This window comes from Muscardinus avellanarius, assembly GCF_963383645.1.
Source record: "Muscardinus avellanarius genome assembly, chromosome: 13".
In the NCBI taxonomy this organism is placed as follows: domain Eukaryota; kingdom Metazoa; phylum Chordata; class Mammalia; order Rodentia; family Gliridae; genus Muscardinus; species Muscardinus avellanarius.
This window is the reverse complement of record NC_137799.1, coordinates 94,750,439-94,821,980: the sequence shown is the minus strand read 5'-3', so window position 1 is coordinate 94,821,980 and position 71,542 is coordinate 94,750,439. Positions and strand designations below refer to the sequence as shown.

The window sequence follows — 71,542 nt, the reverse complement described above, 5'->3', positions numbered from 1 at the left end:
GTGTAAGGTGAGACACTAAATTCATGGATTCAGGGCTGACCACCCCTCCCTCCTCCAGAAGTCCCCACAACTCAAAAACAGTGGAAAACATAGTCGTGAGGCAGAACCCCAAAGAAAGGTGGCCACATGGCCCAGCACAGTCAAGAACATTTCAGGTCTTCCTGGGAGCTGTGGCTGGATGGGGTGGCTCCAGAAGTCCTATGGCCCAATACATGGGGTAAGCGTGGGACCCACCTTACAGCAGGGACTATTTTGCCATCGAAACTTCTAACTGGCATATTGACAGGGGTCCTGCCCGTCAGTGGCGGAGCTGATCAAGGAGGTTGAGTGCTGACGGCTCCACACACACACACACACACACACACACACACACACACACACACACGAGCCGGGAGTCGAGTCAAGCAAGATCTCATTTATTCCTCTTCAAGCAACATATATATAGCACAAAACCACGAGGGGAATTTCCATGGGGAAATAGCCTAGCCTATCGGGATAAACATCACTAGCACGTAGTTCATAGCCAATCCCAGGCCAGTACACGAGCCATTCATGTGTGCGGAAGCTCCTTTAAAGGTAAAAAGTGAAAAACTGCTCAGTCTCCCCACCCATAACGAATGGGGAAACCACGCCTTCGTAGCTTCCTCCAGGCGCCATCTTAGCCCCTTTTCTGCTGAATCATTTTACTGTGGAAGTTCTTAAACTTTACCTAAAGCTTTGCCTTAGCCTGCAGGCCGCTCAGGCCGAGGGAGGCTGCATCTCTTTAGGCGCTGTATGCACACACCCCAACAGCGAATGACACCATGTTGGTAAGCTATATATTCTACGTCTCCTCCATCACCGGCATGCAAAGATGAGACGCAGATTTAATTCCAGATTGTTGGTTTTTCAGGTAAACAACCAGCAATTACATACCTCTGACCAGGTCTTTTACTGTTTTTTCTTTTTTCTTTTCTTTCCTTTATCATATCCTTTCTCTTGGATTCTTTTTTGTTGTTGTTCTTTTTAGATTTTCTTTTATTTTTAATTAATTAATTAATTATTTTTCTGGTACTGGGGACTGAACCTAGGGGCATTCTATCTCTGAGCTCCACCCCCAGTTTTTGTTTGGAAACAGAGTCTTGCTGGGTTGCTGAAGCTGTTCTCAAATCTGATATTCTTCTGGATTCATTTTTATTTTGATGAATTCAGACTCTTTTTTTAAAAAATCTATTATTTATTTATTTATTTATTATTGGCATTGCTGGGATGGAATCCAGGCTTCACCTGTGTGTGCAGACTTTGTGCCACTGAGCTGCACCTGTGGCCCCAAATCTGGCCTGTATATATATATATATATATATATATATATATATATATATATATATATATATACTGGGGCTTGAACCCAGCCGCATTCTACCTCCCAGCTATACCTCCAGCCCTTTTAATTTTTTATTTTAATATAGGGCTTCACTAAATTGCTGAGGATATCACTAAGTTGCAGATGCTGACCTTGAACCTGTGATCCACTACTGGCATTATGGCTCACCATGCCTGGCCTAAATGTGTTTTGTATAGAGGTGTGCAGAGATCCATGTTTGGAATCCTTCAGATCTGAAAATGTTAGTCCACCTTGAGTGTCTGTTGGCCAGGAATAGAAACTTAATTTCAACATGATTTACTTTCAGACTTTTTAAAGTTATTATTGTATGGGTCTTCTACATAATTCGTACCTTTTTATAAGTAATGTGGTATTTTCTCTCAGAAAGCTTTGCGTATTTCCCCACCAGTCTTGGTATTTTGGAAGTCTCTCATCATCCAGTGGCTAAGATTTCAAACTTGTTTCCATCTTAAGACCTACACTGGTATTTTTAAGTGTCTTGATTCTTTTATACCCATCACTCTCATTTCCCCACACAGACATGGGAACATCTGCACCTGCCACCTGCGGCTTTTGACCATTCCTTCTTCATCTTTTGGGCTCTCAGTAAACATTAAGATTCCTGCACCCCATATTCCATGACAGATTCAGGATGTTGGGGTGGGGTGAGTACAAAAGGAGTCTGAAAAATTATTGATGAAGAAGTTTAGGGTTGGGGTGTCGCCCAGTGGTAAAGTACTTGGTCAACATGTGCAAGGCCATGGTTTTGGTCCCTAGTACAGAGCGCACGCGTGCTCGCACACACACACACACACACACACACACACACACACACACACATACACACACTCAAAAGAACTTTTGGAGTGCCAGGCATAGTGGCACACGCTTGTAATCCCAGCATTCAGGAGGCTGAGACAGGAGGATCACGGTTCGCAGACAGCCTCAGCTACTTAGTGAGGTCCTTTTGCAATTCAGTGAGACTGTTTCAAAAAATAAAAAGACAGCTGAGTGTGGTGATGCACGCTGGTAATTCCCACGCTTGGGAGGCTGAGACAGAAGGATCACACAGGTTCGAAGCCAGCCTCAGCTACTTAGTGAGACTCTGTTTCCAAATAAAATATAAAATAGGTCTGGGACTGTAGCCCGGAGGTAGAAAGCCCCTGGGTTCCACCCCCAGTACCACTAAATAAATAAATAAATAAATAAATAAGACTAAAAAATAGGGCTGGGTTGTAGCTCAGTGGCACAATGATCCTGGGTTCCATCCCCAGTACTGCAAACAAACAAACAAACAAAAAAAAAAACAATAACAAAAAAAACCAAAGAACTTTCAGGGGTATACTGGAGATTGAACCTAGGGACATTCTATCTCTGGCCTACACCTCCAGCCTTTTTTATTTTTGGTCTTACTAGGTTACTGAGAATCTTGCTAAATTGTTGAGGCTGTCCTCAAACCTGCAATCCTCCTGTCTCAGCCTTCCAAGTACTAGGATTGCAGGCATGTGCCACTCTTCCCGGATTTGAATAGTTTTCAAGAATAAGTGATTGTCTCTGCCCATCACTTTCAGAGGGATGGTAATTTAAATTAATTTTGGTCAGTTACACTCTAGTATGAGTGAATTAATGGGTAAAGATTAAGCACTTTGAGCATAAGGGATTCTACAAAACAGAAATGTGGTTAAGTGTACAAACTCCTTTGAAAACATTAGCTTCACATCATGCAGTAAAATCCAAAGGAGAGCTGGACCACTGTTCACTGAGAACACAGGACAGTCCTTAGAAGAATACAGTCTATTTACTCCTGTCTTGGCAGGACAGGATGAAGAAGACTCCTTTCATCTTTAAAAGCTGAAGATGGGAGAAAACCAAGATACCTCAGGAGAGGCCAACTCCAGGCTCTGAGATAAAGGTGCTGGCCACTGTTTCTATAAAGGAAGAAAGCATTTTCAGCTTCCAAATACCACAGCTTATCTGGGCATGGTGGTACACACTTCTAATCCCAGGACTTGGGAGGCTGAGACAGGAGGATCACAGATTCAAGGACAACCTCAGCAAGTAGTGAGACTCTCATCAACATAGCAAGACTCTTTCAAAATAATAAAAAAAAAGATCTGGGGGTGTATCTTGGAGGTACAATGACCTTGGGTTCAATCCCCAGTACTACACTACACACACACACACACACACACCAAATATCAGTTTAACTTGGCATGGTGACACATGCATGTAATTCCCAATACCTGGGAGGCAGAGACAGGAGGATCACATGTTTGAGCTGGTCTTAGCAATTTAGTGAGACTCTGTTTCAAAATTTTTTAAAGATTATTTTTTTATTGGTGGGGTATAGGTTGGAGGGTGGGGGTGGGGGTGTAGTTCAGAGGTAGAAAGCACCTTCTTGTGAAGTCGACAACTACAGACCCTCATCAAAAGCAATCGATTCTGCTCTCTATGCTTGACATAAATCAGACTACCCCGACAGCCCGGCTAGGCCCTGCAGCTGCAGCAGAACTTGTCTCGGCCTGTAGGGACCTGGCACAGCGCTTATCAAGACCGTGAGTTACAAGCTGTCCCGGTGGAAAACCGTGCGGTGTGGCCACGGGGACGTGTGTGGCAAGGAATGAACTCGCTGGGTCTATGACTGCAAGTCACCCCTGCATTGGTGGGGGTGGGGACTCCTGTTGAACACAGCAGAAAGGTGAATGGGCAGACAGCTCCTGGGAACATTTTAGCAGGAGGACACTAGAGTCACAGGCCACCCAGCCCTTGCAGAGTCTCCAGGGCATCACGGGACAACCAGCCGTGGTGTCTGTAGGGGGGAAAATAACTCAGTCTACCAAGCTGAAGGCTTAGAAAGCAATGAGCTCACACCTGGCCACATTTGGGTACAACAAGCACCAATGACGGAGACAAGGGCTCATACTGAATGGGGGAAACTGCAGGAGTCCCCCTGAAAATAAAAAACAAGACCCGGATGCCCTCTGTCACCACTCCATTTTAATACAGTCCTTAAGACTTTCACCAAAGCAATAAGACAAGAGAAGAATATTAAAGCAATTCTAATAAGAAAAGGAGAATTAAAATTATATTTATTTGCAGATGACATGATTCAATATGTAGAAGACACAAAAAGCTCAACCAAAAGATTACTAAAGCTGATTAATCAATTCGGCAAAGTAGCTGGATACAAAATCAACTTACAGAAATCAGTAACTTTTTTATTTGCCAACCATGAATCCACAGGAAAAAAAATACAGAAAAGAATCCCACTAACAATACCCTCAAACCCAATAAAACACCTAGGAAGAAACTTAACCAAGGAGGTAAAAGACCTCTACAATGAAAATTATAAAACACTAAAGAAAGAAATTGAAGATCTTACAAGATGGAAAAATTCCCCTTGCTCATGGATAGACAGAATATCATCAAAATAGCTATTCTACCAAAAGTGATCTACAGAGTCAATGCAATCCCTACTGAAATGCCAATGTCAGCCAGGCGTGGTGGCACACGCTTGTAATCCCCGTGTTTGGGAGGCAGAGACAGGAGGATTGTGCAGGTTCGAAGCCAGCCGTGCTGGCTTAAGAGACCCTGTTTCCAAATTAAAAAAAAAAAAGTATAAAATAGGTCTGGGAGTGTAGCCTGGAGGTAGAAGGGCTTCCAGGAACCGCAGTACCACCAAAAAAAGAAAAAAGAAAGAAATACCGACATCATTCTTCACAGCCTAGAAAAATAAGCTAAAAATTTTATATGGAGAAATAAAAGACTCATAATGGCCAAAGCAAGTTTTAGCAATAAGAATTATATAGGAGGCATCATAATTCCTGACTTCAAATTATACTACAGAGCTATGGTAATAAAAACAGGATGGCATTGACACAAAATAAACACATAGACCAACGGAACAGAACAGAAGATACAGAAACAAATCCACATACTTACGGCAAATTGATTTTTGAAAAAAGTGCCATACACATATGTTGAAAAAACAGACAATGTTTTCAACAAATGGTGTTGGGGAAACTTGTTATCCAGTTATAGAAAAATGGAACTAAATCCTTACCTCTTACCCTGCACAGGAGTCAAGCAGAGATGGATAAAGGGCCTGGAAGTTAGACCAGAGACAGTGAAGGTGCTAGAGGAGGGCATAGGTTCAACACTCCAACATATAGGCACAGGTAGAAACTTCCTCAACAAGACCCCCAAAGCTCAGAAAATTAAACAAGAATTAATAAGTAGGATGGCATCAAACTAAAAAGTTTCTGCTCATCAAGGAAACCATCAAGAGTCTAAAGAGAAAGCCTAAATAATTGGAGATGATCTTTGGCAGCTATCCCTATAATAGAGGACTTCTATATAGAATATACAAAGAAGTTAAAAGACTTTATACTAAAAAGAATAATCCAATCAAGAAATGGGCCATTGAATTGAATAGACACTTCACAAAAGAAGAGACGCAAATGGCCAAAAATACATGAAAAAATGTTCAACATCATTAGCAACCAGGAAGATATGAGTCAAAACTACAATAAAATTCCATCTAACCCCAGTCAGAATGGCAATCATCAAGAAGTTAAAAAAAAATATTGGTGAGGATGCGGGGAAATTGGAATCTTCTACTCGTGGATGGGATTGCAGATTAGTCCTGCTGCTATAGAGATCAGTGTGAAGGTTCCTCTGGAAACTGGGAATGGATCCTCCATATGATCCAGCTGTACCACACCCGAGGCGTCTTGACAAAGGGGCCGAAATCAGAGAACTACAATAATGCATGCATAGCCATGTTCATGGCAGCGCAATGCACAGTAGCCAGATTATGGAACCAACCTGGGTGTTCATCAGCAGATGAATGGATCACAAAATTATGGGAGATCCACACAATAAAATTCTACTCAGGAATAAAGAAGAACAAAATGATGTCATCTGCAAGGAAAATGGAAGGACCCGGAGAACATTATGTTAAGTGAGATCAGCCAAGCACAGAGTGAGGGGTCCTATGCTTCCTCTAAAATGTGCAGGATAGGGAGAATTTGGGATTCAAGAGGGACTCCAGATGATGAGGAGCAGGGAGGTGTTCTCAGGGAAGGGGACGAGGGAGACGGAGGTTCATTAATGGAATTACTACCATGTGTACATATGTGAAGACACCTGTGTCAATCTCAGTACTCCGCAGTAGGAAGGGGAAGAGGGGTGGTACCAAGCGCTGTGTGCAGGTATGTCACTGTCAACATGATTCACACTGTGGTGTGAGACCATAACGCACTAATAAAAGCATATAAAATGGTTGTGAAAATAAATAAAAAATGAAATGAAACAAAACAACAAGAAACCCACAGTTCATTATTATTTCAAACTGAAAGAGACTACTCACGCTTGTTTCCAGAATGTCGGGCTGCCTCCATAAACTGACTTTCCGTTTTCTTACTTCAAATAAGATTTTATTCTTTAAAGTAACAGTAAAACTCTGGGTTTTACATTTTCATTCTTATTATAACCAGATGGGAGCTAGATATATATCATAGAACAAACACTGGATGCCTGGTTAATCTCTTAGGTAGCTTTCATAAATCTCTTGGGTTTTCTTGTAAAAAAAAAAAAAGGAATAAAATAAGTTAGATCCAATTTCATATTGTTGCATTATATTTTTTACCTTAAGTTTCTAATGTATGGGTGTTTCAAAGGGGCGACATTTAACATCTTAAGATGTCAAAGTTTTGGTATTAGAAAGTTACTATTAAAAGTAAACTAACAAGACCAATCGTTTGCTTTGGCAAATGGTGTCGCTTGGCTTACTTCCTGAGAAATCAGTTTGGATGGATTATGAGCCACCCGGTTCGGGCAGTGCTTGGTGTCTGTTCCTGTAGCTGCCATGATGAGAAATTTCTGCCTTGTTGGTACTGACTAGAACTTACTGATTCAGTTCAGGTACCTTGAAATTATTTAGTTGCAAGTTTTCTTTTTGTAGCAATGAAAACACTAAAAAATAACTGTAATTGTTTTTAATATATTGGAATGGGAGCTATATATAATAATAGGAGGCATTACATTTTTCTACATTCCTGTTTTCAGAGACACAGATTTATTAAAGGAAGTAAGAAATACACAGTCAAGGAAGAATGTGAGCCAGCCCCAGAGTGAGAACAGCTCACTCCTTGTTCCTGACGTTACCTTACAAAGACTCTAGAAGCAGAGTGTGACGGAATATGAGGGTTTCCACATAATTTGCTTGGTTTTCTAACAAAAACAGCCCATTTTCCACAATTTACCCCCACAGTGATGGCAATAGCAGAATGAAGTTGTGATTATGTGGAAGAAAATACTTACCGAAAAACATCCCTGGCAGCGAGGGGCGGGTCACGTGACGGTTCCCCAGAGAAGCAGGAGGGAGAGGGCTCTGTGGTAGATGGTGAAACCGACTGGTCTTGTAAAAGAATGGCGATACCAGCCACCCAAGAGCGGCCGAGCACATCAGGAGTGCACGAGAGCCGGCCACACAGCAGCGCAAAGGGCAGGGAATGGGATTTCAGAAAGAGACACCCAAGTGGGGAAGCGGAGCAGACGACTTCATGCAGACCTCTGTCCTTGGCAGCAATGGACACTTGTTTTTTTTTTTTTTTTTTTTTTGTGGGTCTGGGGATGGAACCCAGGGGTATTCGACCTCCAAGCTACACCCCCTGCCCTATTTTTAATTCTTTATTTTGAAAACAGGGTCTCGCTGAGTTGCAAAGAGCCTCACTAAGTAGCTGAGGCTGTCTGCGAACTGTGATCCTCCAGTCTCAGCCTCCCAAATGCTGAGATTATAAACGTGTGGCACCACGCCTGGCTCTGGCTACTTCTTAAATAAACTAGCCCTGCAGGGCAGCCCTTGAGGACTCCCCACACTCTAGCCTCCTCACTTCCGGGCCATGCTGCAAAAACCCTTTCCAGAGGGCCTACAAAGGCAGGCCTCCAGGTGCATTCCCACAGATGCCAGCCGCAACACCAGCCGTGCCTGGGGAAGGAAGTGCAGACATGGAGAACAGGAAGCTTCAGCCCCTGGTGCTGATGCCAGGGTTCACGGGGCACGCAAGACCATGCTTAAGTCCATCCTGGGCCTCCAGGCAGCCAACAAAGACCCAGAGAAGGTCGAGAAGCTCGAGACCAGAAGCAACCAAAAGAGGAAATCAACAGAAATGTTCTGACTGTGGACGGCAGCAGCTTTACCGGCACCCTTCCCAGTCACCGTCTCAGAACCGGCACTACTACGTGGCCACCGTACGCTGCGAGTCAGCAGGAAATGCAAATCAAAGCCAGCCTGACGCCACGTCACACCACCAGCACGGCTGTCATCTGAAAACTGGGCTGTGAGTGCGGCCAGGACGTGGGAAAGTTGGAACTCCCGTGTGTGTGGCCGGTGGGGATGTGAAACGGGGCAGGTGCCACGGGGAGATGGATGGCTCCTCCAGTCACTAAACACAACTACCTTGTGATTGGACTGTTCCACCCCTAGGTACATACCCAAAGAAATGAACAACTGCAGTTATTTCAGCACGAGCATGAGAGCCAGAGACAGATAGAAGCCAGTGTCCATCAATAATAAGCAACATGTGGCCCATCCACACAGTGGAAAGTTACTCAGCCATAAAAAGGACACAGCACACCATGGCAACATCAAGTAAAAGAGCCAGAGACAAAAGGACAGAGGCCTGGGGATGCTGCTGCTTGAGGCGGCCGAGAGGCAGGTGCAGAGACTGAGCGCAGGTCAGCGCTCCCGAGGCGGAGCGGGGGAGCAGTGTTGCTTAATGGTCATAGAGTTTTTGTTAGATTAAATGAAAAAGTTTTGAAAACAGGGATGTGTGTAGTACAGCATCGTAAAGATAATAATGTCATTGAATCGTACACTTAAACATGGTTAAAATGGCAAATCTTATGTTCTATATTACAACAATAACAAATGTGAAAAATAGGGCTTGGGAAGCCAGGCGTGGTGGGGCATGCTTGTAATCCCAGCATTCAGGAGGCTGAGACAGGAAGATCCAGGTTTGCAGCCAGCCACAGCTACTTAGTGAGGCCCTTTGCAACTCAGTGAGACCCTGTCTCAAAATAAAGAATAAAAAATAGGGCTGGGGCATAGCTCAGAGCTAGAATGCCCCTGGGTTCCATCCCCAATACTGCAAAAGCGGGGACGGGGGGCATGTATGTAGTTCAATGTTAGAATGGGTACCTAATGTACATGAGGCCCTGGTTTCAATCCCTGGCACCAGAAACAAAAATTAAAAACATCCTTAGTCTTTTACATTAACACTCATTTTTTTCCCCAACAAAAACCATGACCATACTCTCTGTACTAACTTATCAATTCCTTTTTCAAGTCAGATTTTCACTATTTCTGTCACTAGTTTTTATTTTATAGTCTCACTTCAGATGGCTGCATTGGTACCTTACAGTAGTATATCAGTTTTTAGTCAAATTTGTGTATTAAGATCTACCTAGTTTATTTATTTATTTATTTATTTATTTATTTATTTATTTAATTTTTTGTGGTATTGGGGATGAAACCCAGGGGCATTCTATCTCTAAGCTATACTCCAGCCCCTTTTTTTTATTATTTATTCCAAAACAGGGTCTCACAGAGTTGCAAAGAGCCTCACTAAGTAGCTGAGGCTGTCCACGAACCATGATCCTTCTGTCTCTGCCTCTCAAATTCTCGGATTACAATCGTGCACCACCACACCCGGCTCAAGATATATCTAATTTTTTTAAATACTAAATTTATTTTATTTTGTTTATTTATTATTTTTTCAGTACTGGGGATCAAACCCAGGGCCATTCTATCTGGGCTATACTCCCAGCCTTTTTATGTATTTATGTATTTATTTGTTTTTTGTTTGTTTAGTGGTACTGGGGGTGGAACCCAGGGGCTTTTCTACCTCCAGGTTATACTCTCAGACCTATTTTATACTTTATTTGGAAACAGGGTCTCACTGAGTTGCTGAGAGCCTCACTAAGTAGCTGAGGCTGGCTTTGAACCCGTGCGATCCTCCTGTCTCAGCCTCCCAAGCGCGGGGATTACAAGCGTGCGCCACCACGCCCGGCAAGATGTATCTAATTTATAAGTGATGCTTCAGTAAACGTTTTCATAGCTAAAGAAATGTTTTGTTTTGTGTGGTACTGAGGATTGAATCCAGGGCATTCAGCCTCCAAGCTACACCCTTACTCCTTTTTTATTTTTTATTTTGAAGTTACTGAGAGGCTCGCTAAGTTTGTAATGGTCATTAAATAGAACTTTAAAAATATATGTGTGTGGCCGGGCGTGGTGGCGCACGCTTGTAATCCCCACGCTTGGGAGGCAGAGACAGGAGGATCGCGCAGGTTCGAAGCCAGCCACGCACACTGGCTTAGGAGACCCTGTTTCCAAATAAAAATGTAAAAATAGGTCTGGGAGTGTAGCCCAGAGGTAGAAGGGCTTCCAGGAACCCCAGTACCACCAAAAAAAAAAATTAAAAAAAAATATATGTGTGTGTGTGTGTGTGTGTGTGTGTGTGTGTGTTAATAAAACCAAGGGTTTCTCAGTTGAGCATAGCCAATTTGTGTTGTCAGAAATCCTTAGGGTCTGGGTTTTATGCAGGACTTGGATTCAGTGAACCCTGGCTGGTCTTGGCTTGGGCGAGAAGCCGTATTAACAGGGACACACAGGAATGACCCACGCTGCAGGTGCAGTCAGAGCTGCCAGCACCACTCGGGAATATTCACGCTAAACGTTCAGACCTGAGTCTAGACAAGGGTCTAACACCCGCTTATAGGACAGGGAGCAAGAGGACGCGTTAGTTACACCATGACAACACAACTCACCGAGCCAAACGGTGCACAGAGAGCAGGCTCGGCCTGCAGTGGTGGAGCCCGGGTGGAGTGTTCAGAAGACCAAGGGATGTCAGCCGCACAGCCACATAGGCTTCGCTCGGAGCTCCTTGAACAACTCCACAGTAGGACGATAGTGTTTGAGAAAGTGGGGATCTTTAAGAACTGAGTATTATAGAATATCAAAACATTATTAATTTGGGGGAGTAAAAAATATATGGTAGTTTTTAGCCGGGAGTGGTGGTGCACGCTTGTAATTCCTGCACTTGGGAGGCTGAGACAGGAGGATCACACAGGTTTGAAGCCAGCCTCAGCTGGTTTAAGAGACCCTGTTTCCAAATAAAATAAAATATAAAATAGGTCTGGGAGTCTAGCCGGAGGTAGAAGGCCCTTGGGTTCCATTCCCAGTAACACACACACACACACACACACACACTATATATATATATATATATATATATATATATATATATATATATTAGTTTTTAAAGTACTTATTGTTGTTTTTATCATTATATTTTATACTGGAGATTGAACCCAGGATCATTGTACTCTGAGCTACACACCCAGTCCTTTTAATTTTATTATTATTATTAATATTATTATTTTGGTGGTAGTGGGGATGGAACCCAGGGGCCTTCTACCTCCGGGCTATACTCCCAGACCTATTTTATATTTGGAAACAGGGTCTCTTAAACCAGCACCACCACACCCAGCTTAAATTTAGTTTTGTTAGTACTAAGCTTTTTAAGTTTTTTATATATTCTAGATATTAATCCTCTCTCAGAGGAATAGCCGGTAAAGAGTCTCTCCCGTTCTGTAGGCTTTCTCTTTAGGTTCCTGATAGTTTTCTTTGGTGGACAGAAGCTTTTTAGTCTGGTACAATCCCATTTACTGACTTTTGTTTTTATCTCCTGGGCTTTGGAGTTTGAGGAAGTCTCTATTGGTGCCTATGCATTGGAGAGTTGGTCCTATGTTTTCTTCTAATAACTGCAAAGTCTCTGGTCTAATTTCTAGATTCTTCATCCATCTTGAGTTGACTCTTGTGCAGTGTGAGATGCCGGAGATTAGTGTCATTTTTCTACAAATGGATAACCAGTTTTCCCAGCACTACTTGTTGAAAAGGCTGTCTTTTCTCCAGCATCTATTTTTGGCCCCTTTGTTGAAGAGCAAGCTGCTCTTAGTGTGACGGTTTGTTTCTGTGTCTTCTAGTCTGTTCCAAAGACCTATGAGTCCGTATCTGTGCCCACACCATGCTGGGTTCTTTTTATTACTATAGCTTTGTAGTATAGTTTAAAGTCAGTTGTTGTGATGCATCTAGCATGGTTTTTGTTGCCAAGAATCACTTTGGCTATTCCAAGTCTTTTGTTTTTCTATATGAATTTGAGGAGCTTTTTTTTCTTCTATTTCTGTGAAGAATGAACTTGACATTTTCATGGGAACTGCATTGAATCTGTCGTCCTTTTGGCAGTGTGGCCATTTTGATGTGCTTATTCTGCCTATCCAGGAACGTGGGGGGGGGGGCTTTTCATCCTCTAATATTTTCTCCTATTTCTTTCTTCAGTGTTTTGTAGTTTTCATCGTAGATGTCTTTTACTTTCTTGATTAGAGTTAAATATCTGGGTATTTTATTCTTTTTAGAGCTATCAAGAATGGAATTTTTTTCACATTTCCTTGCTTTTCAGGGACTGATGATTGATGTATAGAAAAGCTACTGTGTGTGTGTGTGTGTGTGTGTGTGTGTGTGTGTGTGTGTGGTGCTGGGGATTGAGCACAGGGAGATTTTACCCCTGCACTACATCTCCAGCCCATTTTATTTATTTTATTTTTATTTTTTTGCAGGTCTGGGGATGGAACCCAGGGGCATTCGACCTCTGGGCTACACCCCCTGCCCTATTTTTTTTATTATTTATTTTGAAACAGGGTCTCACTAAGTTGCAGACAGCCTCACTAAGTAGCTGAGGCTGTCCACGAACTGCGATCCTCTGGTCTCAGCCTCCTGAATGCACCACCACGCCCGGACCCATTTTATTTTTTATTTGGAAGCAGAGTCTCACCAAAGTTGCTGAGAGCATCACTAAGTTTCTGCGGCTGGCTTGGAACCCATGATCCTCCTGTCTCAGCCTCCCAAGTACTGGGATTGCAAGTGAGTTCCGCCAAGCCTGGATCCCCTATTGATTTCTGTAAGTTGATTTTGTAGCCAGCTCCTGTGCTGAATTTGCTTATCAGCTTAGAAGTCCTTTAGTTGACTTTCTTGGGTCTTCTAAGTATAAGATCATATCATTAGCAAATAGAGATAATTTCATTTCTTTTTTTCCTATTTGTATCCCTTTAATTTCCTTTTCTTGTCTTATTGCTCTAGGTAGAATTCCAAGAACTATGTTGGCCATAGTGGGCATTCTTGTCGTGTTAATGATTTTAGCAGGAATTTTTCTCCATACAATATCATATTGCCTTGGGTTTATTATAATTTGCCTCCACGATGTTGAGGTAACTTCTTTCTATGCCTCAGTTCTTCAGTGTTGTTAGCATGGAAGAATGTTGAATTTTGTTGTGTTTTTTCTGCATCTATTAAGTGGATCCTGTGTTGTTGTTGTTGTTGTTGTTGTTGTTTGTCTTTCATTCCATTTATGTGATGAAATATGGTTACTGATTTACATATGTTGAATCCTCCTCGCATCACAGGACTAAAACCTACTTGGTCACGGTGGACATTTTTTTTAATTTTTTAATCTTTAGCAACAGGGTCTTGCTGAGTTGCTGAGGCTGACTGTAAACCTGCTGTCTTCCTGTCTCAGCTTCCCAAGTACTGGCATTACAGGTTGTACCGCTGTATCCACCTTAAACATACTTATCTTTTAGAGAGACATGTAACACATTTAAGAGTGTAATTCTAGCATTTTCTTTAAGATACTTAAGGGGGAAAATGGGTGGCAGACAAAATAAGAAATGGGAAACAAACAGAATAAGATTAGCAAAATGTTGATACCTGACGGGGCCTGTTTCTGACCCTGGCAGTTAACTCATGGCCTGTTTCAAAGCTGACCTTTGTCCTCCTCCTTTCTTTACCCCCTGCTAAAAACTAACATGTTCTTATCCATTAACTGACAGAAGGGGACCTGGTGCCTGTGGATTTAAATTAGAACTGACTCAAGGAAGACTTAAGCTTGAATTGTGTCCCTTCTGATAACATAGAAGCATGACCCCAAAGAGCTCACTCTTATAAGGGACTTGATTTCTTTGTTCAGGGAAAACATGGTGCTTCTTTTTAAATGTTTAAGTTCACTGGTTTCTCTGATTCCCTACCAATTCATTAAAAATCTCTTCCTTCTTCCCAGAAATGTGTCCCAATCATTTGATTTGGCAAACTGGAGCTATGATTTGGTAACAGGAATAATCTGAAGCTGGGTGCTTGATACATGGGAATACATTATACGCTTCTTTCAAATTGTGTGTGTCTGAAAACCTCTGCAACAAAACTTTGAAGAAATAACACATAACTGGGTTTGGCACTCTTTGGGAATCAAAGAGAGAGGGGAGAGAAGATAGATAGGCAGACAGAAAGAAAGAGAAAGAGAGGAAGAAGGAAGAAAGAGAGGAGGAGGAAGGGAGGGAGGGAGAGGAGAAGGGAGAGAGAGGAGAGAAAGAAAAGCGAGCATGTGTCTGTGTGTGGGAGGCAGGGAGGCCAAGGTGAGGGTGCAGCCTCCTGGTGGGCAGTGACTGCCTTCTCTGCCTGTGTCTCAGTCTTGGGGAGTATCTAACACTGCCAGAAGTGAGGAACCCCATGACTGTGAAGCGAGTGGTCTGTCTGATGTCCACCCTCTTTCCTTCTCTGCTTCTTTGCTCTAACTCATGTCTGACCTGGGACTGGCACTCTGCCTTTCTTGTCTTGGGGTGGACGTCTAGCTGGATAAACCCAATCTTGTGACTTTTACAATGTATTAGGCCCTTGCTGGTGCATAATTTCCTTTGCCTCTATAAGACACAACGACAAAGACTTCTAGTAAATTCTGGGACTCTCAATGGAATTATTAAGCTGCTCAGGAGGAAGAGAGTTGCTAAGAGTGTCTGCCTCCTTGTTGAGCTTCCTTTGATGTATTCTCTTTATACCCGTCAGGCACCACCCCAAAACTTCAGGGCCCTGAGGGAGACCGTCATGGGCTCGTTCACGTGAAACCCTTTCCACTCCAGAGCAACACATCGACAGAATGACTGGGAAATTGATGAAGAGCAAGCTTTGCCTTCCACTCTTGCTGGGCGCGAGGCTGTCCTGGTTTTCTTTTTCCTGGAGATTGGGTTATTGGAAAGGAGAGAAGGCGATGGGGGCTCCGAATCTGCACAGGTGGACACTGGACAACGTGGGGTCTTTCAAACATTCTTTCTATAAAATAAGCTGCTTAAATCAGGGAAATGAAAATAAATACACTGAGATTCCATCTAACCCCAAACAGAATGGCAATTATAAAGAAGTCACATAACAATAAATGTTGGCAAGGCTGTTGGGGGTGGGGTAGGAACTCTTCTACACTGTTGGTGGGAGTGCAAACTAGTTCAGCCGCTATGGAGATCAGTGTGGAGATTCCTTAGAAAACTGGGAATGGAGCCACCATATGATCTGGCTCTACCACTCCTGGGTATCTTTCCAGAGGGGTTGAAATCAGAGAACTACAGTAGCATATGCATACCCATGATCATAGCAGCACAGTTCACAATAGCCAAAGTATGGAACCAAACTAGGCGTCCATCAACAGATGAATGGATTGCAAAATAATGGGAAATACACACAATGGGATTCCACTCAGCAATAAAGAAAAATAAAATTATGTCATTCTCAAGGAAATGGAAGGACCTGGAGAACATTATGTTAAGTGAGATTAGCCAATCACAGAGAGTGAAAGGTCATGTTTGCTTTCTTTCTTTCTTTCTTTCTTTCTTTCTTTCTTTCTTTTTCTCTCTTTCTTGGTGGGATTGTGGTTTCTGGAAGCCCTTCTATCTCTGGGCTACACTCCCAGACCTATTTTATACTTTTTTTTTGTTTTTTGGAAACAGGGTCTCTTAAGCCAGCGCGGTCAGCTTGGAACCTGCACGATCCTCCTGTCTCCGCCTCCCAAGTGCGGGCATTACAAGCGTGCCCACCATGCCCAGTGCTATATATGTTTTCTTTTATACGTGCAGGATAGGAAGCAATTGGGATACCAGAGAGACTCCAGCTCTCAGGGGAGCCAGGGAGGAGATAAAAGGGCAGGGGAGGAGGGAGACTGAGGATCATTAATAGAAATACTGCCATAGACTGGGTGTGCATATGAAGACATACCAACATCAATCTGGGTCCTCTGTATTGGGGAGGGCAAGAGAGGAAGGGCGGATCTGCCCCTGGGTCTCTGAATGGCAGCCAGGCAGTGAGCTGCTTCTGAAGTTACTAAATTAGTAAACGATAACCCGCAGGGATAGACTGTGCCTCTGGTGGTGGAGTTAGTAGATGGCTCTTCTGGGCAGCGCTAAATGCTTTTACTGCATCTGGGCCCATAAATTCAAACAGATTGCGTATTTCTTACTAAAGACTCTGCCTTAGTCTTCCCAGGGGCTCTGCTGAGCCCATTTGACAAGCAAAAGATTGAGAAGCTAGTGGGGCGAGATGGTGCTTGCCTGTAATTCCAGCGCTTGGGTGGCCGAGACAGGAGAATCACAGGTTCAAGGCCAGCCTTAGCAACTTAGCAAGGCTCTTAGGAACTTGTAGCAGGACCCTTTTCAAAATAAAAATAAAATAAAATAAAATAAAAAGGACTGGAGGTGTACTAGAGGTGAACACCCCTGAGTTCAATCCCTAGAACAAATCTAAACTTAATCTTAAAAAGATTGGGAAGCTGACTTTTTAGGGCGTGAGATAAGAGGTTGAGCACTAATGATTACACATGAGGCTGCCTGCTATTCTGGCTGCCATTCACCCAGCACGCTTTCCAGTGGCTTCGAACATGGTTTTGGGGTTTTTTTTGGTCTTGTTTTGTGGTACTGGGGGTGGAACCCGGAGGCATTCTACCTCTGAGTATAGGGAGGCGAGGAATAGAGTTTCCCCCTTCAGCATGAGGTTTTAGCTAAGAAAGCCCTTTCCCCTATTAGGACATAGAAATTAAGACAGAATTAAGATATAGATTTAGGACATAGAACTAAGAATATAGAATATGAGGGTAGCATATAGAGTTACAGTTAAGATAGAATAAGGTTAAGAGTGATGTTAGAAATATAAGGTAATTATATAGAAAGCAATAATTGGTAGGATTTTAGTTGAATGATAAGTTCCTATTTTTATTAATAATTTGCTTGCTCTAAGCAATAATTGGTAGGATTTTAGTTGAATGACAAGTTCCTGTTTTTATTAATCTGCTTGCTCTTGGCTTCTGTAAATTGCTTACGCATAGGATTGGAGAATGATTGGATGACGTTCTTTATCTTAAGAGTGATCTTTATGTTTGAAATGTTTTAAAAGTGATTTTTGATGTTTAAAGTGCTTTTGAAATACATATGCAGGCTATAGAAAGTCTAAATTGTTTTATAAGTTCCTTTGCTCTGTGAGGCTTGTAACTTTCTTAATTTATTAGGAAACATCTGTTAGTCAGGCAGCCCCTGAAGCACGGGTGCATACCCTGCCTCAGATTCTTGGCGGGCTCTGACGTATGTAACCACTCCCTATTCTGACTATAAATTCAGAGCCCTCAGTGAGCTCGGGGTCGAGCCTCGACCACACCCCCTCACCTGCTTAAGGGACTGCGGCTTGGCCAGGGCAACTCTCTGGCAGCCTACAAGTCCCTGAAGGGTGCTGGGTGGTTAGTGTCTTGGTCTTGACCCCTGGCTCGCCAGGACAGAGCTGAAGCACAATAACCCCTGCTTGATTTTACATCTCTTGTGAGTCCTTCGCTATTTAGGTTGGTGGGTGAGTCTCAAACCCTTCATGAGTTATATCCCAGCCCTATTTTTAATTCTTTTTGAAACAGAGTCTCACTGAATTGCAAAGGGCCTCACTACGTAGTAGCTGAGACTGTCCACGAACCACGATCCTCCTGTCTCTGCCTCCCGAATGGCTGGGGTCCAGCCTCGGCCAGTCCAGGGGTCTTGAAGGAGATGTAGGGTTGGCAAAATTGAAGAGTGAGAAACGCCATGCTTAGTAGCAGGGGGAAGGCATCTCTGTCTATGCCCTAGAATATACTTTATTTATACATAAATCTGACAAATTACAGCAAGCCACATCATACGTAATTTATTTTTCTTTTAGTTTTTCAAAACCACATTACACATACGTTGTTTTTCATTTAGTTTTTCATTAACCTAAATTCCACGTAGCAGGCACACCTCGAAGCCACCTGTTTTTCCTGTTTTTTGGTTTTTATTAATTTATAGTGAATTGACCTACAAAACTTACTACTACTCTACATCACACATAATAAACTTTAACTGAACTTATCCTATCCTCTACCTAAAGTACTAAATATTAGACTTACTGTCTCTACTTCTAAAATTAGCTCTAATTTTATCTGCTATTTTGACCACTAGGTATTCTATTAACTTATTTTGACCCAACCACCAAACCCACACTGAACTTATTCTATTTTTCTAACTTACAATGCCTATGTCTAATTTTCTATAATACCTATTAAGTTGTTTACCAAGAGAACTCTTTTGTGCTTTAGTGAGCAGGCACTGAGGAGGTCCCTGCCTGCCTAATCCTCTGTAGGAATGGCAGGATCCTGACATCAAGCCATTTTCCAGTAATAGTAAGTCTGTTCTTTCCAATCATCATACGCTGCTGTATAGGGAAGCAGAGGATTGGTTGGAGGTGGAAAGGTATTCTGATTAGCGCTAGCCCCCTGAGAGGGATACCACAGTTGACCCCCTAACTTATAAACATATGGAGGGCCTTGCACAGTAGGTATAATTTGCCTGAAGTTAACTTTTTCCTTTCATGACTAAAACCTTAAGTGAGTTAGGTGTCGTAAGCAGAGGAGCAAAGAGCTCCTTTCTATGTAGCTTCTTTTATTTTTATTTTTTGTGCTTAGCTTTTTCTTGTTTAATTTAGAGACATACCGTGCATTTAAGGCCTTGGCTTTCTCATTAACCCGTCGGTATGAGGAAAGTCACTTGGCATCACATTATCCCTTTAATTTCCTCACAGAGGATATTCCATTCACTGTGCAGTTAGTGGTTAATTTTGCTCAGAGTAGCTTCTTGAAGGTTCTCCCATCGTCATATTCTCCTTAGTGCTATTCCCAGCACGAGTCTTAGGGCATTTTCCAGTCATATGCACATTAATTTACAGATGATTACACAACAGCAATCCCCACTCAAAGCAATTTTCATATTTCATTAATAGTATCATTATTATAATTAAAATCAAGAGGGATAATGGCCTCAGTTTTGCCAGAGCCTTCCAGCCCTGCAGAATTCTCTTGCCAGCTGCGAGCCTGTCATACAGCAGGAATGGCGCCGCCTCTGTCACCGAATGCCGGGATTAAAAGTGTGTGCCACCACGCCCGGCTCTTGAACATGGTTTTAAAAATATTCCAAGTTTCATTGATTTACTTTGCGCATGAAAGGTTATTTTGAGATTTGATGATAGGGTTTTTTGCAGTAGAGCTATAATGAAGGGCCTCACTTTATTTCTGGTGTCTGACAACCCACAGAGTTTCAGCCCCACCCCTTTCTCTCCCCCTCTGCCCACTCTCTGGACAAGCTGATGAGAAAGCCTGGCACTCTAGCCAGGCGTGGTGGCACATGCCTGTCACCCCAGTACTTGGAGCTGAGACAGGAGGCTTGCAGGTTCAAGGCCAGCCTCAGCAACTTAGTGAGACCCTGTTTGAAAATGAAAAATAATATAGGTCTGGGGTTGGACCTATTAAAAAAATAAAATAGGTCTGGGGGTAGGTCAGAGATAGAATGCCCCTGGGTTCAATCCCCAGCACTAAAAGAAGAAAGAAAAAGAGAGAAAGAGGCAGAGAGGAGAGAAGGAAGGAAGAAAGGAAGAGAAGAAGGGAGGGACGAAGGAAAAGAAAAGCAAGTCTGGCGCTCCCACCTGCGGTGGGTCGGGTGACTGAACCGCGCCAGCCCTCGCCCATGCAGGGAAACCTGCAGCCTAGAGCCAACAACAGTTAACCCGCAGTGTCTGTGGGGAGATCGTTCCAAGACTCCCGCAGATACCAAAATCCAGGGATGCTCACGCCCCTTATGGTAAATGGTGTTGTATATATTTTTTTCTTTTTTTTTTTTCTTTTTCTTTTTTTTTTTTTTTTTTTTTTTTTGGTGGCACTGGGGTTCCTGGAAGCCCTTCTACCTCCGGGCTACACTCCCAGACCTATTTTTAATTTTTTAATTTGGAAACAGGGTCTCCTAAGCCAGCGCGCTTGGCTGGCTTCGAACCTGCGCGATCCTCCTGTCTCCGCCTCCCAAGCGCGGGGATTACAAGCGTGCGCCACCACGCCTGTGTTGTATTTTCTTATGATCTGCACGTGCCCTTCCGTGTGCTTTAAATTATCTCCAGATCACTCAGACTACCCAATACAATGTAAACGCTATAGAAATCGTTGTTACACTGTATTTTTAGGGAATAGATGAGAAAAAAGACCGTACATGTTCAGTCCGGACATAATTTATGTGAGTGTTTGTGCATCCACACAGACACACAGATACGCACATGCGTACGCGTGTCCGTCCCCATTGGACTGGCTGGACGCTCTCATGCGGGCCTGTGGATGGGACCCGCTGTGGCCTCTGACCCCCAGCCACTCGCCCTCCTTGCTCCCTCTGGCCATTCCCCTACCCTCTCCTCTTTTCCAGAAAATTTGCAGCAACTGTGTGTCTTGTTGACATTAAACTTTGCCGTGTTATAAATGGTGCAAATCTTTTCTTCAGGACTGTCACATATATTTAGTGCAGCTCATTTCTTTTCTTCACAGAGCTAACAGTTGGGCTTTTAACACATCGCATTTGACAATCCTTTATTTGGGATTTTGTATCATTCTTAGGAAGCATTCCCTTTGGCGGGGCACGGTGGTAACACCTGTCATCTCAGTACTTGGGAGGCTGAGAAAGTAAGATCGCAGATTAGAGGCCAGCCTCAACAACTCAGTGGGACTCTGTTTCAAAATAAAATAAATGGGGTCGAGGTATATATAGTTCAGAGGTAGAACGCTCCTGGGTTCAATCCCCAGTACCACAAAAACACAAACCAAGAAAAACTCCCTTGGCTCTAAATTACGAAGGTTAGATTTCAATCTAGAATTCCGACGTGAGGATCATTTGGTGTTCTGGGTGTATCTACCGGGTCTGCCATGTTTGTTTGCATTGCATTCTGGGAGACTTCCTTCGTCTTTCGTTTTATCGTTTGTATCTTCAGCTGCGTCCATCCTGCCTTCCATCCCGCCTTTAGCCCATTTTAGTTTTACCAATCATTTTAACTTCAAAGAAGTCTGGGATTTTTAAGAAGCCCATAAAAACACAAGTTGCTGCGGGCCTCAGTAGCTCCTAAGAGTTTCACCGAGCTGTGGAGCCTGGCCTCAAGCCTGTGCTCCTCCTGTCTCAGCCTCCCAAGTACTGGGCTCCCAGGTGTGCATCCCACACACCATCTCTGCTCTCACGAATAGCACTGCAGGAAGAGTCCTCACATGGACATCTCTGTGCACCTAAAAGGATGGGCTCTGTAAGAGTTTTTGGGTCTGGGGTCTTTGATTTATTTGCTGGTAAATGGCTCAGTTGACAGACTCATAGAACTGAGCCTCGAACAAAGGCTCATATGACTGTCATACCCTCGGTCTCTAACTTTGGAGAGGAGAGGAGGAAGTTTGAAATGTATTGTATCTAGCAAGGTGCTTGAGTTGCGTACCACCCCCAGCCATCTCCAGGCTTTTAAGAGGCTTTCTCTTCTTTACATTAGGGAGAGCTCCCGGATCGTGACTCCGGGTTGCCTAAGGAACAGCTCCCTTATCTTTCAACGTGTGCTTGCTTGTGCAGGGGCAACCAGGGGGAGGGGTTGGGGAGCTCTTACTCTTTCTCATCTTAGGTCTAAATCCTGACGATATTTCTAGGGCTCTGACTGGGTGTCCTATTTTACCTCTGGCCCTTTTTATGCTTTGTTTGGAAACAGTCTCACTAAGTTCCTGATGGTCCCGCTAATTTGCTGAGGCTGGCCTCCAACCTGCGGTCCTCCTGTCTCAGCCTCCCGCGTACTGGGATTATAGGTGTGTGCCACCACACCTGGAGTTTCCTCTCTTTTTTTCTCTTTCTCTCAGTACTGGAGATTGACCCCAGGGGCATCCTATCTCTGAGATACATCCCCAGCCCTTTTTAGTTTGAAATAGGGTCTCGATAAGTTTCTGAGGGTCTCAGTACAGAGCCGAGGCTGTCCTTGAACCCACGATCCTCCTGTATCAGCCTCTCATGTGCTGGGATTACAGATGTGCACAACCACGCGTGGCTGCAAAACATGTATATAATAAACACGTCTGTTCAAGCAACTACAGGACCAGAGGGACCCCCTGGCAGTTCCAGAGGAAGCTGAGCATCTTCAAGGATAAAACACTCATGTTCATTTGCAACAACGAATGAGGCCCCTGGGACCATCTGCTGAGATGCATTTGTCCCTGTGGATGCAGTGAGATACCAAGTCAAGGTCAAAAGGAGTGTGGGTGGGGGAGGCTGCAGTTAAACGGTTGCCTAAAGCATCCGGTGCCAGGCAGGAAATCGTCATCTGGATCACCAGCTGAGGGCACCCTAACCTCACCCCAATAATTACAAGTGTGCACCCTGAGCTCACCCCAATAATTACACGTCCTGCCTCCCCCCAGCTACGGGGCTACAGAGAAACCTAGATTCAACCAGAGCGAGCAGGAGGAAAGAGATAATAGAAATATAAGCAGAAATCAAATAATTTCAAACAAGAAAACAGTAGAGAAAAATCAATGGAACAAAAGGCTGGCTCATTAAAAACAAAAACAAAAAATCATTGGCAGCCAGCATGATGATGCAGGCCTGTAATCCCAGCACTTGGAAGACTGAGATGGGAGGATTGCAGGTTCCAAGCCAGCCTCAGCAACTTAGTGAGGCCCTCAGCTACTTAGTGAGGCCGTGTTTGAAAATTAACAACAACAACAACAACAACAACAACAACAACAACAACAACAACTGTGCTGGGGGTCTAGCTCAGAGGTAGACCGCCTCTGGGTTCAATTCCCAGTCTATCAGCCCCCACCCAGGTGAACAGAAAGGATATGCAAATCTCCAACAGCAGATCAAAACGGGAACTGCTGCAGATCGTGGAACAACTGAAGAGAAAATAAGGAGTATTAGGAACAGGTTTATTCTGATAAGTTCAATAACACGGAAGAGATGGGTCCACTCTTCAGAAGCACAAGCTGCTCTGCCCAGCCAGGGTGGGCACTCCTGCAGAGCCACAGGGCATGAAGAAAGGCAACCCAGGGGCCCGCGGGAGACAGGCTTCAGGCGAGAGCGCCCCTGGAGCAGCCACCAAGTGCTCAAAGAAAAGTTCAGGCCAATTTTACAAATCTCTTCCAGAAAATAGAAGAGGAAGAGGAAGGTGCATTTTCTAATATATTTGATGGAGCCAGTATTATCCTGATCCCAAAACCAAAAGGGAGGGAAGGAGGGAGGAGGAGGGAGGGGGAGGAGGGAGGGAAGGAGGAGGAAAGAGGGAGGAGGAAGACTTCTTTCTCTCTCCCCTTTCTTTCGTGTGCACTAATGTTAGTGGTATGCTTTTAGGGGGATTACTGGAGATTGAACACGGGCATTCTACCTCCGAGCTACACCCACCAGCCTATTTTACTCTTTATTTTGAAACAGGATCTCACTAAGTTGCAGAGGGCCTCACTAAGTAACTGAGGCTGGGCGCAGACTCTAATCCTCCTGTCTCAGCCTCCCAAGTCCTGGGATTACAAGAGTGCGCCATCACGCCTGAATGAAGTGGTGAATGCCAGGTGTGTTTCCAGCTATTCTGGAGTCTGGTTTGAGGCAGGAGTATCACTTGCACCCGGGAAGCACAGGCCAGCCTGGGCAGCACAGCAGGTTTGGGGCCAGAGGATGAAACCCTGGATGAAACCCAAGTAAATAATAATCTGAGCATAGTGGCCCTGCTGCGGGTGTAGCTTAGAGGTAGAATGCCCCTGGGTTCAGTCCTCAGTTGCACAAAATAGAAAGGAAGGAAGGAAGGAAGGAAGGAAGGGAAAGAAAGAGGGCCAGGATGCAGCTCAGAGGTGGACTGTCCCTGGGTTCAAGCCCTAGGACCACTAAAACCAACCAAACAAAAAAACTCAACAACCACCACCCGTTCCTGTACGATATGTGTGCCTACTTTCTGAAAATCCCAAATCTAGCTATAAAAACATCCTTTGAGCAATGCCCATACCAGCTTACCATGCAAAGAAATGTCACCCCAGACTTGGGTAGAATACCATTTGTAACAGCACCTTGAAATATTACAAGGAAATAAAGAAAAGCAAGAATGCGATTCTTTTTAATGTTTCCGCCATGTAAACTTATATGGTTTTTTGTTTCTCCAGCAGAACTCAGATTCTCACCTGCTCCCAATTTGCTGGGAGATGTAAAACGAGCGGCAGCTGCCTCCTTCTGGCTTTTCCAGCCAACAGGGCCTACCTGAGCTGGGCGCTTACGTGAGCCTCTGTTGTCAAATAATGGGCACAGGAAGCCGGGCGAGGTGGCGCACGCTCGTCATCCCAGCATTCGGGAGGCTGAGACAGGAGGCTCATGGTTCGCAGACAGCCTCAGCTACTTAGTGAGGCCCTTTGCAACTCAGTGAGAGCCTGTTCAAAATAAAGAATAAATAACATATAGGGCTGGAGGTGGAGCTTGGCAGTAGAATGCCCCTGGGTTCCATCCCCAGTACCACAAAATAATAATAATAATAATAATAATAATAATAATAATAATAATAATGATGATGATGATGGGCACAGGTGCGTTTACAAAGGGCAGGGCAAGGTCTAGTAGCCAGGCCCCAGCACACGGGCAGCCCCCTCTGGACCATCCCCTCTCCATCACGGCGTGGAAAGGACAAGCCTTATTGGAAGATATTCCTGATGCTGGCGGGATGTGCTGTGGTCGGGAAGATTTGAAAGCACTCATGGAGCAATTAAATGTGATGTGCTAATTTCCTGCCGGCGCACTAGAGATTCTCATCCAGAGAAAATCGCCACCAAATCAACTCTGCAAAGACAGAGCGATCAGAACCCCGGCGGAGGCCCTGTGTGGCTCTCATCCAGGCCAGAAAGGAAGCTCAGGACCAAGGATGGGGAGCGCCTGGAGTCCTGGCCACTCTTCCGGTCATTTTCCTAGTTACGCTCAAAATTATTAAGAGTTTTCAGTCCACGGTGCATGGAATCCCAGTACCTGGGAGGCTGAGACAGGAGGATCAGAGGTTGAAGGCCAGCCTTGGCAACTTAGTGAGACCCCCCTCAGCAACTTAATGAGACCCTGATTCAAAATAAAAAAGATAAAGGGCTGGGAGTGTAGCTTAGAGGTCCCCTCGGTTTCAGTCCTGAGTACAAAAAAAAAAAAAAAGATCATGGAGAGGTTTAAGTTCAAAAGATTTGCTGCCAAACCACCCCTGGATTTTGCTGAGAGACAGGGGATGAGAATCACACATCGGGGGTGTGTTTAAGTCCTCGCCTGGGCCATGGTTCAAGTCCACCACACGCAGCATGAGGCAAAGCTGAGTCAGGACACTGCGGCCGCCACAGGCCTCCGTCCCGGTGTGTGGGGTGGGGTGGGCAGTGTCGTGTCCCTAAGGCTCCGACCTGCAGAGCCCCGGGAAAGAACACACAAACGCCGACTTGCTGATGAAGCTACTTCCTCTTTAATACTTCCCCTTCAATGTGCAGGCAAATATATATCAGCATCATAACCCCTCCCTCATCACTCCACCAACCCCAAGCTTCCCACAGCTAGGGCATGCACATTTCTAACCCTCTCATAGGCGGGCTGGTGGTAGCACGAGGCGCTGCGTCACTGATCATCCATAGGGCGCCTGATAGGGCTCACTGCGCAGGCTCAGGGCACCGCCAGACTCGTGAGCCTCGTGACTTGGCAACATGCCTAGGCGCCATCTTGAGCCACCGCCCCATCCCGGTCTAGCCGAGCGGGCCCTGACATCTCCCCCTTTTTGTTTTATTAAAATTAAGGCTCGGGACCGTGCCTGTCTTAGGTTGTCGAACCTCAAGGATCATTTTTACCCATCATCAGGAAAGCAATGGCATGATTACTCCTCTGTCTTAGGTTGATATGATCCCAGGGACGATCGTACCCGTCTTTGACTACCAATCCAGCATATTGAGCCATACGTGAGAAGATGAGCCAGCTTCAAGGGCAGCCAGAGCTTGCACCAGCATGTGCTGTTGTTGCACAGTTTGTTGTCGAATACTCCTGATATATCCAACCAGGACACAGCATACTACCACCAGCAAAAAATGCCCAGAATGCCACGCCACCCCAATCTCTTAAGAAGCCCACTGTCCCCTGTATCAGGTCCATCCGTTGTTTACTGAGGCAATCTCCACGCGGGTAGATTTGATCGCAACAATGGACGCTCGAGGTTCTGTCATAGTCTGTTCAAATTTATGGCTCCAATTTCCCAGAAGCATTTTGCCTATCTGTCGGGATAGATTGCCTGCACAGGAAAAATTCTGATACTGCACAGAGGTTATGCATAATCCAGACAATTTTTGAATACATGGTACCATGGCCATCTGTCCCAAGATGTCGACCTGTTCTTGTAATAGGTCCACTCTTTGATTTACCATCATTATGCCTGCTTTAAGCTGCCCATTTCTTTCACTCCTCCCTTAAAAAGAATCTTACAGAGAGCCTCTTTGACTTTCATAGTAGTAACCTCAGACCCCATGATAAGTCTTGCTTTGCCGCAATCCGCGAGCTTTCTACTTTGTCGCTAAATCCTGCGAACCTACACAGCGCTGTCCCTACGTCGCTTACCTGCGAACCTTTTCCACTGCGTTCCTCCGGCGTTCCCCGGAGTTCCCCGTACGGGCCACCACTTGTCCCGTCCCTACGGCGTTCCCGGGTTTCAGCACCACTAGTCGCGACCCTAAGGCTCTGACCAGCAGAGCCTAGGGAAGAAACACACGGACGCCAACTTGCTGATGAAGCTACTTCCTCTTTAATGCTTCCCCCTCAATGCGCACAGCAGGCAAATATATATCAGTCTCATAGCCCCTCCCTCATCACTCCACCAACCCCAAGCTTCCCACAGCTAGGGCATGCGCATTTCTAACCTTCTCATAGGCGGGCTGGTGGTAGCACGAGGCGCTGCGTCACTGATCATCCATAGGGCGCCTGATAGGACTCACTGCGCAGGCTCAGGGCACCGCCGGCCTCGTGAGCCTCGTGACTTGGCAACATGCCTAGGCGCCATCTTGAGCCACCGCCCCATCCCGGTCTAGCCGAGCAGGCCCCGACAGGCAGCAGCCAGTGAGTGGGCTCCTTGTGTGAAGCTGGGGGAAGGGGCCACAGTGCAAAGCGGACTCAACCCAGCTCCAGCTCCCTGGTCAGTGGATGGCAGCAGTGATGCCAGGACGGTGCAGTGGGTTTCTGAGACCCTCGTTTGCCAAGGTCTCTGCTCGGAGGAGGTCCTTGTGAGATGGCCAAGCTAGCTCTCAGGCTCACGAGGTCCCCGGACTTAGCAGAGAATTGGAAATTAAAGAGTAGACTGAGCCGGTGCCCTGTGGTGCCCGCCAGCAATCCCAGTACTCCAGAGGCTGAGGCAGGAGGCTGGCAGGTTTCAGGCCAGCCTCAGCGAGCAGCAAAACCCTGTTTCAAGTAAAAAGGACTGAGGTGTAGCTGAGAGGCAGAAAGCGCCTGGGTTCAACCCTCAGTGCCCAAAGCAAGCAAAGAAGTAGACTGGTCTCCCGGGCTATAGAATTAAGAGATACCCCGAGAAAGCACAGGTTCCATCCCCTCGCACCCCAGCCCCACTCCCCTCACCAGGAAGGGGAGAGAGTGATGAGCTGGCACCGAGAAAGGCTGCCCTCACTGGCGACCTCAGTCTCCAGAGATCTGCTGCCTGGGCTCAGGGTCCCTTCGCTTCATTTTGTCAATTCTCTGCAAATTAATAATTCCTTGTTAAGCTGTGATATAAGCCCCAAATTGTCTCTCTTTATTTTAGTGGTACTAGGGATTGAACTTGGGGGCATTCTACCTCCTAGTTATACCCCCAGACCTTTTTATTTCTTTTTTTTTTTTTTTGGTGGTACTGGGGTTCCTGGAAGCCCTTCTTCCTCCGGGCTACACTCCCAGACCTATTTTATATTTTTGAAACAGGGTCTCTTACTCCAGCACGGCTGGCTTCGAACCTGCGCGATCCTCCTGTCTCCGCCTCCCAAGCGCGGGGATTACAAGCGTGCGCCACCACGCCCGGCACCTTTTTATTTCTTATTTTGAAATAGGATCTCACTAAGTTGCTGAGGCTGGCCTCGAACCAGCGATCTTCCTGTCTCAGCCCCCCAAATACTGCGATTCCGGCGTGCACCACCCCACCCACCCCTCCAGCTAGTCAGCCCAAGCTCTGACCCTCTCTAGGCTGCTGAACTCTGATTGCTCCCACAGGGAAGCCTCGTGCAGGTATTTATACACTTCTGTTCCTTTTTCTCTTGGGAATGTTTTTGTCGGTCTAATTTGCAGGGCCTGAGTCAGAGAACCTAAACTGGGTAGACGGAAAAGGCTGGTTTTTCCCAAAGCACAGTTGTGCATGCCTGTAGTCCCAGCCACCTGGGAGGCTGAGGCAGGAGGATCACTTGAATCCAGGAGTTCAAGGCCAGCCTGAACAACATGGCAAGACACAGTGCCCCCCCAAAACCCAGCATTTTCCACCCCCCCCCCAGCTTCTTGTGAAACATTCAACTGCCTTGAATATCTTACTAATTTCAGATTAAAGGCATTGCTTGGGTGAAAAGCAGTATCGCATTGATTGGCTTATGTTATTTGCTAGGTTTTATTCCTGGGTGTAGCTGAGCGGCAGGAGGCATGTCCAGCAAGCCCTGGAGAGGGTCCAGAGAGGGAGATAATACCCCTTCTCTGTTTTATAAAAAGAGAAGGCAACTGTTAATAGCAATTCTTTTTAGACTGATTGTTTTGTTCTTTTTTATTTTGGAGGGAGGAAGGGAAGAAGGGGAACGGAAACTTGGTTAGGAGGATCAAAGCGGTAGTTAAAATCCAGAGCTGTCGATTCTATGAATGGCGCAGTGACCGGCCTGTGGCTGATAGCGCGCCCGCCTGCACGGCGGGGCTGGGGGGCTCGGGCGACCCCTGCCGGCGGACGTGAGTATTACAGTGGGCATCTTTGTCATCTGGACAGAAGTCCTTGCCCGCGCACCCCGAGGCCCACGAGTCTCTGGAGCGCCCAGCTTGCATTATCTCAGGATTGGGCTTTAGTCAGTGACTCGTTTTTGTGTTGCGCTGTTAATCTGTCTGTAGGGCTTTTTTCTTTAAGGAATTAGTGTGTGTGTGTGTGTGTGTGTGTGTGTGTGTGTATTTAATATTTAACTATATTCAAAGCCAGCGACTGTGGCATGCACCCGTAATCCGAGTTCTTGGGAGGCCGAGTCAGGAAAATCGCAGGGTCGAGCCAGCCTCAGCAATTTAGTAAGCTCCTGTGCAATTTAGCACGATCCTGTTTCAAATTTAAAAATAAAAAGGGCTGGGAGTGTAGCTCGGAGATAGAATAACCTGGGTTCCATCTCTAGTACCTCCTTCAAAAAAAAAAAATAAAACAAAAAAAGATTGCCCACAGCGGCGGGGCCTGTTCCTGTTGTTGCAAGCAAGCACAGTCAATACATAAAGACCACCCAACCTGCCCGTGGGATCGCAGGCTGACTCAGAGGCGTAGCAGCCGGTCCAAAAGCAAGGAGATAACAATATAAAACGCTCTCTTCCGTTTTCATCTTTCCTGTAGAACACAAAAGACCCGACTGCAAAATTAAACCCACCGCAAGCAAACTGCAGGCGCCATCTCTGCCCCAGGGTGAAACATCGGTGATCCGGGTGCGTTAACGTCGGAAAAAAGGCGTACTTTGTGTAATTGCCGCACCCGCAGAGGAAAAAGGGGCGGTGATGGAATAACCAAGTGCCGCACAGGGTAGTGGGTAATCCGCTCCTCACGCATTTTTCCCCCCCAGCACTGGGGATTGACCCCAGGGACATTCTACCTTCGAGCTACACCCCCAGCCCTATTTTTTTTTTTTATTCATTATTTTAAAACAGGGTCTCACTGAGTTGCAGAGGGCCTCACTAAGTAGCTGAGGCTGGCCGCGAACCGTGATCCTCCAGTCTCAGCCTCCCGAAGGCTGGGATTACAAGCGTGCGCCACCACGCCCAGCTTAATTACACTAATTTATCTAATACATCTAATTCATTACCTATCCTTTTACAAAAATAGCAGCTATTGTCTTTGATCAATCTGGTAGAGTCATGCAAAAACTTAGGCGTATCTTGAGGATGACTGCAAGCATATTTCCATTTTCTTTTTTTTTTAGTTCTTTATTGGTGCATTATATGCATACATCATATTTTCATTTTCAGTAGAAATACCTCACATGGCACAGTGCGGGATGTAAGAAGTTAGGACGAAGCCTGTCAGGCGGCTAGGAAATTAATTTCGCAAGCAAATGGATGCTCCGCGGGCTGGCAGGTGCGACGTGGGAGCCGTCGAGCGAAAGTGAGGGCTTCCGTATCCCTCAATTCTATTTCACACGCGTCCTTTTAAATAAAGACAACGTTTATTGCTGATTATATTCTTCGCCAGTTTATTTCATTTGTAAACTTAGGACTTTCGCAGTGCGATGCCACAGCCAAGGTTGGGTCCTTCGACAGGAGCGAAAGTACAATGGGAGGCGGGGAAGGTCCCGGCAGAAAAGCAGCCTGAAGGATCCCCCCCCCCCAACCGCGTCGCCCAAACCAGAGGGCCCACGGCGCCCCCTCGTGGAAAAAAGGAAAAGGAAAAAAAGGGTTCCTGAAAGCAATTTTCCGAGTATGGAGTGTCGATGGGTCCTAACAGCAAACGCTGAGGGCTGTAATGGACGGCACGCTGTAAAGGGCTGATCTGTGTCCCCCAAAGTCCTAGGCTGAACTGGTAACCCCCAGGACCTGTGAGTGTCAAAAGGCTGGGAGTGGAGCTTGGAGGAAGAACGCCCTGCGTTCAATCCAAAGAAAGAGTGAGGAGAGGAGGAGGAGGAGGAGGAGGAGGAGGAGGAGGAGGAGGAGGAGGAGGAGGAGGAGGAGGAGAAGAGAGGAAATCGGGCAGCAGGACAAACAGATAATTGTGCCAGGGGGGTAAGGACCCAGATAATTGAGACAAATCCCCTCTCCTCCCTGTACTAATTTTATTACTTTCAATATGATCATTGCAGAAGAAGAAATATATATACACAAGTTTAGACGCACGGTGATCCCGCCTGCTTTCATTTATTCATTTTTCTTTTCCAAACTTTTATTTGCGCCCATTCAAGTAGAAAAAGCTAACTCTGATAAGTTCTTTGGCCCGTGTTCGGCATGCAGAGGTGAAAAGGGCTACTCAGAAATCAAGCTCATCAGCTCAAAAACAATCACAATGTCAACAAACAATCGTGCCTTGCGCACAGTGTGACCGCTTTGCAAACAATCTTGCCTTGCGCACAGTGTGACCGCTTTGCAAACAATCTTGCCTTGCGCACAGTGTGACCGCTTTGCAAACAATCTTACCTTGCGCACAGTGTGACCGCTTTGCAAACAATCTTGCCTTGCGCACAGTGTGACCGCTTTGCAAACAATCTTGCCTTGCGCACAGTGTGACCGCTTTGCTCCGGGACGTGAGAGTCACTCAGACATACGAGGAGCGCCCTTTTGTAAAAGCAGCCGTGTTGCATCTGGCAAACTTCCTCTGCGTAGCACAGAGGAGTCAGACATGAAACCCAGAGCGACTGGCGCCCACGTTTCCTCCTTATACTGGTGAGTGGCAGTGAAAGACCCCCGCCGAGGGGATACCCTCAGTCAGCCTCGGGATAAGCGACGTCAAGTACACACGAGAAACTATGTCCTTGATGCAGTGAGCAAAAGGCTTTATGAAGGGGCCAGTGCACTGGGGCCGACTCGAATCTCACTTAAGAGCAGAGGAGTTGGGCCCCGAGCGACTGAAATTGAGGGTATTTATAGGGAAAAGACCACCAGTTAGGGGGGGTTTGGGCCAAGTTACATGCGTTTACAAAAAATTACAGAATCATTTGAAAAGTACATTCTGTAGTCAAGTGTTAGATAAGATACCAGGTGTAGTCAGCAGGTTCCCGGCACAGGGCGCGCTGACCCGGTCAGTATAGATAAGATGCTAGGTTCGTTCCTGGAACAGGGTGGGCTTATTGCATATTTCTCATTCTTGAGCCTATACTTTTTAAGCTGCAGCAAAAATATTTTTCTTTTAACTATTAGCTGGCTGCTAGGGGCCTACAACCTTTCTTTTAAAATGGAGCCTTTCAGCAGCACGGATTTCCTCAGCCACCACTGCTCCGGTTTTCCTTTCGTTTTGACTCCAATGGGCAGCAGATTTATTTATTTGTTATGTATTTGCTTCTGTTGTGGCACCGAGGATTGAACCCACTGAACTATACATCCATCCCTGCTTATTATTATTATTTTTTATTTTGAAACAGGGTCTGGTCTCACTAAATTTTGTGAAAATTTCAACTGTGGTTAAAATACATGTAAAATTTGCCACCTTCACTATTTCTAAATGTAAAGTTCAGTAGTGTTAGGCATATTCACATCCCTGTGCCGTCGATATCCAGAACTCTCCCTATTTCTGTCCCGGTCCCTGGCGTCCACCCCTTTGCTTTGTGTCTTCATGAATTCGACTATTCTAAGGACCTCACAAAAGTGGAATGATACACTGTTATGTTTTTTATATCTGGCTTATTTTATAGATTCAGGGTTATTTTATAGCTGGCTCACTTTGTAGATTCAGGCCGATTCATGTTGTAGCGTGGGGCAGGATCTCCTTCCTTTTAACAATTAAATATTATCCCATTGTATGTCAAGATCACATTGGTTCACCACTCATCTCTGTGGAGCCTGGAGCTGCTCCAGTCATGAAGCTATTGTGAATAATTCCATGACATATACAAGCGGGAAGTGTCTTTTAGATAAAGCTTCCAATTCTTTTGAGTGTATTTTCAGAACTAGATGGGTCGTATGATAATTCTACATTTTTTTGAGGAAACGCTATTCTGTTTTCCATAGGAATTGAATGGTTTTACAGTCTCACCAACAGTGTACAGGCGTCTCAATTTCTCTGCATCTTTGCCAACATTTTTTGTTTTCTGATTTTCTGGTAGAATAAGGATATTATCACCTCCTATGCTCTTTGGCCATTGGTATATCATCTTTGGAGAAATGTCTATCCAGTCCTTTGCGTCTTTCTTTTCCTTTCTTCCTGCTCCTCCTCCTCCTGCTCCTCTCTTCGTGTGTGGTACTGGGGATTCAATTCAGGATGGCTATGTCACTGAGCTATATATATCTCCAGCTCTTCTTATTTTGTTTATTCTGAGACAGTCTCGCTAAGTTGTCCAGGCTGGCCTAGAACTTGTGATCCTCTTGCCTCAGTCTCCTAGGTAACTGGAGTTCTGGGCCTGGCCACCACGCCCAGCCATCCTTGCCATTGTTAACAGCCATCAATCACTCCATTCTAAGTCCCTCCCCAACGTATTCAGCCATTTTCTCCTTAGGGACCCGAGGTACTTTCCAGTATCTACTATCTCTAAATAGAGTGAATAACTTTGTCTGGACACCAAGGTATTTTACTCTAATTGTTAACACAGAAGTGGAATTTCTGAGTCAAATATATTTATTTTGGAGAATTAATCATGCAGCCCCAAATGCAAAAAAAGGAAAAAAAAAAGTATTTTCAAGAGGTCCCAATGAGAAGTCTGTCTCCTATCGCCCCCGACCCGCCAGCCCTCCTCTGGTAGGCAGTCAGAACCCCGTCTGACTCTCCAGACAGCTTGTGACGCACTACTTATATTTTTTATTGTTTTCACAGCTGGTGTCGCTTCAGATGCTCTTCTGCATTTTGCCCTTTTCACTCAGCTCTGTCTTTAAAACCTCCCCGTACGGGCCCTCTTCCACGATGAAGGCCGATGCCGTCCACTAGGTGGTGAGCCACAGTCCGGGCAGTCGCGTCTCCAAGGACCTTCGAATGGTTGTGTCCAGCCTTTGGCCATTCAAATGACGCTGCAACAACTGACCAATGGATGGGGCATTTCGTATGTGTCAGGACACTGCTGGACATCAACTTGAGGGAGCTTGGGTGTATGCAGTGTGTGTGTGTGTGTGTGTGTGTGTGTGTGTGTGTGTGTGTCCGTGCGCGCATGCGCATGTGCCTGGTGTGGTGCTGAGGACTGAACTGCGCTGACACCCGTTGCCAATGGCCCTCCGGGGACGAGGCCGGCTGGCCGCTCTCCACAGCCCGCCGGGCTCCCTCCCTACACCCCTGGTTCTGGGTAAAGAGGACACCCGAGCGAACTCACCTGGGAGCTTCCGGCCCTCCCGGCGCCGCAGCCCGCCCCGCCCACCCGGAGGCCCCGCCCACCCGGAGGCCCCGCCCCGGAGGCCCCGCCCACCCGCGCGCCGCCTTCCCCTGGCCGTGACGTCGGGGCGGTGGCCGCCATTGCCTCCCGGCCCCGCGGCGGCGCCCGGTCCGGAGCTCCGCGCTGCGTGCGGCGGGGGGCGGCCGACTGCGCTGGCCGCCTCCGGGCCCGCGGCGTGCGGGCGGCCCGCCCAGTTGCCAGGCAACCGCCCGGGCGTGGGCGGCGCGGCGCCATGGACCAGTACTGCATCCTGGGCCGCATCGGGGAGGGCGCGCACGGCATCGTCTTCAAGGCCAAGCACGTGGAGGTGGGCCGGCCGGCCGGGGTCCCGCCCTCCGGCCCCTCCCAGCCCCCCGCCCTCCCTCCCGCGGCCGCTGCAGCGCGCGCTCCTTCCCGCAGACCGGCGAGATCGTGGCCCTCAAGAAGGTGGCCCTGCGGCGGCTGGAGGACGGCATCCCCAACCAGGCCCTGCGGGAGATCAAGGCGCTGCAGGAGATCGAGGACAGTCCGTTTGTGAGTGGGAGCCGGGCGGCGGGCAGCCCCGGCCCCAGGGACCCTCGCTCCCCCGCCCCTCCTTCCCACGCACCTGTTGACCTCGCTCCCCCCAGTTCACTCTCACTCTCAGTTTATCAGACCCTTTAGCACCTCTGAACTGCCAGTACGTCCTGTAGGGTGTTAAGTCTGTGTGGGAATTGTCGTCCTGAGACCTTATTCCCGCTGTGCAAGGCCGGTTTCAGGACCCTGTTTCTCAGGCCGGGGAGGAGGTTCCAGCACCAGCTCGGGGCCCTCGGCTGGCCAAGGGAGCCCGTCCCTCCTGGTGAACCCTGGGAGGCCATGGACAGGTCCTTCTGTTTCCTCGCTGACGGAGTAAACGCCATTCTCTGAGAATCTCTTTGTTAGTCTGTTTTCTAATGCTATAACAAAATACCCCAGACTCTCCACCTGCACAAGGGTCAGCTCACGATGGATCAAAGCCCTAGAAATCAGACCAGGAACTGCACTTGCCAGAAGAGAGCGTGGGATCAGCTCTCCAGCAGATAGGCACTGGTGGGGACTTCCTCATAAGACCCCGATGCTCAGGACGTAAGACAGTCAATAAGTGGGATGGTATCAAATTGTAAACCCAGCAAAGGAAACCACTGCGAGTCTGAAGGAAGAGCCAGGAGGTTGGGAGAAAGCCTGGCCATCTGCTCCTCTGCTTCTAGTCTCTAGAATACAGGTCAGTGGGGGCTTTGGCCCAGGTCCAGTTGAAGAGTTCAGCAGTCCTCCCCTGGTGGCCTCCCGTAAGCTGTGCCCCATGAGGCTCTGGTGACCCAGGGGCAGGTATAGAGGCATCGGGCCACTTGGGGTGCTGTGTGCAGCACAGGGACGGCTTACACCCCTCGGCACTGCGCTCCTTGTGGCGTCTGCCTGTGGAGCAGAGCGTGCTCAGCCCCTGGAGCTAGCTTGGGTCTCTTCAGACGGACTTGCCCTGTAGAGATGTTCGTGATGTGCTGGGGGGCAGAAGCATGTTGTGGAGTTCTGTGTGTCCCTCTGGTTTTGTATGAAAATAGCATGTAGTCGTGAACATGTATCTGTGTGCCGTACGTGTTGTAAGGTCAGGTAGAATGTGCTCCAAGATTAACTGAAGGTAGCAGTGTTTTTCCTTTGTTTTTCTTTGTAATTTTGCATGTTATCTGAATATATGCTTGTATTTTGATCTGCAAGGTGAGTATATACTGTCTGAAAAATCAGAAAAAATGGCAGGAAGACCATTCTTATTTTTTTGTGGAAAATAAAGGGCTTTCAGCTGGGTGTGGTGGTGCACACCTGTGTTCCCAGTACGCGGGAGGCTGAGAATGGAGGATCACAGGGTGGAGACCAGCCTCAGCAACTTAGCGAGACTCAGCAACACAGTGAAACCCTGTTAAAAAAAGAAAGAAAGAAAGAAAGAAAGAAAGAAAGAAAGAAAGAAAGAAAGAAAGGAGCTGGGAGGGTAGCTGAGAGGCGAAACACCCTTGGGTTCAATCTGGAGTACCCCCTGGCTCCTGCCAAAGACTTCTAGAGACACCATTAGTGGGTGGGTGAAGACAGTGTTCCATAAGGAACCTGCTGATACAGTTCCTGCATCTGGGGGGGCAGGAGTCTTTGAAGGTTCCATGTTAAAATATTTCTCTCTCTCTCTCTCTCTCTCTCTATATATATATATATATATATATATATATGTGTGTGTGTGTGTGTGTGTGTGTGTATAGAATATATACGCATATATTTAATATATAAAACATATATAATACATAAATTATATATTATAAATTATAATAAATTATAAAATATAAATTATGTTATATATGTATATATGCATATGTGTATCTTTTTTATACTGGGGATTGAGCCCAGGGGAGTGCTACCTTTGAGCTACACCCCAGCGCTTTTTATTTTTTGTTTTGAAATAGGGTCTCACTAAGTTTCTGAGGCTGGCCTCAAACTTGTAGTCCTCCTGTCTCAGCCTTCCAAGTACTGGGATAGCAGGTGTGCGCCGCCACGCCCGGCTTACACTCCAGATCTGTCCCCAGCGCAGCGCATGGTTACCACTCACTACGGTTCTTAGGCGTCTCTCCAGTGGCCAGCACCGACCTAGGCTCTGGGCACCCAGAACAAAGCGGACGCACCCCTCGCGAGGGACCTCCGTCTGCCCACGTCTGTGCCAGCCTGGGCGCGCTTTCTGTTTCCCTGCCCAGAGCTTCTCCCCATCTCTGCACAGGTGCCCTGGAGCCCTCCCCGGTCCCCACGGCTCTAAGCAAAGCATCCCAGTCAGGATCTCTGCTGCCGAGTCCTGTGTCCACCAGAGGCAGCCCTTGGTTCACTTCTCCGTGGACCATTTGCGTGCCTTAGAGCGCCCGTGTCCCAGCTCACTGCCCTGAGTTGTGACCTCTGACCTGGTGGCCCCAGTCGCGTGACGTGTCTCTCTGTCTTAGCACCAGGGGAGGTGACGCCTGGACCCTTTCCCTGGGTGCTGGGGTTAGGGGCTGTAGAACCACGAGCTGCTCAGCAGTATCGCTCCTCAGCTGACTTTGGGGGTGGGTGACCAGACGCCGCGCAGTAAGGGACCCTTTCCCTGAGCGTCTGTGGAGGGCTGGGTGGCCGCCTCGTCTGGGAGAGCAGAGTCTGAGCTCAGGCCCCGCGTGCGGGTCACGGGCTGACGGGCTCCCCGCAGGTGGTGCAGCTGAAGGCCGTGTTCCCGCACGGCGCGGGCTTCGTGCTGGCCTTCGAGTTCATGCTGTCGGACCTGGCTGAGGTGGTGCGCCACGCCCAGAGGCCGCTGGCCCCGGCACAGGTCAAAAGCTACCTGCAGATGCTGCTCAAGGGGGTCGCCTTCTGCCACGCCAACAACATCGTGCACCGGGTGTGTCCCTGTGTGGTGGGCCGGGCGGGATCGGGCCTGGGTGACCACCTGCCAACTCCTCCTGTCCCAGAGTCTGCAGGGGCACAAAAGGGGGACTGAGGCTTCTTTGCACACCACCAGGACCTGAAGCCCGCCAACCTGCTCATCAGCGCCTCGGGCCAGCTCAAGATCGCAGACTTTGGCCTGGCCCGGGTCTTTTCTCCAGAGGGCAACCGCCTCTACACACATCAGGTGGCCACCAGGTAGGGAGGCCAGATCTCGGCCCTTCCCTGGGAGTAGACGCTACCGCGTCTCCTGCGTGGACGCAGCTGCGGGGCCGGGATGAACAGCCTTCTGTGAGACTGGCCTGACGGGACCTCTGTCCTCTTCCCCCAGGTGGTACAGAGCCCCCGAGCTCCTGTACGGAGCCCGCCAGTATGACCAGGGTGTTGACCTATGGTGAGACTCTGGGGGTGCCGTGGCCTGGTGGGCGTCCTCCCTGGGGAGGTACCCTGGAAAGTTTGGGGATGGGTTTGGCATTCTTTGTTAAGACCTTTTGGAGCTGGCTGGGGACCCAGGGTAGTAGACGGAGCCTTGGGGGTGGAGAGGTGGCCCGAGACTCCAGGTGTGGACAGGGTGCTGTCTCTCTGAGCTAGTCAGAGGCATGTGGCCCTGGGTTTAAAGGCTCAGGAGGTTTTTTGTAGGGGGGGGGTAGTGGCTAAGCGTGTGAGATTCCAGACTATCTGCAGATCCGTCCTGACAGTGAAGGGGAAGCCCTGCCTCCTGGAGCACCAGGCTGTGGCGGGTTTGCTCTCTGAGCACGGTCTGAGGCCTCAGACTGTTTGGGGGTGTGTACCCCCGGGTTGAAACCTTTGGGCCTGACCTAGTGTGTGGGTGGAGCTGGGACAAGGTCTGTGTCTGAGCCAGTGCGAGGTGTGCAGCTGCTCGGGCTTCTGTATCCACAGGGCCGTGGGCTGCATCCTGGGGGAGCTGTTGAATGGGTCCCCCCTCTTCCCCGGGGAGAATGACATTGAGCAGCTATGCTGTGTGCTTCGCATCTTGGGCACCCCCAGCCCTCAAATCTGGCCGGTTTGTAGGGGCCCATGGCAGGGAGGGCAGGGGCGGGTCTGCTCCCCCCAGCCCCCGGGACCCACAGGACCACTGGAGGCACAAGGCTGGTGGTCTGCCCGCCCCCCCAGCACACATGAACAGCAAGACCAACCGGGAAGGAGGGGCGGCAGTGGTGGAGGGCACCCAAGGGAGCGAGGAGGTGTGTGGGCCTGAGGGCTGGTGCCTCTCAGCACCCCCTTTCTTCCTCCCGGCCCAGGAGATCACGGAGCTGCCCGACTACAACAAGATCTCCTTCAAGGAGCAGGCGCCAGTGCCCCTGGAGGAGGTGCTCTCAGATGCCTCCCCACAGGCCCTGGACCTGCTGGGACAGTTCCTCCTCTACCCCCCTCGCCAGCGCCTAGCAGCCTCTCAGGTAGGGTGGGAGTGCCCCCTCCACACCCCTCCCCACCTGGTCCTCTGCCCAGTAGCCATGGGGGCCCATCACCCCGGTGACCCTAGGAACCAGTGACTGGCGAGCCCCAGGAAATGGGGGTTTCAGGTACGTGGGCTTTTCTAGTGTTCCCTTGAGGAGTGCGCTGGAACAGTGCCCCAAGGCAGGGTTTGCAGAGCCAGCTGAGGCTGGGGCTGGGCGGTGACAGCTTTCTTCTTCCTTATTTGCCACCCACAGGCCCTCCTGCACCAGTACTTCTTCACAGCTCCCCTGCCTGCCCACCCGTCCGAGCTGCCAATTCCCCAGCGTCCAGGGGGGCCGGCTCCCAAGGCCCACCCGGGGCCGCCGCACGTCCACGACTTCCACGTGGACCGGCCTCTTGAGGAATCGTTGCTGAACCCAGAACAGATTCGGCCCTTCATCCCAGAGGGGTGAGACGCTGGCCAGTCCTGCTTGCCTGTCCTGGAGCACTGGGCCTCGTGTTCTACCTCCTGTCTGACTCCACCCTCCAAGGCTTCTTCCATGGCCACCCCTGGCCCTGCTCCCAGGGTGCCCCTCGGGCTGCTCCTCCCTCCTGGGCAGCAGGGCCGAGTCGTGCCGAGAGGAGACCCTGGTCTTCTGCTGCCAGAAACAGCGGCTGCTGCACTGCCAGGGCCCACCCAGGCTGTGGCGGCTCTGGTCCTGACGCTGCTTCCCCAGCCAAGGCCTCCTGCTCAGGAACGTCCTGGAGGGAACAGAGCCAGAGGTCCCCGTGTTGGCACTCGGGCGGGAATGCAGTTTGACCTGGTGTTCAGACACACAAGCAGCCAGCTCAGTGTGAGGAGTTATATAAAAGCCCCATGGTTCGTCCGTTCCTAGCCAGGAAAACGCGGCGGTGGCTTTGTCTCCTGGCCCTCAGTTTGTGATCACAGGAAGGTGACTGGCCACGGCCTTTGCCCTGAGAGCTTGCTCTGCTCCAGTGACTGAGTGAGATGGGCCAGCGATGGACGCGGTGGAGGTCCAGCAGCAGACCCTCCACCTGCTGGACTGTACCAGCATCCATGTTGCAGAGTTAGGTGAACCCAAGCAGCCGTGCGGATACAGGAGCTGGTGCACCTGGAATCCATCTGCTCAATAAATTCCAGCCCAAACCCAGCCAGTCCATTCTTATTTTGATAATTGATAAGTTGATTCCAAAAAATAAATGGGAGTGTGAAGGACCAAGGAAAGAAAGCAGAAGAGCTGTTGGAGGAAGGTCTGAGCTTCCAGGGGCCAAGACCTACCTCAGAGTTGCACAGGACGAAGGCCGCGGGTGCTGGTCCAGGGGGAGTGGGAGACAGGCTGACGGGGCTTAGTCTTGGCAGCCCCGCATTCTTGAAGTGTCTGGGCTCTGCCTGCATACACTCCGTGAGCACTGAGGATGTTGTGGCTGCTGAGACCCCTGTGGCTGCTGGCCCGAGTGCTTAGTGGGAGGGTGGATCTAGGCCCTGTTGCTTTCAGGAGAGCATGGTTTTCGTGACCTGCTCCCACTCTTCTCCAGCCACGTCTTGCAGACTCTAGGCTCTGTTCGCTCCTCATAGCTCTCAGTAGCTCACGTACGCAGAGGTGGATTCTTGTACCTGACTCGGGTGTTTAGGGACAGTTTAAATAAGATGTGGTGACGGATGACATGCTCACGTGGTGATTACTGATGCTCTAAATGATTTCTACAAAGCGTTTCTAACTACATTACACAGCGTTTCTAGGCACACGAGGAGACAAGAACATACACAGGCAGCACAGACGACATGATGACTAGGTTTTGGTGGACTCACCAGACACACACTGGGTAGCAACTATGCGCTAAAGGTCCAGACGTTCAGAATTTCCTTGGGTAATAATTAGAATAAAGAGCATGTGACATCCAAGCCTACAAGGAAAAGTAGAATAATATGAAATATGAAATAGGTACCAATGCATAATACACAGCAAGATGATGGTTTAAAACTAAAACATCAGTAATTCCTTAAAAGACAGAAATTACCAAAGCTCATTCAAGAAGAAATATATAGTGTGAGTAGCCCTATGTCTCTTAAAGTTATGAAAATTATCATTAAAAACCTTCCCCAAAAGAAAACGCATTGCACAAAATCTTTATTAAAATTATATTGTCCAGCTGGGCGTGGTGGCACACACTTGTAATCCCAGTACTTGGGCAGCTGACACAGGAGGATCACAGGTTCAAAGCCAGCCTCAGCTACTTAGGCTCTCAGCAACTTAGTGAGACCCTGTTTCACTAATATAAAATAGGTCTGGGAGTGTATCCTGGAGGTAGAAGACCCCTGGGTTCCATCCCCAGTACCATACACACACACACACACACACACACACAACCCCTACAACCAACAACTACAGTGTCCTTGTTTTGACTTTCAAACCCAACTTTATTGATAATGACACTGAAACTAATCTTCATGCTGACCCTGACCTATCCTGATACTCAAGCTTGACAGACCTTGGCCATGAACCTAACCTAATCTCCCACTCTTCCTCAGCATGCCCCTAAACTTGACCCCGATCCCACACGCAACCTGAATCTGACCTTGAATTAACCCTGATTCCAACATTAGCTTTACTCAGATGGGCCTCAGACTTCATCCTGATTCTGACCCTGACCTGTAGACCCTCACCTCATTCAACGCTTTGCTAGGCTTTGACACATTACCCAGACCTTACTACCACCTGACCTCGAATTTAACCTTTAACCTGACCGTAACCCTTAAGCTGATTTTCATATTGACTCATTGCAATCATGGCTCAACTCTAATTTTTTTTTGAGAAATTAAAAATCTTTAATGGTATTTTTATTTGTAATTAATGTGATGGCTCTTTCTGACTGGGTCCTTTTGGTTAGCAAAAAAGGGAAATTAGACTAAGTCTCTCAGGAAGTGAGGGGATAGGAGAACAGGGATACAGAGGGGACATTGGGACTATTGCTGGACCAACTCTGATCTTGACCATGATCTCTGACCTGACTTGTCCTGGAACTTAATCTTGTCCAGGAACTTGGCCCGCTTGACATGGACCCATCTTACCCCGATGCTCACCAGGACTCAATCCTGACCTGACCGCCGACCTCCCACTGGTGTCAGGCTCTGCTGCTCCTGGTGGTGAAGCCTAGGGCTGCAAGTGCTCTGCCCTTGCGAGGCACCTCTACTCTGCTTCGTTTGAGGGGTGCTAGCTTGTATAGCCGGACAACTCTTTTCATTGATCCTTAGATTTGGACTCTGGTTGGTCCATTTTTTAATTCCTTAGATCTGGGCCTTAACTGGTCTATTTTCAATCCCTCCCTAATCAGCCTTAGGCTAGAAGTCAGGGCTGCTGGCCTTGGCCCTTACCCTTTCTCACCACCTTTTATCAATTTATTGGGGCTCATGGATTCTTTTGGTGTGTGTGTGTGGGGGGGGATGGGGGTAGAACCCAGAGGCTTTCTACCTCCGGGCTATACTCTCAAACCTATTTATATTTTATTTGGAAACAGGGTCTCACTAAGTTGCTGAGAGCCTCACTCAGTATCTGAGGCTGGCTTCGAACCTGTGCGATCCTCCTGTCTCAGCCTCCCAAGCGCGGGGATTACAATGGTGCGCCACCACGCTGGCTCTGGGGCTCATGGATTCAGAAAGTTCGGTCAGTAGTCGGCTGACTCCAAACTGGAACCATCATGGAGGCAGGGTGTGGAATAGGGCAGCAACCAGGGGCCACAGAGAGAGCAGGGGAGGAGAGACCAGGGCAGATGTAGTCCCAAAGGCCACATCCCCAGTGACCTACCTTCTTGAACCCACACCCTACCTGCCCATAGTTCCCAGTCAGTAAATTCATTCAAATTATCCGTCAATGGATTTATCCACTGATGAGACTGGAGCCCTGATTCAATATTTCACCTCTGAACATTTTTACATCGCAAACCCATGGGTTTTTCTGGGGAACATTTTATATCCAAACTGGTGTATGGCATACATTTGGGAGGCCGCTGGGAGGAGGCGTAAAGGCGCCCAGCAAAAAGTGTTCTGACTGCAGACCCCACCTGCCACGCTGCATCCCAGGGCAGGCCCTGGCACAGCCAGCCGAGGGCAAACCTCTGAGGACGCGCACTGCAGGCCTGGACGAAGGTATAGGAGACCCCTCCGTCCCCATGGCACAGCGGCCTTGTGGGACGGGCTTGCAGCTCCTCCCAAAAGCAATGCCCTCTCATGCTTAGGCACTGCCTCCTCTCCACACTTGCAAAATCTTTCCTCATCTGTATCTGTGCCACGGCCCAAACCATCACAGCTGGGGAGAAATTCGTGGTAGGAAGAGAAGCGGCGAGGGTCAGGGTCAGGTCCAGGGAGAGAGCCAGGCAGGAGGCCACTGTCAAGAGACCAGCTGGGGCGAAGGCCGCTGTAAAGGCTGGGCGAGGGCGGGGTCTGGGGGAAGCAGGAGGTCAGCGGCCAGCCGGGCGGCAGGCTGAGAGCTTGGCCGAGCTGGGCGGGCTGGCCGTGCGGAGCTGCAGTCCTGGACAGAAGGCCCGCTGGGTTCAGCAGGGGCGAGAGTGCAGAGGGCGTGGAGGGGGAACGCGGCCAGGGGAGGGTGCGGTGCGGGTGAACCAAGGGGCGGAAACGGAGTCTGGGGAATAGTTTGGCCGGCGCAAGCGCGCTGGTGAGCCGGGTGTGCCGAGGGGGCGGCGCCTGGGCGGGGCTCACAGAGGTGCAGGGGGCGGGGCTACCGGGGACGCTGGTTGGGCGGGGCTTGTGGGCGGGGCTACCGGGGACGCTGGTTGGGCGGGGCTTGTGGGCGGGGCTACCGGGGCGCCGGCTGGGCGTGGCTTGTGGGCGGGGCTGCCGGGCGGGCCGGCTGGGCGTGGCTTGTGGGCGGGGCTGCCGGGCGGGCCGGCTGGGCGTGGCTTGTGGGCGTGGCTTCCGGGCGGGCCGGCTGGGCGTGGCTTGTGGGCGTGGCTTCCGGGCGGGCCGGCTGGGCGTGGCTGCCGGGCGGGCCGGCTGGGCGTGGCTTGTGGGCGGGGCTGCCGGGGCGCCGGCTGGGCGTGGCCTGTGGGCGGGGCTGCCGGGCGGGCCGGGCCGGGCCGGGCGGGCGTCCCGGCGGGCGGCGGAGACGCCGGGCCGGGCTTGCCGGCGCGATGGGCCGGCAGCTGGGGGCGGACGAGCTGGCGCTCGTCTTCTCCTTCCTGGGGGCGCGGGACCTGCTGTGCGCCGCGCAGGTGAACAAGGTGAGGAGGGCGAGCCTCCGGGCGGGCCCAGGGCGGCCCGGCCGAGTGTGCGGGGACGCGGGCCTCGGCCTCGGGGTTCCTCCCTGGCCCGGAGCCCTTCTCCTTCCTATTTCCGGCCTTTTGAACACATCCTGGAACTTTCCTGCGGGCTTCTGCCCGCCAGCTCCTGGCCTCCCTCGGGGTCTCGGGGGGGGGGGGGCTCGCTGCGCTCGCACCCTGCCCCTGTCACCCTCGCTCCTGAGCCCCGAAGCACGAGTGGAGCCCCCCAGCCGCCCGGTGCACCGTCACCCCGCCACCCGCCCAGCGTCACCGTGTCAAACGACAGTTAGCATCATGTGTTCACTAGCTGCTTTTCCTTATCAGGCAAATCCTAAGAGGAATTGAGCCTGGCGTGGTAGTGTATGCTTGTAATCCCAGAAGTTGGGAGGCAGAGACAGGAGGGTTGCAGATTCCAGGCCAGCCTCAGCAATTCAGGCCCTCTGCAACTCAGTGGGAAAATTTCAAAAAAAAAAAAAAAAAAAAAAAAGAATAAAATAGGGTGTAACTCAAGGGAAGAATGCCCCTGGGTTCAGTCTTCAAGACGACACACACAGAGGGGTTTTATCTTCTCCACTGTGTCCCTAGTGCCCAGTATATGCCTTGACATTTATTGTCCCCTCAGTAATATTTATGAATAAATGCACTCAAGGAGTTTAAAAATATTGTTAAATCATTTAACAAAAAGACCAGTAAACATACTTCCTTGAATGCCATAATGATCATTTAAAATATACCTAGTAAAATGTTGAGTTTTAACTCCATTTTTACTGATAAGGAAAATGAGTATGACCCAGCGACTTGTCTGTGATCGGAATTACACACTGGGCTGGGATTGGATCCCTGGCAGTTTTCATAAACTGTAGGCTCCAGGTAACTTGGGTAGAGCTTGGGAGGTATCTTATACCCTTTGGTGGTACCAACTTTCGTGGCTAAGGGTCCCCATAGGTAATGTTAAGGTGAGTAACCCCTGCCTCATGATGTTATCACAAAGCCCAGGGTCTAACCGAAGGACCCTCAAATGCAGATAGCATTTGTTTTGCAAGACGGAGTACATATTATTTTGTATTACATATCTATTTGGGAAATAAGATTTCAGTTGGATTTGGAACTAACAGAAACAATAAAGAAGACAATGCCCAGATCTTTGTGTGGCATGATTTTTGCAAAATTAAATTTTTTCCCTTTTGCACTGGGGATTGAACCAGGGGCCTTGTACCGCCCAGCTACATCACCCAACCTTTTTATTTTTTATTTTGAAACAGGGTTTTACTAAATTGCAGAGGCTGGCCTTGAATCTGCATTCCTCCTGTTTTAGCCTCCCAATATTGAGATTTCAGGCCCGTGTCACCACACTCAGCTGCAGAATATAAATTTACATCTTTATTAGCCAAAAAGACTGGGTAAGATTGAAAGTTTGATCTAGCAGATAAGTGAGAGCTATCGCAGTGGGAGGCTGGGCTCAGAGAAGACAGTGGTTGCTTCCTTCAGGTCTTACAGAAATACTCATACCTGGTATAGGGCCTTCAGAGCGGCTGGACCACCTGAGGCCCTTTATTTGCCCACTAAAGTTGTTTAGGCCCCAGAATATGGGGTGGCTTAGCTGGGGAGGCCAGGACATTCCAAGAGGCAGTCCTTGGCCAAGGGAGAGGAGTCTGGCACTCTGACACCCCATTCTATGTGACAGGCCACTGTGAGTTTCTTGCAGATAATTCTGTAGAGAGAAATTGTGAGAGGCCCCCGTAGTGACTCCCCTGAGAGGCGCCTCCCAGTCTACCATCTTGGCACCTCTGGTCTACCCTCTTGGTCCTTCCTGACTCCATTTCTGTGGTTTCTTCTCATTTTCTGATCTCATTTCCAGGTCCTGCTCCTCACAGCAGCCAAGGCGACCCTCTTAAAATGTAGTCTGTCTCTGTGGTTCTTATAAACTTCCCTAGGAACTTCCACTGTTTGTGCCATTGTGACTTTTGGGAGTTGGTCTGAGCCCACCTCCAGCTGTTTCCCATCCCTCTCCAGTGAGAATCGTATGTTCTAATTAAGGCACATCACTTGCCCATCTTTTCCACACCTGCGAACCCTGTTTGCTCAGCTGCCTGGCTCTCTGTTCCCCTCACAGGTTGAGGCAGGCTAGGTGCTAACTGCATAGCTACTGAACAGATACTCCCTTCTCTCTCCTTGCTCTAGGCCTGGAGTGAGGTTTCAAGGACCAGTGAACTGTGGAGGTGAGTGAAAAGAGCCAGGGGTGGAGAGACGGTGCGCTGGACATGTCTGAGCCTCTGCTGCATTTCTGGCTCTGTGGAATGCATGGAAAGGCTTATCTACGGCCCTCCCCCCAGGACACTCCTCTCTGGTTAAGGACCTAAGGCCAAAGAGTTGTTGGCCGACATAAAGTAGGGTGGCCAGACTCTGGCAGAAACGCACGGGGAATGAATGTAGCCGGCAGATAGAAGACAAATCAGCAGCAATGTGATCACACTGCTTTTAGTCAACTTTGGTATGTATATAGCAAATCTACAGCAATATAAGTACATATGATGTTACAACATATAGAAAGGGAAAGACCTATTAGATCTCTTACCTCTCACTAAATATAGTACTGCTTTGACTGTCCACTAGGAGTTACTTTTTAAGTTTTGTTACTCATGATGAGAAACACCTGTTTACATATGAAGGTTCTTCAAAATATGAAGTACATTTTTGGGATGACTGTGCCTTGAGATATTCGACAACTCAGCAATGCCAGTAGTTTCCAGATTATATGGCACTGTTTGTTTGGTACTGGTAGTCGAACCCAGGGGCATTCTATCTCCAAGCTATACCTCCAGCCCTTTTTTCATTTTTTATTTTGAAACAGGGTCTCACTAGTTGCACAGGGTCTCACTAAATTGCTGAGGCTGGCTGGCCTTGAACTTGTAATCCTCCTGTCACAACCTCCATCAAATACTGGAATTACAGGCATGCACTATCAGTTTGTTTTTAATTAGCTTTTTATTTGTAGTATTAATTGGAAAGTAATCTCTTAAGTCAGTTTTGAAGTAAGAACTTTTATTACAATTCAGTATCTCTATAGTTTGGGGAACTGTAGTTTCAGTTCTGGAAACTGAGTTTTCAGTAGGTAAGTAGACAAAATTATGTCTTGCCAAGTGTATTTCTCAAAGAAATTGTTATATTAGGATGAATGAATGGACTCATGGTTGGTGTACGTATTTGTGGAAATCCTTGCAGAGGAACAGTCTTGGTTAACTGTGTGAGATGCCAATCCCAGCCTGTCCTGGTCATCATCTTTGCTGGTAAGCAAAGGAAAGGTTTAAAAAAAACATTCTCTTCACATCGTAGAACCACCACATAGTGTTACTATACAGTGCCAGGCACCTCATTTAATTTACCTATGTGCAGGCCAGATCATTAGTGGGTCTTCATTTCATTAACTATTCCACAGTGTTTGTGTTTAACTTTTTAGCATAAGGTCATCCCTTATGATTGTCTTTTTTGTTTTATAAAGACTCCAGACTTTTGAATGTTCACGTGGGCTAGTCCTATGGAGGCAAAACAAAGTTGTCTGAGGCTCTCTGCTTCCACAGGCTGTCAGTGTGCTGCTGTGGTACAAAGACAAGGCACTCAGCAAGTGCAGTGAGCCATCACCTCGTGAGCGTGAGACCTCTGTGTGCAGAAGCTCTGCAGAGCCTCACGCACAGGTATCCAGTGGCCATCTGAGTCATGATGGTGGAGACCCTGTGTGTTGTACCCGTTCAGACCACAGGGCCGAGGACCAGTTATTTCCCATCGACTCAGTCTCTGCCCTTGAGATGCGTGAGCTGGTCTGGAGCCAGAAGGTGTGCATTGGCTCTAGCCTCTGAGTGCTGACGCCTCCGTCCATGAGGCCTTTCTTGCCAGGTGTGCACTCTCCTTGTGCGTTTCCATAGTACCAGAACTGTTTTCCGGAACTTAGTAAGTAGAATCCACATGAAGAAACAAGAGCATCAGAAACAGTAACTATCGGCATATATAAAAGATACTCTAAACTTTTGTAGCTCTTTTCTTCTCTCATGTGATTTAAAACAACTGCATAAAACAAGAGCTAAACTTCTTTTAGCTGGACGTGGTGGAGCTCTCCTGTAATCTGAGTATTTGGGAGGCTGACACAGGAGGATCATGGGTTTAGAGCCAGCCTCAGCAACTTTGTAAGGCTCTTAGCAACTTGGTGAGACCCTGTTGCCAAATAAAAAAATGAAGTGGGCTGGGACTGTAGCTTGGAAGTAGACTACCCTTGGGTTCAATCCCCAGCACCATGATAAATAAATAAATAAATTTCTTTTGACGAGCATTCATTGTGTGAAGATCTCATTATGACAGCAATAGAAAGGAGGAGGCCAGGAGCACATGAACCTGTGTAGGAGCAAATGTCTTATGTACTGTTGAAGTTATGCTATTAACTAAAGTTGGGTTGTTGTAAGTTAAGCTTTAAATTATAATCTCCAAGGAAGCCACTACAAATCAACCAAAAATTATGATAGTACATAGCCGGACATGGTGGCGCACACTTGTAACCCCTATGCTGTGAAGCTGAGACAGGAGGATGGCGCAGGTTCAAAGCCAGCCCCAGCTACTTAGCGAGGCTCTCAGCAACTTAGTGAGACCCTGTTTCCAAATAAAATATAAAATAGGGCTGAGGGTATAGCCTGAGGGTATAGAAAGCCTCTGGGTTCTACCCCCAGTACCACACACACAAAAAAAAAATTATGATAGGACAAGTGACAAGGGAATTAAATTAGTACACTTGGAAATGTTTAACACAAAAGGAGGCATTAGTGGAGGAATGGGGAGAAAGACAGGTGTATGTTCTCTCTCATCAGTAACTACATTGATCAAAAAGACAAGGATTGAGGAGTGGGTTACAAAAATGATCCAACTTCACACTGTCTACATGTGACACACACTTCATTTTGCTTTGCAGGCTGGGCATCCATCCCAGATGGATTACACAGGCTGGAGCAGCACTGAACCTCTGTAGTACTGTCCAGCCCCAAGATGGCTTTAGACCCAAAGACACAGACACGTTCATAATAGAGGAATAGAGATATGCCATGCAAATAGTAACAAAAAGAGCACTGAAAGGCTCTACTGCTATCAGAAAATGCAGACTTTAAGAAAAAATTTTACTAGAGATGAAAGAATTTTTTTTTTTTTTTTTTTTGGTGCTACTGGGGGTGGAATCCAGGGGCTTTCTACTTCAGGCTATACTCTCAGACCTATTTTATATTTTATTTGGAGACAGGGTCTCACTAAATTGCTGAGGCTGGCTTCGAACCTGTGCGATCCTCCTGTCTCAGCCTCCCAAGCGCTGGGATTACAAGCGTGCGCCACCACGCCCGGCTCCAAGGAGTGTTTTATAAGGATAAATGGGTGATCTGCTGAGACGATATGACACTTACATATGCCTCTAACAACAGAGTGACAAAATGCATGAAGGACTGACAAAATTCAAGTATAAACACTAGAAGCTGGGTGTGGTGGCACATGCCTGTAATCCCAGTACTTGAGAAGCTGAGACACCAGGGTTTCAGGACCGCCTTCACAAGTACTGAGACTCTTCTCAACCTAGCAAGACCCTGTTTCAAAATAAAAAGAAAATAAGGCTGGGGTGTAGCTCAGAGGTAGAATGCCTCTGAATTCAATCCTCAGTAACTAACACACACACACACACACACACACACACACACACACACACACACACACACACAAAATAGGCCTAAGAGTGTAGCTCAGATGTAGAATCCCCCTAGGTTCAATCCTCACAAAATAAATGAATAAGTAAATTAGAGACTTCAAAGAAGTAGTCTTTTGAATCCCATTTGTTTAAATTCTCTGCATCTGTCTCCTTACATGTTAGAAGCAGATGAGATTCTAAGTCGCTAGTTTGTCATGGAGGTTTGCTGGATATAAAAATGCACCTCACAGTCGAGCAGGCTAGCGCATACTTGCAATCACAGTACTTGGGAGGCTAAGACAGAAGGATCGCAGGTTCATGGCCAGCCTCAGCAACTTGGTGAGACCTTGTTTCAAAACTAAAAAGGGCTGGGAGTCTAGCTCAGAGGTAGAAAGCCCCTGGCTTTAATCCCTAGTCACACACATGCACACGCGTGCACGCTTTTGCCTTACACATAGTGAGCAGTCATTCTGTGTTATCACTGTCCCTATCTTATAGGAAACAGGCCTAGGTAGGCAACGAGTTGTCCAGGATTTCAGAGCCAGGATTCAGAGCTAGACGTATGCTCCCACGTCTATGAGTGCTACATCCTGCCTGGATTTGTGGTTCTGCTTTCTAGGCAGCTGTGCCTGAGACGGTGGTCCTCTTGCAAAGCCTCCCAGATGGTCTTGGGTACGCAGACATGGAAACAGTACTATCTGTGCCGTTCTGAGCTGGAATTCCGAGTGGAATCTGGACGGCCAGGGAAAGACTTCACCTGCAAAGCAATTGCTGGGCACACAGGTATGAAGGGGGAGCCATGTTCCCTCCCTTCTCTGCTCAGTCTCCCTGCTCAAGTCTTGAGGAATTTGGCATTTCAGCCAATAATGTGGAAAGGGCTACCTGATGATTATATATCTTGCCAGACTATATTACTTGTATGTATTTAATCATCACAGTATCACTGTGACAAAGAGATCATTATAGCTGTTTCACAGTATGCAGAAACAGAAACTAAGAGAGTTGGGAGTAGTCCCAGGTCATGTGGCTGGGGGCGACGAGAGTCCTGGGAGCAGAACCCAGCTGCAGCTCCAAAGCTGTAGCTCTTTAGTGAGTGCTGGTTGTATTCCTGAGACAGAGGAGAGAGAGAAGTGGTATTCCCGTCAACCCTTTTCACCAAGTTGAGTGTTGAAATCCCAGGCCACCTATGTCTGTGTTCTGTTACAGGACAGATAGATAAGCTGGCTTACATCTCAACCAACGAGTACCGGTTTGACGGGAGGGCAAAGTCTGTGGTTTGTACTGTGTCCTCAGACTGTACTGTGCGTGCCTGGGACTTGAATGAGGTGAGCTGGTCCTTGGGAAGGGAAGGCAGGGACGAGACTGAATCCTTACCACATCTTTGGTCTTAGCAAGGCCCTTTGTCTTTGTGATCTTATCTATCTTGGAAAACTCCAAAGGCAGGAGAAGCTCCATTTTGCAGATGAGAAAGCTGAGCCTGCATTTGACTCACCACTCTGCCAGGTCACATTGGTAACAGGCATGGGGTGGACCCAGGGTTGAGACTTGAGTGTGACAGAGCTCACATGACACGTGACACATTCTTGGCTTCCTGTTGTGCTGCCTCAGAGAGAGACTTCCCAGCAGTGCCTGGAGGGGCTGTACTGACCTGGCCTAGTGCCATGCTGCTCTTCAGACTGAGTGCAGCCATCACTGCATTCTGATCTAAAGCCAGTTGGTCATGTGTTCCTCTACACTGCTCATGATGCCAGCCCACCCATCTGTTATGCCAAGATAGGTACAGCATTTAGTTACCTCCTCGTACACACTTGGACAACTTAATAAACATTTTAAGCTTTGTTAGCGCTTACAGTTAAGAAGTTTTCAGTGTTTGTGTTTTCTTTTTGGTTTTGCGGTACTGGGGATGGAACCCAGGGGCATTCTACCTCTGAGCTACAGCCCTATTTTTTATTCTTTGAAACAGGGTCTCACTGAGTTGCAGAGGGCCTCACTAGGTAACTGAGGCTTTCTGCGAACCACGATCCTCTTGTTTCAGCCTCCTGAATGCTGGCATGACAAGCGTGCGCCAACACGTTCATCTGTTCATGTATTTTTTTATGAGAACAGCCAAATGGTATTCATTATCATAACTTTATAGAAATTGCATTGATGAGCTTTATCACTGCTGTGATCAAAACACCTGACAGCATCTGCAGATTAAGCCCAAAGTCTTCCACATGCTAGCCATGTGCTCTGCCACTGAGCTCCCCCAACCCTAGTTCTTCCTCCATTTTGTAAATATCTCTTGGTGAGTAGACACTTATCTCTCACTGTCGTCAGGTCTTCCTAGAAGTGAATGTTTCCTATAATAACTGCTAGAGGTTTCCGCCAAGTGAACTTAGAATGGAAGAAGGGGAGAGGAGAGACTCACTTGGTGAGGTCTTGCCAAGTTGCTGAGGCTGACCTTGAACCTGTGGTCCTCCGTCTCAGCCTCCAGAGTCCCACCCCTGGTGAGCGAGGTGAGCCACACCTGCCTAGAGAGGGTCTTCTTTTGAAAGAGTCTTTGTGAGGGTCCTGTGAGGTTTTTGGATCTGAACGTTCATTCCTCTTCCAAGACTTGGTAAGTTTTTAGCTATTATTTGGTTAAAACAGATTTTTAATCTTTTCCCCTCTTTTCCTTTTCGAATTCCCATAGTGTAAATATTTGCCCACTCAGTGGTGTCCCATGGGTTTTCTAAATTTTCTTTTTTCTTTTTTTCTGACTGATTTATCTAAAAAGGCTCATTTTCAACTTTGGAAATTCATTCTTCTGCTTGGTCTAGTCTATTGAAAAATCTCAATTATATTTTTTATTTTAGCTCTAAGATTTGTTAACTTTTATAATTTATTATCTGTTGAATTACCTCATTCTGATCTGAATTGTTACCCTCATCTTACTGTCTCTATTCTCTGTCACTCTCTTCCCTCTGCCTGGAGGACTGACCCTCTGTACTGGGAATTGAACCCAGGGACATTGTGCCTTGGGGCTATACCCCCAGCTCTTTTAATCTCTTTTCTCTTACATCTAGACTGCAGGTGTTTTGAGGAACTGGGTAAAGCTTTGCAGTACTCAGTCTACCAAGGCAGAGCTGAGGGTGATGGTGCTGGCGGCAGCCATGACACCGGGACTCAGGCTGTGGAGGGTTGTCTGCAGTCCTCACAGAGCTGAGTGCCAGTGGTGCTGGGATTTCTAGCAGCAGCAGCCATGATGCTGGGGCCACCTGCTGGACCCTGGAAGCAAGCTGAACTCCGGGTGGGCTGGAGGGACACCAGCTTGCATTCCTTCTCTGCAGCAGAGAAATCTTGTGGGTCCCTTACAGCTCCCCAGATTGGGGAGCAGCTCAGCAGCACAGTGCTTACCTAGCCTGGGCTCCATTCTCATCACAGCTGGGGAAAGAGAGGAGGAAACAACCCCCAAAATAAACAAAAACAAGCTGGCTGCAGTAGCGCATGCCTATAATCCCAGTACTGGGAGGATGAGACCAGAGGATTGCAAGTTCAAGGCCAGCTTCAGCAACTTAGCAAAACTGTCTGAAAATAATTTTTCCCCCAAAAAAGGTCTGGGGATGTAACTCAGAGGTAGACTGCCTCTCAGTCCAATCTCCATACCAAGCAAAAACACCAAAAACATAAACAACAGCAGCAACAAAAAAAGCAAAAAAAACCCACCTATAAGTTTTGTTTTAGGAATCAGTCATACCCTATCCCTCTTATTATTTCAGAGGAATAATTAGGCATCTAATTATTAGGCATCTGTTGAGTTCTCTGGCAGGTGATTTACTGATTTTCCTCTACACAGGTTTAGCCTTCTGAAGCTGAAATTACATTTTATTTAAGCTAACAGTGTTTATATTACTGTAGTTATTAATATACATGGACTTCACAGCTGAGCCATAGGACAGCATTACCATACTATTCTCTTTCTCCTACCATAACAATTTGCTGTTCTTGAAGTTAATAATTACCCTTTTTAAAAAAAAAACCGCTTAATTTTACTTGCTTAAAATGCTAATCCTCTTTTTTTTTTATCAGCCCTATGTGATTTTGATGGTTTTGCACACTGTGTTTTGTTCTTGGGCCCCTGGTTGGTCCTGGGAGTTGAGCCTGTCTCTTCCTAAAGCCACAGTATACAGAGCCAGCAGAGATATTCCTGTGTCCTGGGCCCCGCATCTGCGCCTCACAGCCCACGGGCAGGAAGTGGCTGACATACTCTAGTGTTCAATTGCACTGACTGTTGCTTTGCTACTCAGAAATACAAGAGTTGCACTGCCTTTTTGCACACTTCAGTAGCACTAACCATTTGCAAAACTTATGTATTTCCTCAAGAACCAGTTCCATCAGGCCCCCTGCTGCTAGCTTGTATTAGTGATAGTTATATTAGCTGTTGAAGCAATATAAATCAAACCATGGGGGAGTAATAGAGAAATATTAAGATATCATGATTGGAAAGAGAAAGATCATGATAAAGTTGATAAAGAAGAGAGATCATAATGGCTCAAAATTGGGATGAACCCTTGCCATGCAGACCTGGGAATTCTGGGGGTCGCCCTGATGCCCTGTCTCAGTGCACTGTGGGCCCAGTGGCAACAGGCATTCTGTTCCAGTTTTCCTAGTGCCAGAGGCAACCATGGGATGGATCCAGCAGCTCGGGTGGTTGCCCCCTGTGGATCAGCAGACTGTGTGTTGGGGGGATAGGCCTTGGCTAGGGCACCACTGGGCACACCCCAGAGGGGGGGGAGGAGACATTCTAAGCGGGGAAGCTGCATCCGTGCAGCATGAACAGTTGATGGTAGTGCATCACAAGACTTGGTGAGATAGTAACGCGCAAATGCTCCACGTTGGCTGAGAGCAGCGAGCAGCTGTGGGCAGCCCCGACTCCAGCACGCGGTGCATCAGTGTTGCATCTGCCTCCCTGCCCAGTTGTGCGGCACGGTCCTTCTTCAGTCAAGCCCTGGCTTGCCAACCAAAGTGCTTCAGGTGCGTCCTGCCATGATGAAGGCCCCTGTGCCACCCTGCTCTCAGGAGGTCTTCCTGAGTGCTCCAGCCACGTCCTCTCTAGGATACGGTCTTCACTGTTCTCCCTGTGTGCTGTAAGGGGGGTCACGTCCCGCACCCGCCTGCCTCCATGTGCACTGTGGAGCCAGGCATGGAGTAGGCACAGGAAGTGGAATCTGGCTGAGCGCAGGAGAGGGAATAATGGGCTCACGGAATGAAGGGCCCAGTATCAGCTGTTAATTCTGTCACCGGCAGGGCGTGGAGATCTGGTGCAGCCCTCTGCAGCCTGCGCCTCTGGTGAATGTGGTGCCCTACCCTCAGCGGCAGCTGGTTGCTACTGTGGACGAGCAGGGATTGATCAAGGTGTGGAAAGCAGAGACGGGGCAGGAGTGTGCCTCCTTCTGCTTACCCTCCTCCCCTCCTGCAGTGGAGGCCTGCGACCGTCAAGAGGGCGCCTTGCTGCTGGTGAGTGAGCTGGCTCGCAGGAGCTCCTGCAGGACCTAGCCGCCTTCCTGGGGTCTGCACCATAGCCCTGTGGCCACAGGGACGGGTGGAACCTCGAACGAGGCCCTCTCCACGGCACAGCATCATGGTGGTCCTCCTGCCGCTGTGGAGTGCAGATTCCTTTTCCTGTCCTTCAACTCCGCAGGTAGGGGCGGCCTCTCTTTCCCTCAGTGAGACCCAGAATGGGACCACTGAGGGTGCGTCACATGCCTTGCATGGCTCCTGGTCTCTGCCTGTAGTCCTTCTACCTGCAGTTTTATTACTGCACTTTTGCCCTTCATTCCTATTTTCAAGATCTTGCTAAGGTTCAACTCAGGAAAAATGTGTAACTGCTTATTAATATCAGTGAGCTAGATGAGGGTCACGAAGATGGCAGAAATCAAAGTGGTGAGCCGCTGCTGAGAACTGATCTTTCCTTAGTGGCACTTTCTCAGGGGCTGCTGAGAAGCCAAGAAGACCTTTGACTGCTGAAGAATGAAAGCTGGAATGCAGGGCCGCTACAGAAGGACCCACAGGAGTGGGATTAGCAAGTGTGGCAGCCTAAGGCTTACACAAGTGCAGCTTAGAACCCTGGTCCCCAGTCGAAATAAGTGGAAATTCTCTGTGGACAATGTTGACAGCGCCCCACACCTCGCAGGGATTATAGGTATGGGCCACCACAATCAGTAATATGTCTTCAAGTACAGGTTCACTGTGCACTTAAACCAGGCACAGGAGATGAACTCCTGTAAACTGGAACTGGCAGGACAGATAGGAGACAGCATAAGGAGAGCAACAGGGCTTTTGATGTGGAGATCAGAACACCCAGAGTTGCTATCTGGGGAAGATAAGTTTCAGCAGAGAACTGTTAAGGCTGCACAGAATTAAGTAACAGATTTAGAAAAGAGCCAAGTGAAAATTCTACAAATAGAAGAACTCATTAGCAAGATGAAGAACTCAGTGGTTGGATTCTTAGCCAGCTAGAAGAGGGAGTCACACAGTGCCTGGAGGAGGCGCAGGGAGCCCGTGGGCTATGGACATCGCACTGTTTGACTCGGAGAGTAACACGAATATTACTTCTAGTAAGAAATCTTTGAGGTTTTGTGCATTTTGTTTATGTTGTCCTATAAGTCAAAAAGAGCTGAACTGGAAGAGAAGTGAAAAGAACCTAGAATAAACCACAGGGATACGAATAATAGTAAGTATAGAAAATAGGGTAAGAGAGATTACCAGTGTTTCTCAGATATAATGGGGATGTGAATCAACTGGAGATGTTTAAGATCAGGTTCCGATTCAGTAAGTCCCAGGAGATGCCTGAGATTTTGATTTAAGTAAGCTTCCAGTTAGTACTGGTACTGCTGTCGAGACCATAAAGGATCCACCAAAATTTCAAAATTTCAGTGTTGAGCCGGGCGTGGTGGCGCACGCTCGTAATCCCTGCATTCGGGAGGCTGAGACTGGAGGATCTCGGTTCACAGCTCCAGCTACTTAGGCCCTTCACAACTTAGCAAGGCCCTTTGCAACTCAGTGAGACCCTGTTTCAAAAAAATAATAAAAGAGACTAAAAAAAAAATCAGTGTTGATATTGTTTGTGGTGCTGGGAATGGAGCCCAGGGAGCATTCTACCTCTGAGCTACATCCCCAGCCCTAGTTTTTTATTCTTTATTTTGAAACAGGGTCTCACTAAGTTGCCAAAAACCTCACTGAGTAGCCGAGGCTGGCTGCAAACCTGCGATCCTGTTGTCCGGGTCTTCCAGGTATTGGGATTACAAGTATGTGCCACCACACCTGGCTAAAATTTCAGTATTTAATTAGTATCCCAGGAATAGAGGAAGAGGTAAATGAGGAAGAAGAAATATTTGAAGAGATAATATAGGTACTTTCTCAAAATAGAGTAAGAGCATTAATCCATGGGATCAAGAAGGCCCGTAATCCCAAGCAGAGTAAATAAAAATAAATCTGCATACAAATCCATAATAGTAAATTTGAATACCTGAAGATTAAGAAAAAATATCAATTAGCAGCCAGTGGAAATAAAACTACTTTCAAAACTGTTCCCCCCTCTCTGTTTTGGGATCATATCCAGGGCCTCATGCACAGGCACATGTTCTACCCCTGGGCTACAGCCGGAAAGCAAGACTGGCTTCTTCATGGAAGCTGGGTGGTAATGGATGACACCTCAAAAGATAAAACTGCCAACCAGAATTCCAAAATCAGAAAACATATCTTTCAAGACACAGACAGATAGACAGGAAGAAGAAGAAAGGGGAGAGAAGAGGAGAAAAGAAAAAGGTAAAATAAAATACAAACATTTTCAGCAAAAAATGGTTACTTTGCAACTGCTTACTGGAAGAAACAATACTAATGGAACTTTAGGCAGAAAGACAATGATCACTGATAAAATTTGAAAGCAATACGATTAAAGAGCAACATCAAATAACAGTATATTCTTGTAAATCAAGGATGCAAATTATAATCTAAGTCAAGGGTGCATATTGTATCTCTAACTTGCCAAAGAACAGTGAAAACAGAAGCACATCGCCTCAACCCTGAAAGGAAAGTGAGTGTGAGTAGCAGCTGTCCTACTGAGACAGAATCAAATGAAACCCAGAATTTTGTTTGGATTGTCAAAACTGATGATTCCACTAGCAGGGTCATAGGGAGCAGGTCAGAAAGTAGCTTCAGAGAGCCAGGAGTGACTGAGTTGGGCTTTTCTTATGGCTGGGAGGTGGGGTCAAGAGTAGAGTGTCATTCTAGAGCCAGAGTTTATGTAGTTTGAACTTCCAGGCAGTTCCAAGAGCTTTCTCACCATCTACAGAACAGAAGGGGAAGCAGAAGGAAAAGTGATGCTTAAAAACTGTCAGCGTTGCCGGGCGTATTGGCATACACCTGTACTCCTAGTACTCAGAAGGCTGAGATGGGAGGATCGAGGCCAGTCTCAGCAACTCAGAGAAATCCTATTTCAAAATAAAAAGTAAAATAGGGCTAGGGGTGCACCTCAGAGGTTGAATGCCCCCGGATTCCAATCCCAGAACAAAATAAATAAATGAAAAAGTAAATAAAGTGCTTAAAAAAACCCACTGTCAACTATCAGACTTTTTTACAATTCACCCAGATGTTTGATGAGTGGAATACACATATTTTATGTAACTGAATATGTCAGTGAATTTGAATGATAGGAAATTTATGGTGCCTTCTAGAGGCCTGTATTATAAAGCTGTTACCAGTGAAAGCTAGGTTAAAAGACTTGTTAAAGAGCTTGAAAAGATGAATGTTTAGAGGAGCCCACAGCAACCTGCTCCCTGAGAGTAAAGCAATACAACAGTTCTGCACCACCAAACTGAACATAGTTGTACAACTGATCAAGAGACAGCACCAGTTAAGTAGTGAGGCAGACACTTGTAATGGCTTCTTGGGGGAGGGGAAACATCACCCCTCAAAAGAAGAAAAAAACCTAAATACAAGTAGTCACCAAGAAGAAGGAGGGGGAGGAGGAAGAGGAGGAGGAGAAGCTGTTCTACATGCCTGTCTTTGGAGAGATTTGTCTCGGAGAAGATGGGCCAAACCTGGCCAGGATCGGAGCCTTTGAGGCAATCATTGAAGGAGTCTTAGCTGCAGAGAAACAAAGCACTCTCCCTCCCCCAGCAAAAGTACCTGCAGCCATAGGCACACACAGACGAAAGAGACTCTGTTTACACGTCCAACTAGCAGCAAGAAAGCCAAAGAACATTCTTACTAATTTATCTTTTTTCTCCTTTTCTCTCCCCAACTCCCTTGTTGCAACAAAGAAAGCACCCATTTAGAACTGACATTCTGGCGTTTAGAATAGGAAAAGAGGTCTGAAAGTGAGTAGAAGGAGAGCAAACTGACATTTCTCACACACATCCCCCAGCAGACTGGAGTGAATTGGAAAATGAGATGAAATTCATGTACAGAAGACATTCAGAAACCCCATCAGACAAGATCAAAGAAGAACCTCCTAATGCCACATCATAATCACAATAATTAACACAGAAGTCAAAAAGAGATTCTTAAATGCATCAAGAGCAAAAGGCCAGGTCAAACTCAGAAGTAACTCAATACTATTACTCCAGACTTCTCAGCCCAAATTCTATGCTAGGAGAGCTTAGGATGATATAAAATAACTTCTAACCAAGATTGCTATATCCAGCAAAGCTGTCTTTCAAAATGGATGGAAAAATAAATCTTCCAAGATAAACAGAAATGAAAAGACTCATCGCTAAAAAGGATTTACAAAAAAAACACACAAATTAAAAAATAAAAAATATGCATCAAACCAGAGAAGGGATGAATTCTGCCAGAGTACTAACAAAAGAGAACTAATACTGAATCAAAAAGAAAATATAACTGAAAGTGAAAGGAAAATAAAAAGCACCTCTATATAATACTGGATATAAATGGTCTCAACTCTGATGAAGACATAGATTGGCAAACTAGATTAAAAATAATCTATATGCTGCTTACAAGAAACTTGCTTTATAGACAAAAATTTCATAAGCTAAAGGTAAAAGGATAGAAAAAGATATTGCATGCAAATGGAGAACGAAAACAAGCAGCAGAGATAGCGTTTCTCATATTCAACAAAGCAGACATCAAGCCAGTAGTTATCAGAAGGGACAAAGAGGGTCACTTCTTACTGATAAAGGTAACAATCCAACAAGAAGGAATAGTAAACATTTATGCCCCAAATGTCAGCTTACTTACTTACATATAAGAAACTCTATTTGGCATTAAGGTGCAGATAGACCCCAATATGATAATAACACACCTCTCTCACCATCCAGTTCATCATCCAGACCAATGATCAGTAAAAACTATTCAGACCTAAGAATATTATAAACTAAATGGACCTAGGAGACATTTATAGATATTTCATCCAATTACAGCTGAATTCGTATTCTTTCAAGTTGCTTATGGAACCTTCTCTAAATTGACCTATTCTAGGCCACAAAGTCAGTATAAGCAATTTTTTTAAAAGCAAAATTCCTTTCATCAATTCAGATTGTAATACACTGAAAGAAGATATCAAAAGCAGGAAGACCCAGAGGAATTAAATAAATGCATGGAGATTAACAATATACCTTTGAATTAGGACTGGATCATAGAAGAAATAAAAGGAAAAAATTTTAAGTTCTTAGAATCAAATGAAAATAGATAAGCAGCTTACAAAAAATTGGCAGCAGGAATTTTAAAAGGAAACTATATCAACCAGAAAGATTCCAAATAACCTAATGATACATCTCAAAGCTCTAGAAAAACAGGAACAAACTAGCCCTAATGCCAGTAAAGGTAGGAAATAATAATAATCACAGCAAAAATTAATTAAATAGGACTTAAAAAGGTACAAAGGATTAATAAAGCAAAAAGTTGTTTTTTGAGAAGATAAAATTGATAAATCCTTAACTAATGTAATCAAAAGAAAGAATAACCCAAATTACTAAAATAAGAGATAAAAAAGGCATCACAACAGACAGTATGGAAATCCAGAGGGTCATCAGGAACAATTTTGAAAACATATTCCAATAAATCAGAAGAACTAGGAGAAATAGGAAATTTCTGGACATATTTCAACCTACCTAAATTGGACCAACAGGGTATAGAAAATCTAAACAAGCCAGGTGTGATGGTGCAGATTCACAGCAAGCTTCAGCAACTTATTGAGATCATCTGCAACTTAGACCCTGTTTCAAAATAGAAGAAAATAGGGCTTGAGATGTGGCTCAGAAGTAGAATGTCCCTGGATTCCATCTCTAGTAACACACACACACACACACACACACACACACACACACACACCCTAAATAGACCAGTAATAAGCAAAAAAATTCAAGCAGTAATAAAAGGTCTTCTGACAAAGAAAAGCTTAAGACCAGTTAGGTTTCCAGTTGAATTCTATAAGACCTTTAAAGAAGAACCAAGTCCAATGTTTCTCAAATTATTTCATAAGATAGAGATGGAATACTCCCAAACTCTTTCTATAAAGCCAGTATCACCTTAGTATAAAAATTAAATAAAGTAGCCACGCATGAAGGCACATGCTTGTAATTCTAGTACTTGGGAGGCCGAGACAGGAGGATGGCAGGTTTGCAGCCAGCCTCAGCTACTTAGTGAGGCCCTCCACAACTTAGCGAGACCCTGTTTCAAAATACAGAATACCCCTGGGTTCAATCCCTAGTTCTGCCAAAAAGAAAAAATTGAAATCAAAGATGTCTTCAGAAAATAAAATTACAGACCAATATCCTTGATGAGCATACAAGCAAAAAATAATTTGTTACTGGGGACTGAACCCAGAGATGCTGTACCCTTTGTGCTACACCTCCAGGCCCTATGCCCCTTTTAAAATTTTATATTTTGAAACAAGGTCTTGCTTAGTTACTGAGGCTGGCCTCAAACTTGCAGTCATTTCTGTTTCAGCCTCCAAAGTACTGTCATCACAGGCATGCCATGCAAAAATTCTTAAAATACCTGCAATTTGCATTGAAGATCACAACCAAGTCGGCTTCATTCCAGGGATGAAAAGTTGGTTCAGCCTATACCAAGTGAGTAAGTGTAATTCATCACAAATTGAACCAAGGACATAAATTACATGATCATGTCAATAGATGGACACAAACATCTGACAAAATCCAATGCCCATTCATGTTAAGAACTGAGGAAGTTAGGGGTGGAAGGAACTTACCTCAACATCGTAAAAGCATTATGTAATAAATCCAAATCCAACATCACACTGAATGGGGAAAAACGAATGTTTCCTCTAAAATCAGGAACAAGACAAAGATGCCCACTATCATCCCTACTGTTCAGTATAGTACTTGAAATTCCAGCTAGAAAAGTAAGTGAAGAGAAGGAGGGGGTTATTATTTTTTTGTACTTTTTTGTGTGGTACTGGGGATTGAACCCAGGGGCATTCTACATCTGAGCTACACCCTCAGCACTACTTTTTAGATTTTTTCTCATTCATTCATTCATTCATTCATTCATTCATATATATTTCAGTAATGAGGATTGAATGTTGGGTCATTCTACCTCTGATCTACACTCCCAACCATATTTTTTATTCTCTTATTTTGAAACAGGGTCTAAGTTGCAGAAGGTCTCACTAAGTTGGTGAGGCTGGCTGCAAACCTGCGATCCTCCTGTCTCAGCCTCCCAAGTACTGAATTATAAGCATGCACCATCACTCCCGGCTTTAATTTTTATTTTGAAACAGGGTATTACTAAGCTGATGATAGTCTCACTACTTGCTGAGGATATACTTGAACCTGCAATCCTCCCATCTCAGCCTCCCAAGTACTGGGATTAGAGGCATGCACCACCAAACTTCCAATAAGTATTTTAAATATCACACATAAAAGGCAGTTTGTGGAACACACCCTAATTCAGTGTGCCTCTATGAATGGGTAGAAAGGGCACTGGAAGTTCCACACCAAACCTCGTGGAAGAGGGTAGCACTTTGCTCTGAAGACTGACATGTTGTCTGTTTATATTCATTTTTGTCTGCATATTATTTTTTGTGGTGCTAGAGGTGGAACCCAGGGCTTCGTGTATACTAGGAAAGCACTCTATTACTAAGCTACTTCCATAGCCCTTGTCTGTATTTTTTTTTTTTTTTTTTTTGGTACTGGGGTTCCTGGAAACCCTTCTACCTCCAGGCTACACTCCCAGACCTATTTTATACTTTTTATTTGGAAACAGGGTCTCTTAAGCCAGCATGGTTGGCTTTGAACCTGCACAGTCCTCCTGTTTCCGCCTCCCAAGCGTGGGGATTACAAGTGTGCGCCACCATGCCTGGCCCTTGTCTGCATATTTGAAAAATATTTTGAGGCACAGCCTCAGAGTAACCAGCACGTGCACTCTGTGGAGGCAGCAGCTAAGCAGTTGTCTCCAGCCTTCAAAGGGGAACACCGCTGTTTTTGAAGACAGTGATGCTTTTTGCTGGGCTGGGCCCTGGTGCCTCTCATGCTCTGCTGTTCTGTCCATCTGTTTTCTGTTCCAGGTGGCCTGTGCTGAAGGGAACCTCTGCACCCTGACAGTGCCTCAGCTGCAGGTGGTCTCCAGCGTGACCCTGTTTCCCAACATCCCTGTGAGCCTCTTCTGCTCTCCTGACCGGCAGTGGGCGTTTGCATCCCCACAGGATTCAGACCTGAACCCAAAGGTCAGTGAAGTCTGGCTGAGTAGAAGCTCTGATACTCCAGGTGGTGGGGTGCGTGTTTGAGAGCTGCTTCTTGCACAAAACCCAGCCCCACTGCTGGTGCGAGGAGAATTCTGAAGCTCCTGCCCTCCAGCCACTGCACACAGCTGGCTCAGAGTTGCATCTGAGCTGGACAGGGCTGGCCCTGCTGCAGGGTGGGGCAGAGGCTGATTTTCAGCCAGTTTAGGGCCTTAGGAACATCCTGGTGGATGCACTCAAGAGCCTTTCAGGGGTCTGCGCACAGAGCTTCCTTGCCAGTGAGAGTGAGGGCTAGTGGGTAAGGCGGGAGGATGCTTGAGAGAGCAGCGTGCGCCTGGAGGGAGCAGCAGAGCCTCCGGGGCCTGTCCCCATCTGCTGGCGCCCTCCTCTGAGTCCCAGAGTCCTGGCAACGTCCAGACACAAGGGCCATCTGCCAGAGATGAAGCATTCCTTTTGAGTGCTCAGGTAAGCAGACCACTTCAAAAAGCAGACAGCTGAGCTGGGTGTGGTGGCGCGTGCCTATAATCCTAGTACTGTGGAGGCTGAGACTATATGACCACTGGTTCAAGGCCAGTGTGCAATCTCTTAGCAAGACGCTGTTTGAAAAAAATAAAAGGGCTAGAGTTTAGCTTTGTGGTAGAGCACCCCTGGGCTCAGTCTCAGTACCACAAAGAGAACAACAAAAACCAGGCAGCTGGTGATAGTCTTGTGAGAATACACGAGCTGCTGGAGCAGGAAGAGAGAGCGGGAAGGATCTAGAGGTCAGAGACGAGCAGCAGAGTGTGGTGCAGCGTGGCCAAGAGAGGGGCCATGGGCCCTCAGGGAAAGGAGCCTAGGGCCTGGGGTGGTGTAGGAATCATAAGAAAGGGACTATGCAGGAAGACATTTGAGTCCTCAGGAAAACAATAACCACGGCTGTTCAAAAACAAAACTGCCATTATCTGTGTTGAAGACTGACACATCAGGCTGTTTCTAGCCAGGCCAGCAGTGCTGGGATCAACCCCAGAAGCCCTGGTCCAAGCCCAGCGGGGAAGGGGAGGTGCAGACACACAAGCTGCGCTGGCCAGGCCCACGAGGGCAGGTCTGGTGCAGACAGGACCAGCTGCCCCAGCTGGCTCTGCCAGAGGACAGGGGTCAGGCTGGGCTGGGGAGCTCCTGAGTGCTCCGGTCCCTCACCTGCACTTGACATGTCTGGTGCCTCCCCAGGTGTTCTACACTCCATCCTTGCAGTGCCCACCAGATGCCGAGCCTCCGGCTTCCACTACCCTCCCCATCCACCTGAGCTCCAGAGCCTGCTGGGTTCCCGACAAGGCAGCCAGGCTGGCTGTGATGCACAGGGATGCCAATGGCGTGCAGCTCGTGGTCACAACCTTTGAGTTAAGGGCCAGCAAGTCCAGGGACAGAGTGGACGTCCAGGGTAAGGATCCCCACCACTAGCTATGAGGCTCCCAGGGCAGTTGTACCCACAGCATCCTTGCGGCTGGAACCCAAGGCCTGACTTAGAACTGAACCTAGAGGAAGATTTATTTGCTTACAGTTTTTGTAGGTTTGGGATTCAGTCCATGTGAGGCTGGAGATCGTGGATCTTGGGGTGAGGCAGCGAGAGGGAGAGCCCAAGACCCCGCTCTCACATCATGGAGGCCAGAAGCAGAGAGAGGGCCAGGGGAGTAGGAGCCATATATAATCCCCAAAGCCCGAGCCCAGGGGCACACCTCCTCTAGGTACACCCAGCAGCCCAGCCACCACCCAGCAGATAAATCCACGGCAATGCTGAGACCACAACCAAGCCCCACTTCCAAACCACCACTGTGTTCCATGAGGGCTGGAGGACACCCCGAATCTAAAATAATTATCACAAGTTTCTCCTCTCTGTGAAAGAGAATGCTCTAACACAAGTTCTACTGTGAGCTGGGTGTGGTGGCGCACGCTTGTAATCCCAGCATTCAGGAGGCTGAGACCGGAGGATCACGGTTTGAGGACAGCCTCAGCCACTTAATAAGGCCCTCCGTAACTTAGGGAGACCTTGTCTCAGAGAATAAAACATAGGGCAGGGGGTGTAGCTCAGAGGTCAAACGCCCCTGGGTTCTATCCCCAGACCCGCAAAAAAAAAAAAAAGTTCTGCTGTGACTTTATGCACTGGTGGGCGACGGTGTCCCTGCACAGGCTGGGCGTCCTTTGTGGCCCTGGGATTCAGAGACGTGAGCACATCCACCCCCATGGTCTCCCTCCAAACTGGTCTTCCCGTGTCCAGTCGCTCCTCCCTCTTCTCCCAACCGTGTCAAAGGCCCCGCTCTCAGCACCGAGTGCAAAGCTCGGAAAAGCTGGAACTATTTCTTCTGCCAATGAGTGGCTAGTCCAACAGGAAAGATATGATCCACGTTCCTCTTCACTGTCCCGCGATGTCTGAACACCCACACCGCTCTGACATGCCTTCTCTGTGGTCCTTGGCACGTGTTTCTTTGTAGCATGCTCATTTGTTTTCAAATCACTTGTCAGTTTGGCTTTGAGCCCCCTGGCAATGGAGGAAAGAGGGAAAACAGGTTGCCTGCTGCCAGAGCACACACTTTCTTCCCAAGAGGCCGTTGCTTTCCTGGTGGACAAGGCTGCCATGCAGTCTGCTGAGTGGGGCCTTCACCGGCTCTTGGCAGGTGCTGAGTTCACACACTGCCGTTTCTTCCCTCACCCTGTCTTAGGTGGGAAAAGGAAGTGGGAGGAGAGCGCCCCATTTCCTGAATGGCTCCATGTGCCAGAGCCTGTACCACCAGTCACTTCCCAAGCGCACCGTTTGACCTTACAGCCCCGTGGTGTGCCATCGTCAGCCCTCGGCTGCTGATGGAGACTGGAGCCGAGAGCAGCTGCCCTTTCCACTGCACTGCATCATCGTAGGTGAGGCCCGTGTGCCCGAGGGGCTGACTGTGCATCTCCATTCCCCAAGCACAACAGGTGGCAAGTTTCCCCCTGCCGGACACCATGATGCCACCTCACCTCATGCAGGGCCACAGCTCCCAGGTGATCCTGCTGGCCTCCAGCTCGGAGCTGGTGCTGTTCACCACACATGGCCTGCAGCTCGCAGCCTTCCAGGACCACCAGAAGCCCATCACGTCCCTGTGGGTGGTGAGTGCAGCGTCTCCTGGCCGTGGCATGCCCCCCTTCCTTGGAGCCCATGTCTGAACCTCACTTGACTTCATTTCAAGGACCCAGACCGAGTCATCACTTCTTCCTTCGACCTCTCTTTGCGTGTCTATGTATGGAATAAGGAAAATAAGATCCCAGTCCTCAAGAGCTGCTATCACTTGCATGGAGGATCCCACAGATGGGGCAGGTAATTCACTCTTTCCCTTTACTTTACCTATAAAATGTCCTCACGTGGCCTACAAAGATGTGTTTCTGTTTTGCTTTGGAAATAGGGTCTCACTGTGTTTCTTGGGCTGGCCAGCCTCAAGTGATCCTCCTGCCTCATTCTCCCAAGTGGGTGGAGGCTCCTGCCACCACACCTAACTCAAAGCAGGTTTTTTTAAAATGTTGGATGAAGCCGGGCGTGGTGGCGCCATGCTTAGGAGGTGGAGACAGGAGGAACGCGCAGGTTCGAAGCCAGCCGCTCTGGCTTAAGAGACCCTGTTTCCAAATAAAAATATAAAATAGGTCTGGGAGTGTAGCCCAGAAGTAGAAGGGCTTCCAGGAACCCCAGTACCACCGAAAATAAATAAATAAATAAATAAATAAATAAATAAAAATAAAAATAAATGTTGGCTGAATGTTAGTAGGACTTTAGAGCCCAGCCCACTCTGTGCTGTGTTGGAGACCAGCCACTGCTCTTGTTGTTTTCCCTTCTGTTAAAAAGCCCAATTGTAAGCTCTAGCCGTGTGTTATGTACACTATCTCTTGCGATGGACAACACTCTCCAATGCAGTTGGCATCATCTACATGTTACAGAAAAACAGGCGGAAGGGTGGCTATTTTGTCCAAAGTCCAGTGGAGAATGCATGGCTAAGCTTTCCTTGGACCTTGAGTCTGGCCTTCTGGAAAATGGCTGCACCCATGAGCACTTGCAGTTAAATCTCCTTCATTCAAGACAGCAAGAAGACCGATGAGGAACTGATAGGGTAATATTAAATTCTGGAGAAATGACTCAAACTTACCCAGACTAAATGAGGCACTCCATTACTGGGAGCTTTTCAGAGGAGCTGGCATCATTGTGATTTAGGCATCTTCTTTCACGCAAGGGCTCTGAAATGATACTCCCACTAAGAATGTGATGGCACCTGCCAGTTGTGGCTGGTGGATTTAGATCCTCAAGTCAAAGCTCAGAGTAAATAATGGATGCAAACAGTGCTGGACGGTACTGACTGGCCGTGAGAAGGTACACAAGGCTGAGTTCATGTTCATGTCGAAGTGTTCACTACTTAAATGTCTGTCCTTTTCTCAGATCAGCGCCTGACATGCCCCATTGCTTTGCAGAGGATTTACTCATGTGGAGAGCGACAGCATGAGCATTGTGGGTGTGGAAGTCCGAAGCACTGGAGGCGGTATTCTGAGGTCATACTGCTTCAGAGTTCAGCGTGGTGAAAAAGATTACACCAGAGAGGAGGATCTCTGCTGTTCTGAAAATAGAATGCCCATCTAGACCTCATGGAAATGGGGTGGCATGTTGGAAGAGGCCCTGGTTGCAATCTCAGCAGTAGATAATCACTGGAATGGGCTTATCTGGGTGGCGGCCTGGGCTGCTTGCTTGTGGCTAGAGAGGGTGGGTCCCCGGCCTGTGGCCTTGGGGATACATGGTTCACCCTCCCTTTGCTTGCTCTCTTGCTTTCGGCCTTCCTGATGTGAGAACAAAGCCTTGCACTCTCTCCGCTTTACACTGCGAATTGTGTTCTGAGAACTATGGTCCCTGGCCTCACATAACTGGATTTAAAATCTCCAAACCTACAACTTAGAGCACTCACAGAATGCTGGCTTTGCTGGGAAAAGGGGGTCATGGATGCCTCCCCCCAGATTTCAAAGGAAGTCCTGGGAATCCAGGCAACCTGTGGCCAGGGAACCCCTGAAACCAGGCTCCACTGGGGCAATTTTTGAAGCTGTGAGGATGAAGCCATGGTTATAAGAAAACCTCCATGATTTAGAAACACCAGAAATGTGGAGGAGCACAGGGAAGGCTCTTGCAAGGGCAAGTGCACTGCCATTGCAGCCAGCCGGGCTGCAGGATGGGGCTGCCAAGGCCTTGAGATCACATCTCACCACCATGTGTCCAGATCAAATGCTTTTCCTGCCAGATTTCAGTACTGTTTTGGTCCTAATTCCTTCTTTCTTTGGTCCTATTCCTACCCTTTGGAATGCAAATGTTTATTCTTTGCCATTGTATATTGGATACATGTAACATGCTCTTTATTTTGACTTTGATTTTCTTTATTAAGAGTTCACCTTGAGTCTCAGAGGAGACTTTGAACTTTGGGACTTTTGAGCAATGCTGGAACTGTTAAGACTGTAGGAACTCTTGGAGATGGACTAAATGTTATTTTGCATTATGAGGTGGCCATGAGATCTTGAGGCCAGGGGCAGAGTGTAATGGTTTGAAAACTGAATGCTCCCCTAACCCTCACGGAAAAAGGATGGCAGTGTTGGAATCAGGATTTGGCCGCAATCTCAGCAGGGATAAATCCATTGCGATGGGTTTAACTGGGTGTTGACCTGGGCTGACGGGGGGTCTGGAGAGGATGGGTCCCTGGAGCTGAGGCTTTGGGGCTACGTATGGTTCCCCCTCCTCTTGCTTGCTTTCTTGCTTCTAGCCTATATGTATGTGAGAGCAAAGTCAGTCTCTCTGCCCCCCTCTTCCCTCCCTCCCACTGCCATTCCCTGAGATGCGTGGTCCCTGACCTCACATGAATTGGACTCAAAATCTCCAAACTAAGAGCAAATAAATCTTCCTCCCTCTAAGTTGTGGGGTCAGTTGCTTTGCATACAGCCACAAGAATGTTAAGACAGATTCTCACTCTGGAAAAGAGCTTGTGTACATACAAGAACTAAATTGCTTATGGTTAGCAGGGTTTCAGGTTCAAGGCCAGTCTTAGAAATTTAGTGAGACCTTCAGCAACTTTTAGCAAGTCACTGTTTCAAAATAGAAAATAGGGGTGGGCATAACTTGGAGGTAGAGACAGGAGGATTCACAGGTTCCAGGCCAGCCTCAGCAACTTCGCAAGGCCTTCAGCAACCTAGTGAGACCCTGTTTCAAAATAAAAAATAAAACAGACTGAGAGTGTAGCTCAGAGGGAGAATGTCCCTGGGTTCAATCCCCAGTACCACAAAAGAAAAAAAAATGTTGGCTATTGGAGTATATATTAACTGAATGTTCTTTATCCTTCTGGTCTGTGTTCTGTGCGTGTAGATACAGTTAACCCACAGTTCTTGCTGTCATTCAGATTAACTTTGTGGACCCATGCTGCATGACTCCAGAGCTGACACTTTTTGTTTTGTATCATTGGTGCCCCCTCAGGTTGTCAGTATGAAAACATTTCTGACTAAAACTGAAAAAGGAACTTATTGGAAAGAAACAGAGCAGCCCCCTGGGCTCGCCACCGCCAGTGGGAAGGCCGGGAATCAGGCTGGACACAGGGCAGCAAGGCCCGACCGCCCTACCGCTGCTGTGCCGCGCTGCCCTCAGCCTTCGTCCTACCACCCTGCCCTGCTCCTCTCACCAGAACAGGCAGCATGGCCACTGCGGATAGACTCCCGCTGCTCCCCCGGGAGGGAATGAGCTTGAGAGCACGGGTGCATGCAAACACATCTGTATTCCCAATGAAAATTCCCACAGTGGAACATTCTTAAAAATAGTGGAAAAAGTCAGCTGGGCATGGTGCAGCATATTGTAATCCCAGCACTTGGGAAGCTGAGACCATAGGATTGTGGTTCGTGGACAGCCTCTGCTACTTAGGCCCTTTGCAAAACAGTGAGACCCTGTTTCAAAAAATAAAAAGACTAAAAATAGGGGTGGGGTGTAGCTCGGAGGTAGAATGCCCCTGGAGTTCCATCCCCAGTACTGGAAAAAAAAAAAAAAGGAAAAATTCCCCCAAAACATAAAAAGATAAAAAGATGTTAACTACATTCTACTTTCCCTAATACTCAATAATGCCCTATTTTCTAAGTTAACCATTAACAACAGTTTTTAATGTATCATAACAGCTATATCCTATATGGCCAAGACC

General features: G+C 47.4%; 2 protein-coding genes across 3 annotated transcripts; both read left to right on the top strand.

Annotated features, from left to right (window-relative positions):
* Window positions 1–35,065: 35,065 nt before the first annotated feature.
* Window positions 35,066–40,133, top strand: CDK20 (cyclin dependent kinase 20; the record flags this gene model as incomplete). Of its 2 annotated transcripts, XM_080709207.1 has the most annotated exons (8): window positions 35,066–35,140; window positions 35,233–35,346; window positions 38,030–38,218; window positions 38,339–38,460; window positions 38,594–38,656; window positions 39,163–39,286; window positions 39,525–39,680; window positions 39,936–40,133. In XM_080709207.1, the coding sequence occupies 8 exons, from the start codon at window positions 35,066–35,068 to the stop codon at window positions 40,131–40,133; spliced, it is 1,041 nt and encodes a 346-aa protein (XP_080565333.1). The 2 variants fall into 2 exon arrangements, with proteins under 2 accessions (XP_080565333.1, XP_080565334.1); XM_080709208.1 differs by lacking the exon at window positions 38,594–38,656.
* Window positions 40,134–44,826: 4,693 nt separating this feature from the next.
* FBXW12 (F-box and WD repeat domain containing 12) lies at window positions 44,827–71,094 on the top strand (the record flags this gene model as incomplete). Its single annotated transcript, XM_080709016.1, has 11 exons — window positions 44,827–44,916; window positions 47,137–47,174; window positions 51,279–51,442; window positions 51,866–51,984; window positions 55,928–56,137; window positions 64,173–64,331; window positions 65,553–65,763; window positions 67,282–67,460; window positions 67,541–67,668; window positions 68,805–68,908; window positions 71,039–71,094. The coding sequence occupies 11 exons, from the start codon at window positions 44,827–44,829 to the stop codon at window positions 71,092–71,094; spliced, it is 1,458 nt and encodes a 485-aa protein (XP_080565142.1).
* Window positions 71,095–71,542: the final 448 nt, after the last annotated feature.